The sequence below is a fragment of the Sycon ciliatum genome, chromosome 4, assembly GCF_964019385.1.
Source record: "Sycon ciliatum chromosome 4, ocSycCili1.1, whole genome shotgun sequence".
NCBI classification, from domain to species: domain Eukaryota; kingdom Metazoa; phylum Porifera; class Calcarea; order Leucosolenida; family Sycettidae; genus Sycon; species Sycon ciliatum.
Window position 1 is genome coordinate 14444374 of NC_088646.1, and position 72089 is coordinate 14516462.

The following is a 72089-nucleotide window of genomic DNA, read 5'->3' on the forward strand; positions in this document are numbered from 1 at the left end:
ATTCACGGGTAAAAAGCCCCAAACTTCTAGATAGGTTCTTTTTCAGCTTTCAGCAGCCCTGGGTGAGTTCTTTAGAGAAATGTGGCTCTTTTTCATGGTGCTATTTTCTATGTCCAGCTACACAACGAGATGAGGATGGTCAATGTCATTTTCTGAGCTGCGAACGGGCAGAAAGGTGAGAAAATGTCGGATTTTGACCATTTGTGCTGGCCTTTCAATTTCAACGTACCTCTCTATAACATGACCCAGCTGTAATGTCAGCGGTCGCAGTGGTTTGATTTTTGGTTTGCTTTTAGGGCGCTGCCACCCGCATTCATTGACCCAGAAAATTTGGCACTGCTGTGAATAGTTTAGTCGCAAAGTGAAGATTCACGGGTAAAAAGCCCCAAACTTCTAGATAGGTTCTTTTTCAGCTTTCAGCTGCCCTGGGCGAGTTCTTTAGAGAAATGTGGCTCTTTTTCATGGTTCTATTTTCTATGTCCAGCTACACAACGAGATGAGGATGGTCATTGTCATTTTCTGAGCTTCGAACGGGCAGAAAGGTGAGAAAATGTCGGATTTTGACCATTTGTGCTGACCTTTCAATTTCAACGTACCTCTCTATAACATGACCCAGCTGTAATTTCAGTGGTCGCATTGGTTTGATTTTTGGTTTGCTTGTAGGGCGCTGGCACCCGCATTCAGTGACCCAGAAAATTTGGCACTGCTGTGAATAGTTTAGTCGCAAAGTGAAGATTCACGGGTAAAAAGCCCCAAACTTCTAGATAGGTTCTTTTTCAGCTTTCAGCAGCCCTGGGTGAGTTCTTTAGAGAAATGTGGCTCTTTTTCATGGTTCTATTTTCTATGTCCAGCTACACAACGAGGTGAGGATGGTCATTGTCATTTTCTGAGCTTCGAACGGGCAGAAAGGTGAGAAAATGTCGGATTTTGACCATTTGTGCTGACCTTTCAATTTCAACGTACCTCTCTATAACATGACCCAGCTGTAATTTCAGTGGTCGCATTGGTTTCATTTTTGGTTTGCTTGTAGGGCGCTGGCACCCGCATTCAGTGACCCAGAAAATTTGGCACTGCTGTGAATAGTTTAGTCGCAAAGTGAAGATTCACGGGTAAAAAGCCCCAAACTTCTAGATAGATTCTTTTTCAGCTTTCAGCAGCCCTGGGTGAGTTCTTTAGAGAAATGTGGCTCTTTTTCATGGTGCTATTTTCTATGTCCAGCTACACAACGAGATGAGGATGGTCATTATCATTTTCTGAGCTGCGAACGGGCAGAAAGGTGAGAAAATGTCGGATTTTGACCATTTGTGCTGACCTTTCAATTTCAACGTACCTCTCTATAACATGACCCAGCTGTAATGTCAGCGGTCGCATTGGTTTCATTTTTGGTTTGCTTGTAGGGCGCTGGCGCCCACAATCAGTGACCCTAAAAATTTGGCACTGCTGTGAATAGTTTAGTCGCAAAGTGAAGATTCACGGGTAAAAAGCCCCAAACTTCTAGATAGGTTCTTTTTCAGCTTTCAGCAGCCCTGGGCGAGTTGTTTAGAGAAATGTGGGTCTTTTTCTTGGTGCTCTTGTCTATGTCCAGCTACACAACGAGATGAGGATGGTCATTGTCATTTTCTGAGCTGCGAACGGGCAGAAAGGTGAGAAAATGTCGGATTTTGACCATTTGTGCTGACCTTTCAAATTCAACATACCTCTCTATAACATGACCCAGCTGTAATTTCAGTGGTCGCATTTGTTTCATTTTTGGTATGCATGTAGGGCGCTGGCACCCGCATTCAGTGACCCAGAAAATTTGGCACTGCTGTGAATAGTTTAGTCGCAAAGTGAAGATTCACGGGTAAAAAGCCCCAAACTTCTAGATAGGTTCTTTTTCAGCTTTCAGCAGCCCTGGGTGAGTTCTTTAGAGAAATGTGGCTCTTTTTCATGGTGCTATTTTCTATGTCCAGCTACACAACGAGATGAGGATGGTCAATGTCATTTTCTGAGCTGCGAACGGGCAGAAAGGTGAGAAAATGTCGGATTTTTACCATTTGTGCTGACCTTTCAATTTCAACGTACCTCTCTATAACATGACCCAGCTGTCATGTCAGCGGTCGCAGTGGTTTGATTTTTGGTTTGCTTTTAGGGCGCTGGCACCCGCATTCAGTGACCCAGAAAATTGTGCACTGCTGTGAATAGTTTAGTCGCAAAGCGAAGATTCACGGGTAAAAAGCCCCAAACTTCTAGATAGGTTCTTTTTCAGCTTTCAGCTGCCCCGGGCGAGTTCTTTAGAGAAATGTGGCTCTTTTTCATGGTTCTATTTTCTATGTCCAGCTACACAACGAGATGAGGATGGCCATTGTCCTTTTCTGAGCTTCGAACGGGCAGAAAGGTGAGAAAATGTCGGATTTTGACCATTTGTGCTGACCTTTCAATTTCAACGTACCTCTCTATAACATGACCCAGCTGTAATTTCAGTGGTCGCATTGGTTTGATTTTTGTTTTGCTTGTAGAGCGCTGGCACCCGCATTCAGTGACCCAGAAAATTTGGCACTGCTGTGAATAGTTTAGTCGCAAAGTGAAGATTCACGGGTAAAAAGCCCCAAACTTCTAGATAGATTCTTTTTCAGCTTTCAGCAGCCCTGGGTGAGTTCTTTAGAGAAATGGTGCTCTTTTTCATGGTGCTATTTTCTATGTCCAGCTACAGAACGAGATGAGGATGGTCATTATCATTTTCTGAGCTGCGAACGGGCAGAAAGGTGAGAAAATGTCGGATTTTGACCATTTGTGCTGACCTTTCAACGTACCTCTCTATAACATGACCCAGCTGTAATGTCAGCGGTCGCATTGGTTTCATTTTTGGTTTGCTTGTAGGGCGCTGGCGCCCACAATCAGTGACCCTAACAATTTGGCACTGCTGTGAATAGTTTAGTCGCAAAGTGAAGATTCACGGGTAAAAAGCCCCAAACTTCTAGATAGGTTCTTTCTCAGCTTTCAGCAGCCCTGGGCGAGTTCTTTAGAGAAATGTGGGTCTTTTTCTTGGTGCTCTTGTCTATGTCCAGCTACACAACGATATGAGGATGGTCATTGTCCTTTTCTGAGCTGCGAACGGGCAGAAAGGTGAGAAAATGTCGGATTTTGACCATTTGTGCTGACCTTTCAATTTCAACGTACCTCTCTATAACATGACCCAGCTGTAATGTCAGCGGTCACATTGGTTTCATTTTTGGTTTGCTTGTAGGGCGCTGGCACCCACAATCAGTGACCCTAACAATATGGCACTGCTGTGAAAATTTTATTCGCAAAGTGAAGATTCACGGGTAAAAAGCCCCAAACTTCTAGATAGGTTCTTTTTCAGCTTTCAGCAGCCCTGGGCGAGTTCTTTAGAGAAATGTTAGTGTTTTTCATGGTGCTCTTGTCTATGTCCAGCTAACCAACGAGATGAGGATGGTCATTGTCATTTTCTAAGCTGCAAACGGGCAGAAAGGTGAGAAAATGTCGGATTTTGACCATTTGTGCTGACCTTTCAATTTCAACGTACCTCTCTATAACATGACCCAGCTGTAATGTCAGCGGTCGCATTGGTTGCATTTTTGGTTTGCTTGTAGGGCGCTGGCACCCACAATCAGTGACCCTAAAAATTTGGCACTGCTGTGAATAGTTTAGTCGCAAAGTGAAGATTCACGGGTAAAAAGCCCCAAACTTCTAGATAGGTTCTTTTTCAGCTTTCAGCAGCCCTGGGTGAGTTCTTTAGAGAAATGTGGCTCTTTTTCATGGTGCTATTTTCTATGTCCAGCTACACAACGAGATGAGGATGGTCATTGTCATTTTCTTTTTCAGCTTTCAGCAGCCCTGGGCGAGTTCTTTAGAGAAATGTTAGTGTTTTTCATGGTGCTCTTGTCTATGTCCAGCAACACAACGAGATGAGGGTGGTCATTGTCATTTTCTGAGCGGCGAACGGGCAGAAAGGAGAGAAAATGTCGGATTTTGACCATTTGTGCTGACCTTTCAATTTCAACGTACCTCTCTATAACATGACCCAGCTGTAATTACAGTGGTCGCATTGGTTTGATTTTTGGTTTGCTTGTAGGGCGCTGGCACCCGCATTCAGTGACCCAGAAAATTTGGCACGGCTGTGAATAGTTTAGTCGCAAAGTGAAGATTCACGGGTAAAAAGCCCCAAACTTCTAGATAGGTTCTTTTTCAGCTTTCAGCAGCCCTGGGTGAGTTCTTTAGAGAAATGTGGCTCTTTTTCATGTTGCTATTTTCTATGTCCAGCTACACAACGAGATGAGGATGGTCAATGTCATTTTCTGAGCTGCGAACGGGCAGAAAGGTGAGAAAATGTTCGATTTTGACCATTTGTGCTGACCTTTCAATTTCAACGTACCTCTCTATAACATGACCCAGCTGTAATTTCAGTGGTCGCATTTGTTTCATTTTTGGTTTGCTTGTAGGGCGCTGGCACCCGCATTTAGTGACCCAGAAAATTTGGCACTGCTGTGAATAGTTTAGTCGCAAAGTGAAGATTCACGGGTAAAAAGCCCCAAACTTCTAGATAGGTTCTTTTTCAGCTTTCAGCAGCCCTGGGCGAGTTCTTTAGAGAAATGTGAGTCTTTTTCATGGTGCTCTTGTCTATGTCCAGCTAACCAACGAGATGAGGATGGTCATTGTCATTTTCTAAGCTGCGAACGGGCAGAAAGGTGAGAAAATGTCGGATTTTGACCATTTGTGCTGACCTTTCAATTTCAATGTACCTCTCTATAACATGACCCAGCTGTAATTTCAGTGGTCGCATTGGTTTGATTTTTGGTTTGCTTGTAGGGCGCTGGCACCCGCATTCAGTGACCCAGAAAATTTGGCACTGCTGTAAATAGTTTAGTCGCAAAGTGAAGATTCACGGGTAAAAAGCCCCAAACTTCTAGATAGGTTCTTTTTCAGCTTTCAGCAGCCCTGGGTGAGTTCTTTAGAGAAATGTGGCTCTTTTTCATGGTGCTATTTTCTATGTCCAGCTACACAACGAGATGAGGATGGTCATTGTCATTTTATGAGCTGCGAACGGGCAGAAAGGTGAGAAAATGTCGGATTTTGACAATTTGTGCTGACCTTTCAATTTCAATGTACCTCTCTATAACATGACCCAGCTGTAATTTCAGTGGTCGCATTGGTTTGATTTTTGGTTTGCATGTAGGGCGCTGGCACCCGCATTCAGTGACCCAGAAAATTTGGCACTGCTGTGAATAGTTTAGTCGCAAAGTGAAGATTCACGGGTAGAAAGCCCCAAACTTCTAGATAGGTTCTTTTTCAGCTTTCAGCAGCCCTGGGTGAGTTCTTTAGAGAAATTTGGCTCTTTTTCATGGTGCTATTTTCTATGTCCAGCTACACCACGAGATGAGGATGGTCAATGTCATTTTCTGAGCTGCGAACGGGCAGAAAGGTGAGAAAATGTCGGATTTTGACCATTTGTGCTGACCTTTCAATTTCAACGTACCTCTCTATAACATGACCATGCTGTAATTTCAGTGGTCGCATTGGTTTCATTTTTGGTTTGCTTGTAGGGCGCTGGCACTCGCATTCAGTGACCCAGAAAATTTGGCACTGCTGTGAATAGTTTAGTGGCAAAGTGAAGATTCACGGGTAAAAAGCCCCAAACTTCTAGATAGGTTCTCTTTCAGCTTTCAGCAGCCCTGGGTGAGTTCTTTAGAGAAATGTGGCTCTTTTTTATGGTGCTATTTTCTATGTCCAGCTACACAACGAGATGAGGATGGTCATTGTCCTTTTCTGAGCTGCGAACGGGCAGAAACGAGAGAAAATGTCGGATTTTGACCATTTGTGCTGACCTTTCAATTTCAACGTACCTCTCTATAACATGACCCAGCTGTAATTTCAGTGGTCGCATTGGTTTCATTTTTGGTTTGCTTGTAGGGCGCTGGCACCCGCATTCAGTGACCCAGAAAATTTGGCACTGCTGTGAATAGTTTAGTCGCAAAGTGAAGATTCACGGGTAAAAAGCCCCAAACTTCTAGATAGGTTCTTTTTCAGCTTTCAGCAGCCCTGGGTGAGTTCTTTAGAGAAATGTGGCTCTTTTTCATGGTGCTATTTTCTATGTCCAGCTACACAACGAGATGAGGATGGTCAATGTCATTTTCTGAGCTGCGAACGGGCAGAAAGGTGAGAAAATGTCGGATTTTGACCATTTGTGCTGGCCTTTCAATTTCAACGTACCTCTCTATAACATGACCCAGCTGTAATGTCAGCGGTCGCAGTGGTTTGATTTTTGGTTTGCTTTTAGGGCGCTGCCACCCGCATTCATTGACTCAGAAAATTTGGCACTGCTGTGAATAGTTTAGTCGCAAAGCGAAGATTCACGGGTAAAAAGCCCCAAACTTCTAGATAGGTTTTTTTTCAGCTTTCAGCTGCCCTGGGCGAGTTCTTTAGAGAAATGTGGCTCTTTTTCATGGTTCTATTTTCTATGTCCAGCTACACAACGAGATGAGGATGGTCATTGTCATTTTCTGAGCTGCGAACGGGCAGAAAGGTGAGAAAATGTCGGATTTTGACCATTTGTGCTGACCTTTCAATTTCAACGTACCTCTCTATAACATGACCCAGCTGTAATGTCAGCGGTCCCATTGGTTTCATTTTTGGTTTGCTTGTAGGGCGCTGGCGCCCACAATCAGTGACCCTAAAAATTTGGCACTGCTGTGAATAGTTTAGTCGCAAAGTGAAGATTCACGGGTAAAAAGCCCCAAACTTCTAGATAGGTTCTTTTTCAGCTTTCAGCAGCCCTGGGCGAGTTCTTTAGAGAAATGTGGGTCTTTTTCTTGGTGCTCTTGTCTATGTCCAGCTACACAACGAGATGAGGATGGTCATTGTCATTTTCTGAGCTGCGAACGGGCAGAAAGGTGAGAAAATGTCGGATTTTGACCATTTGTGCTGACCTTTCAATTTCAACGTACCTCTCTATAACATGACCCAGCTGTAATTTCAGTGGTCGCATTTGTTTCATTTTTGGTATGCATGTAGGGCGCTGCCACCCGCATTCAGTGACCCAGAAAATTGTGCACTGCTGTGAATAGTTTAGTCGCAAAGTGAAGATTCACGGGTAAAAAGCCCCAAACTTCTAGATAGGTTCTTTTTCAGCTTTCAGCAGCCCTGGGTGAGTTCTTTAGAGAAATGTGGCTCTTTTTCATGTTGCTCTTGTCTATGTCCAGCTACACAATGAGATGAGGATGGTCATTGTCATTTTGTGAGCTGCGAACGGGCAGAAAGGTGAGAAAATGTCGGATTTTGACCATTTGTGCTGACCTTTCAATTTCAACGTACCTCTCTATAACATGACCCAGCTGTAATGTCAGCGGTCACATTGGTTTCATTTTTGGTTTGCTTGTAGGGCGCTGGCACCCACAATCAGTGACTCTAAAAATTTGGCACTGCTGTGAATAGTTTAGTCGCAAAGTGAAGATTCACGGGTAAAAAGCCCCAAACTTCAAGATAGGTTCTTTTTCAGCTTTCAGCAGCCCTGGGCGAGTTCTTTAGAGAAATGTGGGTCTTTTTCTTGGTGCTCTTGTCTATGTCCAGCTACACAACGAGATGAGGATGGTCATTGTCATTTTCTGAGCTGCGAACGGGCAGAAAGGTGAGAAAATGTCGGATTTTGACCATTTGTGCTGACCTTTCAATTTCAACGTACCTCTCTATAACATGACCGAGCTGTAATTTCAGTAGTCGCATTGGTTTCATTTTTGGTTCGCTTGTAGGGCGCTGGCACCCGCATTCAGTGAACAAGAAAATTTGGCACTGCTGTGAATAGTTTAGTCGCAAAGTGAAGATTCACGGGTAAAAAGCCCCAAACTTCTAGATAGGTTCTTTTTCAGCTTACAGCAGCCCTGGGCGAGTTCTTTAGAGAAATGTTAGTCTTTTTCATGGTGCTCTTGTCTATGTCCAGCTAACCAACGAGATGAGGATGGTCATTGTCATTTTCTAAGCTGCGAACGGGCAGAAAGGTGAGAAAATGTCGGATTTTGACCATTTGTGCTGACCTTTCAATTTCAACGTACCTCTCTATAACATGACCCAGCTGTAATTTCAGTAGTCGCATTGGTTTCATTTTTGGTTCGCTTGTAGGGCGCTGGCACCCGCATTCAGTGAACCAGAAAATTTGGCACTGCTGTGAATAGTTTAGTCGCAAAGCGAAGATTCACGGGTAAAAAGCCCCAAACTTCTAGATAGGTTCTTTTTCAGCTTTCAGCTGCCCTGGGCGAGTTCTTTAGAGAAATGTGGCTCTTTTTCATGGTTCTATTTTCTATGTCCAGCTACACAACGAGATGAGGATGGTCATTGTCATTTTCTGAGCTTCGAACGGGCAGAAAGGTGAGAAAATGTCGGATTTTGACCATTTGTGCTGACCTTTCAATTTCAACGTACGTCTCTATAACATGACCCAGCTGTAATTTCAGTGGTCGCATTGGTTTGATTTTTGGTTTGCTTGTAGGGCGCTGGCACCCGCATTCAGTGACCCAGAAAATTTGGCACTGCTGTGAATAGTTTAGTCGCAAAGTGAAGATTCACGGGTAAAAAGCCCCAAACTTCTAGATAGATTCTTTTTCAGCTTTCAGCAGCCCTGGGTGAGTTCTTTAGAGAAATGTGGCTCTTTTTCATGGTGCTATTTTCTATGTCCAGCTACACAACGAGATGAGGATGGTCATTATCATTTTCTGAGCTGCGAACGGGCAGAAAGGTGAGAAAATGTCGGATTTTGACCATTTGTGCTGACCTTTCAATTTCAACGTACCTCTCTATAACATGACCCAGCTGTAATGTCAGCGGTCCCATTGGTTTCATTTTTGGTTTGCTTGTAGGGCGCTGGCGCCCACAATCAGTGACCCTAAAAATTTGGCACTGCTGTGAATAGTTTAGTCGCAAAGCGAAGATTCACGGGTAAAAAGCCCCAAACTTCTAGATAGGTTCTTTTTCAGCTTTCAGCAGCCCTGGGCGAGTTCTTTAGAGAAATGTGGGTCTTTTTCTTGGTGCTCTTGTCTATGTCCAGCTACACAACGAGATGAGGATGGTCATTGTCATTTTCTGAGCTGCGAACGGGCAGAAAGGTGAGAAAATGTCGGATTTTGACCATTTGTGCTGACCTTTCAATTTCAACGTACCTCTCTATAACATGACCCAGCTGTAATTTCAGTGGTCGCATTTGTTTTATTTTTGGTATGCATGTAGGGCGCTGCCACCCGCATTCAGTGACCCAGAAAATTGTGCACTGCTGTGAATAGTTTAGTCGCAAAGTGAAGATTCACGGGTAAAAAGCCCCAAACTTCTAGATAGGTTCTTTTTCAGCTTTCAGCAGCCCTGGGTGAGTTCTTTAGAGAAATGTGGCTCTTTTTCATGTTGCTCTTGTCTATGTCCAGCTACACAATGAGATGAGGATGGTCATTGTCATTTTGTGAACTGCGAACGGGCAGAAAGGTGAGAAAATGTCGGATTTTGACCATTTGTGCTGACCTTTCAATTTCAACGTACCTCTTTATAACATGACCCAGCTGTAATGTCAGCGGTCACATTGGTTTCATTTTTGGTTTGCTTGTAGGGCGCTGGCACCCACAATCAGTGACCCTAAAAATTTGGCACTGCTGTGAATAGTTTAGTCGCAAAGTGAAGATTCACGGGTAAAAAGCCCCAAACTTCAAGATAGGTTCTTTTTCAGCTTTCAGCAGCCCTGGGCGAGTTCTTTAGAGAAATGTGGGTCTTTTTCTTGGTGCTCTTGTCTATGTCCAGCTACACAACGAGATGAGGATGGTCATTGTCATTTTCTGAGCTGCGAACGGGCAGAAAGGTGAGAAAATGTCGGATTTTGACCATTTGTGCTGACCTTTCAATTTCAACGTACCTCTCTATAACATGACCCAGCTGTAATTTCAGTAGTCGCATTGGTTTCATTTTTGGTTCGCTTGTAGGGCGCTGGCACCCGCATTCAGTTAACCAGAAAATTTGGCACTGCTGTGAATAGTTTAGTCGCAAAGTGAAGATTCACGGGTAAAAAGCCCCAAACTTCTAGATAGGTTCTTTTTCAGCTTACAGCAGCCCTGGGCGAGTTCTTTAGAGAAATGTTAGTGTTTTTCATGGTGCTCTTGTCTATATCCAGCTAACCAACGAGATGAGGATGGTCATTGTCATTTTCTAAGCTGCAAACGGGCAGAAAGTTGAGAAAATGTCGGATTTTGACCATTTGTGCTGACCTTTCAATTTCAACGTACCTCTCTATAACATGACCCAGCTGTAATTTTAGTGGTCGCATAAGTTTGATTTTTGGTTTGCTTGTAGGGCGCTGGCACCCACAATCAGTGATCCTAAAAATTTGGCACTGCTGTGAATAGTTTAGTCGAAAAGTGAAGATTCATGGGTAAAAAGCCCCAAACTTCTAGATAGGTTCTTTTTCAGCTTTCAGCAGCCCTGGGCGAGTTCTTTAAAAAAAATGTGGGTCTTTTTCATGGTGCTCTTGTCTATGTCCAGCAACACAACGAGATGAGGATGGTCATTGTCATTTTCTGAGCTGCGAACGGGCAGAAAGGTGAGAAAATGTCGGATTTTGACCATTTGGGCTGACCTTTCAATTTCAACGTACCTCTCTATAACATGACCCAGCTGTAATTTCAGTGGTCGCACTGGTTTCATTTTTGGTTCGCTTGTAGGGCGCTGGCACCCGCATTCAGTGACCCAGAGAATTTGGCACTGCTGTGAATAGTTTAGTCGCAAAGTGAAGATTCACGGGTAAAAAGCCCCAAACTTCTAGATAGGTTCTTTTTCAGCTTTCAGCAGCCTTGGGCGAGTTCTTTAGAGAAATGTTAGTGTTTTTCATGGTGCTCTTGTCTATGTCCAGCTAACCAACGAGATGAGGATGGTCATTGTCATTTTCTAAGCTGCAAACGGGCAGAAAGGTGAGAAAATGTCGGATTTTGACCATTTGTGCTGGCCTTTCAATTTCAACGTACCTCTCTATAACATGACCCAGCTGTAACAACAGTCGTCGCATTGGTTGCATTTTTGGTTTGCTTGTAGGGCGCTGGCACCCACAATCAGTGACCCTAAAAATTTGGCACTGCTGTGAATAGTTTAGTCGCAAAGTGAAGATTCACGGGTAAAAAGCCCCAAACTTCGAGATAGGTTCTTTTTCAGCTTTCAGCAGCCCTGGGCGAGTTCTTTAGAGAAATGTGGGTCTTTTTCTTGGTGCTCTTGTCTATGTACAGCTACACAACGAGTTGAGGATGGTCATTGTCATTTTCTGAGCTGCGAACAGGTAGAAAGGTGAGAAAATGTCGGATTTTGACCATTTGTGCTGACCTTTCAATTTCAACGTACCTCTCTATAACATAACCCAGCTGTAATTTCAGTGGTCGCATTGGTTTCATTTTTGGTTAACTTGTAGGGCGCTGGCACCCGCATTCAGTGACCCAGAACATTTGGCAATGCTGTGAATAGTTTAGTCGCAAAGTGAAGATTCACGGGTAAAAAGCCCCAAACTTCTAGATAGGTTCTTTTTCAGCTTTCAGCAGCCCTGGGTGAGTTCTTTGGAGAAATGTGGCTCTTTTTCATGGTGCTCTTGTCTATGTCCAGCTACACAACGAGATGAGGATGGTCATTGTCATTTACTTAGCTGCGAACGGGCAGAAAGGTGAGAAAATGTCGGACCTTTCAATTTCAACGTACCTCTCTATAACATGACCCAGCTGTAATTTCAGTGATCGCATTGGTTTGATTTTTGGTTTGCTTGTAGGGCGCTGGCACCCGCATTCAGTGAACCAGAAAATTTGGCAGTGCTGTGAATAGTTTAGTCGCAAAGTGAAGATTCACGGGTAAAAAGCCCCAAACTTCTAGATAGGTTCTTTTTCAGCTTTCAGCAGCCCGGGGCGAGTTCTTTAGAGAAATGTGGCTCTTTTTCATGGTGCTATTTTCTATGTCCAGCTACACAACAGGATGAGGATGGTCATTATCATTTTCTGAGCCGACATTTTCTCACCTTCATGCCTGTTCGAAGCTCAGAAATTGACAAAGACAATCCTCATCTTGTTGTGTAGCTGGACATAGACAAGGGCACAAAGAAGAACAGTCACATTTCTCTAAAGAACTCGCCCAGGGCTGCTGAAAGCTGAATAATAACCTATCTCAAAGTTTGGGGCTTTTTACCCGTGAATCTTAACTTTGCGACTAAACTATTCACAGCAGTGCCAAATTTCATGGGTCACTGAATGTGGATGCCAGCGCCCTACAAGCAAACCAAAAATCATATCAATGCGACCTCAAAGGTGAGCACAAATGGTCCAAATCCGACATTTTCTCACCTTTATGCCCGTTCGCAGCTCACAAAATGAAAATGACCATCCTCATCTGGTTGTGTAGCTGGACATAGACAAGGGCACCAAGAAAAACAGTCACGTATCTCTAAAGAACTCGCCCAGGGCTGCTGAAATCTGAATAATAACCTATCTCCAAGTTTAGGGCTTGGTACCCGTGAATCTTCACTTTGCGACTTAACTATTCACAGCAGTGCCAAAATGTCTGGGTCACTGAATGTGGGTGCCAGCGCGCTACAAGCAAACCAAAAATCAAACCAATGCGACCACTGACATTACAGCTGGCTCATGTATAGAGAGGTACGTCGAAATTGGAAGGTGAGCACAAATGGTCAAAATCCGACATTTTCTCACCTTTATGCCCGTTCGCAGCTCAGAAAATGACAATGACCATCCTCATCTGGTTGTGTAGCTGGACATAGACAAGGGCACCAAGAAAAACAGTCACGTATCTCTAAAGAACTCGCCCAGGGCTGCTGAAAGCTGAATAATAACCTATCTCCAAGTTTAGGGCTTGGTCCCCGTGAATCTTCACTTTGCGACTTAACCCTTTGTGTACGGACTGTACAACTTTCGATCCCCTGGGATCGAAACTTTTCAAGTTTTCAATCGATCATATCTCAGTCATTTCTGGGTTATTTCCAAAACCTAAATTATGTAGGTCGAAGAGAAAACCCCCAGCTGTTCATTGAAACGATCGCAGAAACACTTCTATGTGCGGTTCCAGAGTTACGAAGTTCGAAAGTCAAATCGCGGCAATTGTCGCTCAGTAGCCGCGTGCGCAGATTTGAATGAGGGATTTCCCCATCTTTCTCGGCATCCAGTGACGTAGAAACACATTCAAAATGGCAAACGGACTCGTGGCAGATTGTGAAATCTTTTGGAAGTAAAAATCAGTTGTTACAAGCAAGGAGAGCGAAATGGCTGATACAAGACGACTTCTGTTGGAATATTGGCGTTGCAACTAAGACGCTGGGTTGTAGCGCTGGAGTTTTGACCTTCGTGGTGGCAAGTGTGGGCTCAATGTGTTCCTCCTGCGACGAGCTTTCCAGGAAGCTCAAGATTGAAAAAATCGTCAAAAGGAGACCAAAGTTATGACCCGGAGAAATATGGAATTTGAGGCGAGTCGAGATCAAATTCAGTCTGCGTACATTTTTCAGTACATAAAGGGTTAACTATTCACAGCAGTGCCAACATTTCTGGGTCACTGAATGTGGGTGCCAGCGCCCTACAAGCAAACCAAAAATCAAACCAATGTGAGCACTGACATTACAGCTGGCTCATGTTATAGAGAGGTACGTTGAAATTGGAAGGTGAGCACAAATGGTCAAAATCCGACATTTTCTCACCTTTATGCCCGTTCGCAGCTCAGAAAATGACAATGACCATCCTCATCTGGTTGTGTAGCTGGACATAGACAAGGGCACCAAGAAAAACAGTCACATGAGCCCCAGCCAGCAGAAACCTGAACATGTGTAATTTTTTCAAAAATTATTTTTTTCCCTCGAAATTGTTTCTACACTATTAATCATTCAAGTTATCAAGTTTGGTGACAATCTGATAAACGAAAGCATGGAAAACAGAGTTTGAAGTCACACAGGTCAAGATTCAGTACAGTTTGCGCAGCATCCATGCCTAGTGACTCCATGCAAGTTGATCCTACAGTTTCTGATTGTGATGTGGAACAGGTACATGTAAGTAAATAGAATGCAAGTCAGGCTTGCCCTCTTGGTGCTGCAGGCATGAGTAGTTCAGAAGTGTGACGATATTCCGTATACATCACTACCTTCCTTACAACACCAGAGTGCAAAACGATGATTGGTGGCTGGCCTTCCAAATTGTGTTCAGGGACCTCTGTGCTGGCAGTTTGAGCGTTGTCTGAAAGCTTGCCATACTGATAGATGTACTAACCAATACCACTGACATCCACTCCCTTGCACACTTTCACTCAGACCATGATTTCAGCATAATTGTATTTCAATGATATGAGCGAATACTCGCGTTTTGTAGCACGTGAAGATGTTGCCCCAAAGCGTTCAGCTGGTTTGAGTTTTTAGGGATCCCCTTTCTCAGCACAGGCAGCAGCCAGCTTGGCATCGTCTGGCAAGGTAGAGTACTGATAATACTACGCTTGCAGTCTCTGTTTTGTACCGTGAGAATCCCTCCATCAGCGTCTGCAACATCATTGTTGTCGATGTAGAAATACGGATCGCTCAGCGGGTCGGCATTCAGCTTCTCCTTGCAGTCGCTATTACTCCAGCACTGACTATCGTCGCTGTAATGTTCTGGGACATTATTATTATTACAGTACTGGTCAAACCAAAGCACTAACAAAGACCAAACTAAAGACCAAGAACCAGGAACATAAAGCACAGAGAAAGGGAACAAAACAGATACACATATAAATATCGTACAAGATACTATAATAGTACAATACTATAATATAGTATTAACCAGGAGGCCTGCAACATCACATTCCTCCTTTTCTCGAAAGTCTACAACTACAGTCCATAGAAATACTGACCATAGCAAACTTCAACGTAGCATTTCAACAAACTAAATAAACCAAAATAGGCTGTCCAAAACGCGACGAATAACCAAAAGCGTTCTATCAATCCATGTCATAAAATATGTAAATATACAGTATAATGCAAGCTCATACATTGTTAGCCGAACGACCAGTCAAACACAACTGTCACACAGCCTAGTCAATGCAGAACAGAACAAGGGCCGGACAGGTTACTTAGCATTTCACGCTTAACCTGTCTGACCTGCGGGGCTCCGCACGATGCTGGGGTGCCTCTTGCACTTCGGGGCTAGGTTCAGCTGGATGCTGCTGCCGGAATGGTTTGGTGAACTGTACGTTCCTCCGCACAAGCTTCCCATCCGGTGCCTGAACCACTACTTGGTCCCCATTCCGACTAACCACCACATGAGGTTGGTGATGGAATGGTGTGTCGACCTTCGACCGTGTCTCCGAACGCTTTAGCAGTACTGAGTCACCTATCTGCGTTGACTGGCTTGTGGCATGGTTGGCGTCATCTGCAGAGTCACGCATACTCTGCTTACGCTCGCTGTCACGATCTCTGACGGCCTCGTTTGTCGCTGGTTCACCGAGGGCTGGTAACTTGCAGTGCACTTTGCGCCCAAACAATAACTCAGCTGGAGCAACTCCGGTGGTGCTATGTGGCGTTGAGCGGTATGCCATCAAGAATCGTTGAACCTCCCGCTTCCACGTCTTTCCTTCCGCATATGCAGCACGGATCACTTTCATCAGGGATCGATTTTGTCGCTCAACTTCACCGTTAGCTCTCGGCCACAGTGGTGTAGTACGAAGCTGTTGAACACCACACTCATGTAGAAACTTCGCAAACCCTTCCGAGTTGAAAGGTGGGCCATTATCCGTACGCAAACTCGTCGGGATACCGTGTCGGCTGAACTGGGCTTCAATCATCGGAATCACAGCTTCAGCTGATGTTGACTTGACCACATCTACTTCGAAATATCGACTGTAGTAATCCACGAGCACCACAATGTGCTCGCCAGACGGTAGTGGACCCAGCAAGTCAACAGCCAAATGCTGCCATGGCGCATCTGGAAGAGGAGTGGACTTGACTGGCGGTGCATTGGCTGGCGCTGCAACCACTTGGCAGGCATGACACGACTTGCAGAGCTTCTCGGCCTCGCTATCCATGCCTGGCCACCAAACCTTGGACCGTAGACGCTCTTTCGTCTTCACGATGCCCTGGTGGCCCTCATGTGCCAACTGCACGGTCTGGTGTCGCAACTCTGTAGGGATAACAATGCGTTGACCTCTGAGCACCACCTTGCCAACAACAGTCAATTCTCCTCAGACCTGACGGTATGCTGCTGGCAGACCATCCCAAGATCCGTCATGAAGGCACTTGCGAACAGCAGATAGCTCTTCATCTTCAGCTGAGCTACGTTCAATCGTTCTGATACCGATAGCGATGGGTGCTGCTGTCTGAGTGATAAGTCTAACCGACTCTTCATCACTGCTGATTCCTGGATCCGCCGCTGCAACGGGCAGGCGAGATAAAGCGTCAGCGATGTTCGTCTTTCCAGGAATGTGCTTGACTCGATAGCTGTACGGCTGTAGGCGCAGGACCCATCTCTCGATCCTGGCACTGGGCTTGGATCTTGCCGAATAAATCACTTCCAGCGGCTTGTGGTCGGTGCAGAGTGTAAACTCCCTGCCTAGCAGATAGGTGTGAAATCGTTCACACGCCCAGACAATACCAAGAGCCTCTCGCTCGGTCTGCGAGTACCTCCGCTCTACCGCTGACAGTGATCTGCTCGCATACGCAACTGGCCGCCAAACACCATCCTGCTTCTGGACAAGCACAGCTCCGAGCCCAACTGGACTGGCATCTGTCACTAACTCGATCGGCGCTTCAGCATCATAGTATGCCAGTGTTGAGCTGGACACCAGTAGTCGCTTCAGGTGGTCGAACGCTTGCTGTTGCTCTGTAGTCCACTTGAACTGAGCTCCCTTGACCGTGAGGCGACGCAGTGGCTCAGCAACTGTAGCAAAATCAGGGATGAATTTTGCACTGAAACCGGCTGTACCGAGGAAGCTTCTTACTTCCGACGCATTGCTCGGCCTGGATGCTTCTGCCAAGGATCGTATCCTTTCCGGAGTTGGCTGTATGCCCTTGTCAGATATCTGCAAGCCGAAGAACTCAATGGAGCTCTTAGCGAACTCACACTTTGCTGGGTTGACTGTGAGGTTGACCTGCTGCAAGCGATTCATCAATGCATGAACCCTCACATCATGCTGGTTCAGTGAGTCCGCATGTAGCAAGATATCATCAGCTCCGTTTCTGCAACCGGCCAAATCCTTGATCACATCGCTGATGATCTTCTGGTACAGCTCTGGTGCTGAACTTATACCAAATGGCAGTCGACGAAACCGGTACAACTTCCCATTTGCAGCAAAAGTTGTCAGGTAGCGGGACTCTTCTTCCAACTCTACTTGGTGAAATCCCCACTTCAGGTCAATCTTCGAAAACACCGTGCTGCCATTGACTTCATGCAGCAACTCCTCTGTTGTTGGCATCGGATGTCGTTCTCGGACGATGGCTTCATTGACCCGGCGTAAATCCACGCACAAACGGATGTCGCCATGCTTCTTTGGTGCTATCACAATTGGGCTTACCCACGGCGTCGGGCCCACAGCTTCTTCAATAATTCCTGATTGCTGTAACTCCTGAAGTTTTTCATCCACCTTGGTTTCATACGCATATGGTATCCTACGCTGGCGTTGGGCCACAGGTGGAACTTCAGAGTCTACATGAAGACGTGCTTGGTAGCCAATTAACTTGCCCACACCACTGAACACACCAGGATACTCATTCTTGATTTCATCGTTGATACTGGGGCTAGCTGTGGCGCTGCCAACTTGATTCACGTCAGGTAGCACCAAGGCCTTCAACTTGAGTGCAGTACTACGTCCCAGCAAGAACTCTCCATCTCCTCTGACGACGATCACTTCGTCCTCAGTGCGCTCTGAGCCGCATTGGAAAATTGCAGTAAACTTGCCGACGACATTCAGCTGGTGTGCTCCATACGCGAAAAGCTTCCTGGTGCACTTCGTCAAAGTGACACCGAGGCCTTGCAATTGCAGCTGGCCCAAAGTCGATTCTCCCAACAAGTTGCATGATGCTCCAGAATCGACTAGCACTCGCGTCGACACACCATTGAGGCTGACATCGATAGAGGCCTGTGTCAAATTACTTCCTCGCACTCCAAACACAAAATCGTCTACATCTTGAATTTGATTTGCCGAGTGATTTTCTTTTCTGTACAAACTTGCCTTTCCCGACGACTTGGGAGCGTGACGCGTGTTGCCTGTACGCTGTTTGTCACCTCCGTTGCATTTGGATGCGAAGTGACCGTTTATGCCACACTTTCTACACCTTTGGCCACGTGCAGGACAGTTCCGGTCGCGGGCGAAGTGGCCAACTTTTCCGCAGTTGTGACACTCTTGCTGGGGTACGCCGTGCACAGCATTCACACTTCCTGGTGCAGCTTCACCCGTACCGTACGAACTGGACCCATGCCCATCATGGCTTGCACTGTGACTTGCACTTGTCGATGTTGACATATCACGTGCGTGCTGCTCCGTTGTTTCATACTCGCGACCTTTTTTCAAGGCCACCGCCAAAGTGAGGTCGTCGACTTCTAACAATTTCTTTCTCAGGCGATTGTCCGATATCCCTATGAGCAGTTGGTCGCATACATGATCCTCCATGTCGGTGCCATAGTCACAGTATTTGCCTTGCCCAAGCAAACGGGTCGAAAACTGAGATACTGTTTCACCAGTCCGTTGTGACATCTGACGAAGCTTATAACGTTCGAACCTCTTGTTGGCCACGAACTCGAAAGCCTTGTCCAAAGCACTCACAGCTCGCTCGAATAAATTGTCGGTATCCTCATCTTCTGTTAGCGTTTCGAATTTCTCCTGTACTGGCATACCAGCCAAGTACAGCAACAGACTCCTCTGCCTCTTCGCGGATGTTATGTTCTGCCCATCCACATAGTACTGGAATGATCTCTTCCACCTGCGCCATCTTGCAGAAACTTCATGGGCAGGACCCTCGAGATCGAACGGCTCCAAAGCCGGGCCTACGCCTGTGAGCGCCATTGTCACTGAGGCCTACTCAGGTCATCTATATGACTATAACTATTAAATCTAGTTCATCTTCGTCGCCAATGTAATGTTCTGGGACATTATTATTATTACAGTACTGGTCAAACCAAAGCACTAACAAAGACCAAACTAAAGACCAAGAACCAGGAACATAAAGCACAGAGAAAGGGAACAAAACAGATACACATATAAATATCGTACAAGATACTATAATAGTACAATACTATAATATAGTATTAACCAGGAGGCCTGCAACATCACAGTCGCCACCAGTATCCAGTGTCGATTTTATGAGGGCTCTTCGTTGCTATGCATATTAGACTCGCCACTGCTGGACAAACTCAGCGAGATCGCCACCAAAGAAATAATTCCGATCGCGAACTAACTTTCAGCGCCGCTTCGTACAGGGAGTCTCACGCTGACAACTCTGGACCTAAGTCTTTGTCGCGACACCTGTCGCCATCGCTGTGTCTAAACTCAACCTCGGTGTGACGAGCTCTCACCTAGCGCTAAAATCAATTGACCGGAGACATTTGAAGACACTTGAAACTCCTTTGACAACAAAGACGCCCACTCGATCGAAAAAGAATCTTCAAAAGCCAGCTCACGGCGCGTCCCAAACTTTGACGTCACATTTTGATGATTGATATCAAGTACACAAGTGCTGGTTTTCGCTGGCCGGGGCTCACATATCTCTAAAGAACTCGCCCAGGGCTGCTGAAAGCTGAATAATGACCTATCTCCAAATTTAGGGCTTGGTACCCGTGAATCTTCACTTTGCGATTCAACTATTCACAGCAGTGCCAAAATTTCTGGGTCACTGAATGTGGGTGTCAGCGCCCTACAAGCAAACCAAAAATCAAACCAATGCGACCACTGACATTACAGCTAGATCATGGTATAGAGAGGTACGTTGAAATTGGAAGGTGAGACCAACTGGTCAAAATCCGACATTTTCTCACCTTTATGCCTGTTCGAAGCTCAGAAATTGACAAAGACAATCCTCATCTTGTTGTGTAGCTGGACATAGACAAGGGCACCAAGAAAAACAGTCACATTTCTCTAAAGAACTCGCCCAGGGCTGCTGAAAGCTGAATAATAACCTATCTCAAAGTTTGGGGCTTTCTACCCGTGAATCTTCATTTTGCGACTAAACTATTCACAGCATTGCCAAATTTCATGGGTCACTGAATGTGGATGCCAGCACCCTACAAGCAAACCAAAAATCATATCAATGCTACCACTAACATTACAGCTGGCTCACAAAATGAAAATAACCATCCTCATCTCGTTGTGTAGCTGGACATAGACAAGGGCACCAAGAAAAACAGTCACGTATCTCTAAAGAACTCACCCAGACTGCTGAAAGCTGAATGATAACCTATCTCCAAGTTTAGGGCTTGGTACCCGTGAATCTTCACTTTGCGACTTAACTATTCACAGCAGTGCCAAAATTTCTGGGTCACTGAATGTGGGTGCCAGCGCCCTACAAGCAAACCAAAAATCAAACCAATGCGACCACTGACATTACAGCTGGCTCATGATAGAGAGGTAAGTTGAAATTGGAAGGTGAGCACAAATGGTCAAAATCCGACATTTTCTCACCTTTATGGCCGTTCGCAGCTCAGAAAATGACAATGACCATCCTCATCTGGTTGTGTAGCTGGACATAGACAAGGGCACCAAGAAGAACAGTCACGTATCTCTAAAGAACTCGCCCAGGGCTGCTGAAAGCTGAATAATAACCTATCTCCAAGTTTAGGGCTTGGTACCCGTGAATCTTCACTTTGCGACTTAACTATTCACAGCAGTGCCAACATTTCTGGGTCACTGAATGAGGGTGCCAACGCCCTACAAGCAAACCAAAAATCAAACCAATGCGACCACTGACATTACAGCTGGCTCATGTTATAAAGAGGTACGTTGAAATTGGAAGGTGAGCGCAAATTGTCAAAATCCGACATTTTCTCACCTTTATGCTTGTTCGCAGCTCAGAAATTGACAAAGACAATCCTCATCTCGTTCTGTAGTTAGACATAGACAAGGGCACCAAGAAAAACAGTCACATATCTCTAAAGAACTCGCCCAGGGCTGCTTAAAGCTGAATAATAACCTATCTCCAAGTTTAGTGCTTAGTACCCGTGGATATTCACTTTGCGACTAAACTATTCACAGCAGTGCCAAAATTTCTGGGTCACTGAATGTGGGTGCCAGCGCTCTACAAGCAAACCAAAAATCAAACCAATGCGACCACTGACATTACAGCTGACTCATGTTATAGAGACGTACGTTGAAATTGGAAATCGAGACCAACTGGTCAAAATCCGACATTTTCTCACCTTTATGCCTGTTCGAAGCTCAGAAATTGACAAAGTCAATCCTCATCTTGTTGTGTAGCTGGACATAGACAAGGGGACCAAGAAAAACAGTCACATTTCTCTAAAGAATTCGCCCAGGGCTGCTGAAAGCTGAATAATAACCTTTCTCAAAGTTCGGGGCTTTTTACCCGTGAATCTTCACTTTGCGACTAAACTATTCACAGGAGTGCCAAATTTTATGGGTCACTGAATGTGGGTGCCAGCGCCCTGCAAGCAAACCAAAAATCATATCAATGCGACCACTAACATTACAGCTGGCTCATGTTATAGAGAGGTACGTTGAAATTGGAAGGTGAGCACAAATGGTTAAAATCCGACATTTTCTCATCTTTCTGCCCGTTCGCAGCTCACAAAATGAAAATGACCATCCTCATCTCGTTGTATAGATGGACATAGACAAGGGCACCAAGAAAAACAGTCACGTATCTCTAAAGAACTCGCCCAGGGCTGCTGAAAGCTGAATTCTAACCAATCTCCAAGTTTAGGGCTTGGTACCCGTGAATCTTCACTTTGCGACTAAATTATTCACAGCAGTGCCAAAATTTCTGAGTCACTGAATGTGGGTGCCAGCGCCCTACAAGCAAGCCAAAAATCAAACCAATGTGACCACTGACATTACAGCTGGCTCATGTTATAGAGAGGTACGTTGAAATTGGAAGGTGAGCACAAATGGTCAAAATCCGACATTTTCTCACCTTTATGCTTGTTCGCAGCTCAGAAATTGACAAAGACAATCCTCATCTCGTTGTGTAGCTGGACATAGGCAAGAGCACCAAGAAAAACAGTCACATTTCTCTAAAGAAGTCGCCCAGGGCTGCTGAAAGCTGAATAATGACCTCTCTCCAAGTTTAGGGCTTGGTACCCGTGAATCTTCACTTTGCGACTAAACTATTCACAGCAGTGCCAAATTTTCTGGGTCACTGAATGTGGGTGCCAGCGCCCTACAAGCAAACCAAAAATCAAACCAATGCGACCACTGACATTACAGCTGGCTCATGTTATAGAGAGGTACGTTCAACGTCAGGGGAAATAGCACGTCATAGTACATTTGAGATCAGCGGGAAGAAGATGACGACGTCCACTAATTTAGTATCTGTGCACACGAATCTGCTGTGTGTGTGACTCTGTGTGTCAGCTATGATATCATCTTCTGTGGTTCCATGCCTAGCATGTACGTCTGAACCATCCTGCAAAGTTTGAATGACGTAGGTTGAGCGATCGCTCCGCGAAACATACTTTTTGAAATTCGCTTCATAGTATATCTTCCACCATTGAAATTTCGAATTTCTTCAAACAAAGTGCTGAGAGGGGTGGCTTGCAACCTCGATATGGCTTGTTCCAGGCATGCTTTGGAGCCATCTTCTGTTGAAGTAGTGGCGGGGATCTGCCCTGCAACTGCTACAACAAAAAATGATTCGATCTGAGAAAGGGTGAGGCCGCGAATCTCGGTTGAATATTGAGTATTTCAAGCCTTTTCACGACGAAGATGGAGTTCTTTTTGGAGATGGACGTCGCGGCAAAGGACATGGTGTCCGACTTCTGGCGTCTGGTGAAGCCAGGTATCATTTGTCCAGTCAGGTCGGCAGCCTAACCGTCGGTAAGCTTGTGTTTGGATCCCGTTCTGCTCGATGTGGTAGATCACAAACAATTTGATATCGCACAAATTGATCATCGTGCGTACGGTATTTTTTATTCAGAAAACCCCAAAGTGTCTCTGTGTGGCCGTCCTATGCCACGAGAAAATCCAATCAGGCTCCTATGTCCTCTGCCTTCATGATTGAATGTCCACTTCGTTTGAACAACGAACACAACAATCGAGGACGGCTTTGCAATGAAAAAGACAGCTGAAAAATACAGCTATACTGGAGCTGAAAAAAAGAAGAAAAAAACGTGCTCAGGATGAGACTCGAGTGCACGCATACTCTCCGAGCAGGTGAAACGCAAATTTTTGTGAAAAATGCGTGTCACCGACCGACCAGTAATTCCGCCTGACGAATTGGAAGGTGAGCACAGATGGTCAAAATCCGACATTTTCTCACCTTTCTGCCCGTTTGCAGCTCTGAAATAGACAATGACAATCCTCAGCTCGTTGTGTAGCTGGACATAGACAAGGGCACCCAGAAAAAGACCCACATTTCTCTAAAGAACTCGCCCAGGCCTGCTGACAGATGAATAATAACCTATCTCAAAGTTTGGGGCTTTTTACCCGTGAATCTTCACTTTGCGACTAAACTATTCACTGCAGTGCCAAAACTTTCTGGGTCACTGAATGTGGGTGCCAGCGCCCTACAAGCAAACCAAAAATCAAACCAATGCGACCACTGACATTACAGCTGGCTCATGTTATAGAGAGGTACGTTGAAATTCAAAGTTGAGACCAAATGGTCAAAATCCGACATTTTCTCACCTTTCTGCCCGTTCGCAGCTCAGAAAATGACAATAACCATCCTCATCTGGTTGTGTAGCTGGACACAGACAAGGGCACCAAGAAAAACAGTCGCATAACTCTAAAGAACTCGCCCAATGCTGCTGAAAGCTGAATAATAACCTATCTCCAAGTTTAGGGCTTGGTAACCGTGAATCTTCACTTTGCGATTAAACTACTCACAGCAGTGCCAACATTTCTGGGTCACTGAATGTGGGCGCCAGCGCCCTACAAGCAAACCAAAAATCAAACCAATGCGACTACTGACATTACAGCTGGCTCATGTTATAGAGAGGTACGTTGAAATTTGAAGGTCAAAATCCGACATTTTCCCACCTTTATGCCTGTTCGCAGCTCAGAAATTGACAAAGACAATCCTCATTTCGTTGTGTAGCTGGACATAGACAAGGGCACCAAGAAAAACAGTCACATTTCTCTAAAGAACTCGCCCAGGGCTGCTGAAAGCTGAATAATAATCTATCTCAAAGTTTGGGGCTTTTTACCCGTGAATCTTCACTTTGCGATTAAACTATTCACAGTAGTGCCAAAATTTCGGGATCACTGAATTTGGGTGCCAGCGCCCTACAAGCAAACCAAAAATCAAACCAATGCGACCACTGACATTACAGCTGGCTCATGTTATAGAGAGGTACATTGAAATTGGAAGGGTAGCACAAATGGTCAAAATCCGACATTTTCTCACCTCACTGCCCGTTCGCAGCTCAGAAAATGACAATGACCATCCTCATATGGTTGTGTAGCTGGACATAGACAAGGGCACCAGATAAAACAGTCACATATCTCTAAAGAACTCGCCCAGGGCTGCTGAAAGCTGAATAATAACCTATCTCCAAGTTTAAGGCTTGGTACTCATGAATCTTCACTTTGTGATTAAACTATTCACAGCAGTGCCAATATTTCTGGGTCACTGAATGTGGGTGTCAGCACCCTACAAGCGAACCAAAAATCAAACCAATGCGACCACTGAAATTACAGCTGGCTCATGTTATAGAGAGGTACGTTGAAATTCAAAGTTGAGACCAAATGGTCAAAATCCGACATTTTCTCACCTTTCTGCTCGTTCGCAGCTAAGAAAATGACAATACCCATTTTCATCTGGTTGTGTAGCTGGACATAGACAAGGGCCCCAAGAAAAACAGTCGCATATCTCTAAAGAACTTGCCCAGGGCTGGTGAAAGCTGAATATTAACCTATCTCCAAGTTTAGGTGTTGGTAACCGTGAATCTTCACTTTGCGATTAAACTACTGACAGCAGTGCCAACATTTCTGGGTCACTGAATGTGGGTGCCAGCACCCTACTAGCAAACCAAAAATCAAACCAATGCGACCACTGACATTACAGCTGGCTCATGTTATAGATAGGTACGTTGAAATTCAAAGTCGAGAACAACTGGTCAAAATCCGACATTTTCTCACCTTTCTGCCCGTTCGCAGCTCAGAAAATTACAATAACCATCCTCATCTGGTTGTGTAGCTGGACATAGACAAGGACACCAAGAAAAACAGTTGCATATCTCTAAAGAACTCGCCCAGGGCTGCTATAAGCTGAATAATAACCTATCTCCAAGTTTAGGGTTTGGTACCCGTGGATCTTCACTTTGCGATTAAACTACTCACAGCAGTGCCAACATTTCTGGGTCACTGAATGTGGGTGCCAGCGCCCGACAAGCAAACCAAAAATCAAACCAATGCGACCACTGATATTACAGCTGGCTCATGTTATAGAGAGGTACGTTGAAATTCAAAGGTGAGCACAAAATAATGGTCAAAATCAGACATTTTCTCACCTTTCTGCCCGTTCGCAGCTCAGAAAATGACAATGACCATCCTCATCTCGTTGTGTAGCTGGACATAGACAAGGGCACCAAGAAAAACAGTCGCATATCTCTAAAGAACTCGCCCAGGGCTGCTGAAAGCTGAATAATACCCTATCTCCAAGTTTAGGGCTTGCTACCCGTGAATCTTCACTTTCCGGTTAAACTATTCACAGCAGTGCCAAAATTTCTGGGTCACTGAATGTGGGTGCCAGCGCCCTACAAGCAAACCAAAAATCGAAGCAATGCGACTACTGACATTACAGCTGGCTCATGTTATAGAAAGGTACGTTGAAATTAGAAGGTGAGACCAACTGGTCAAAATCCGACATTTTCTCACCTTTATGCCTGTTCGCAGCTCAAAAATTGACAAAGACAATCTTCATCTCGTTGTGTAGCTGGACATAGACAAGGGCACCAAGAAAAACAGTCACATTTCTCTAAAGAACTCGCCCAGGGCTGCTGAAAGCTGAATAATAACCTATCTCAAAGTTTGGGGCTTTTTACCCGTGAATCTTCACTTTGCGATTAAACTATTCACAGCAGTGCCAAAATTTCTGGATCAATTAATGTGGGTGCCAGCGCCCTACAAGCAAACAAAAAATCAAACCAATGCGACCACTGACATTACAGCTGGCTCATGTTATAGAGAGGTACATTGAAATTGGAAGGCGTGCACAAATGGTCCGAATCCGACATTTTCTCACCTTACTGCCCGTTCGCAGCTCAGAAAATGACAATGACCATCCTCATATGGTTGTGTAGCTGGACATAGACAAAGGCATCAGGAAAAACAGTCACATATCTCTAAAGAACTCGCCCAGGGCTGCTGAAAGCTGAATAATAACCTATCTCCAAGTTTAGGGCTTGGTACCCGTGAATCTTCCCTTTGTGATTATACTATTCACAGCAGTGCAAACATTTCTGGGTCACTGAATGTGGGTGTCAGCACCCTACAAACAAACCAAAAATCAAACCAATGCGACCACTGACATTACAGCTGGCTCATGTTATAGAGAGGTACGTTGAAATTGGAAGGTGAGACCAACTGGTCAAAATTCGACATTTTCTCACCTTTCTGCCCGTTCGCAGCTCACAAAATGAAAATGACCATCCTCATCTCGTTGCGTAGCTGGACTTAAACAAGGGCACTAAGAAAAACAGTCACATATCTAAAAAACTCGCCCAGGGCTGCTGAAAGCCGAATAATAACCTATCTCCAAGTTTAGGGGTTGGTAACCGTGAATCTTCACTTTGCGACTAAACTATTCACAGCAGTGCCAAAATTTCTGGGTCACTGAATGTGGGTGCCAGCGCCCTACAAGCAAACCAAAAATCAAACCAATGCGACCACTGACATTACAGCTGGCTCGTGTTATAGAGAGGTACATTGAAATTGGAAGGTGAGCACAAATGGTCAAAATTCGACATTTTCTCACCTTTCTGCCCGTTCGCAGCTCAGAAATTGACAATGACCATCCTCAGCTCGTTGTGTAGCTCGACATAGACAAGGGCATTAAGAAAAAGAGCCACATTTCTCTAAAGAACTCGCCCAGGGCTGCTGATAGATGAATAATAACCTATCTCAAAGTGTGGGGCTTTTTACCCGTGAATCTTGACTTTGCGACTAAACTATTCACAGCAGTGCCAAATTTTATGGGTCACTGAATGTGGGTGCCAGCGCCCTACAAGCAAACCAAAAATCAAACCAATGTGACCACTGACATTACAGCTAGCTCATGTTATAGAGAGGTACGTTGAAATTCAAAGGTGAGCACAAATGGTCAAAATCCGACATTGTTTCACCTTTCTGCACGTTCGCAGGTCAGAAATTGACAAAGACAATCCTCAATTCGTTGTGTAGCTGGACATAGACAAGTGCACCCACAAAAAGACCCACATTTCTCTAAAGAACTCGCCCAGGGCTGCTGAAAGCTGAATGATAACCTATCTCCAAGCCTAGGGCTTGGTACCTGTGAATCTTCACTTTGCGACTAAACTACTCACAGCAGTGCCAAACTTTCTGGGTCACTGAATGTGGGTGCAAGCGCCCTACAAGCACACCAAAAATCAAACCAATGTGACCACTGACATTACAGCTGGCTCATGTTATAGAGAGGTACGTTGAAATTGGAAGGTGAGCACAAATGGTCAAAATCCGACATTTTCTCACCTTTCTGCCCATTCTCAGCTCAGAAAATGAAACTGACCATCCTCATCTCGTTGTGTAGCTGAACATACACAAGGGCACCAAGGAGAAGAGCCACGTATCTCTAAAGAACTCGGCCAGGGCTGCTGAAAGCCGAATAATAACCTATCTCCAAGTTTAGGGGTTGGTAACCGTGAATCTTCACTTTGCGACTAAACTATTCACAGCAGTGCCAAAATTTCTGGGTCACTGAATGTGGCTGCCAGCGCCCTACAAGCAAACCAAAAATCAAACCAATGCGACCACTGACATTACAGCTGGCTCGTGTTATAGAGAGGTACATTGAAATTGGAAGGTGAGCACAAATGGTCAAAATTCGACATTTTCTCACCTTTCTGCCCGTTCGCAGCTCAGAAATTGACAATGACAATCCTCAGCTCGTTGTGTAGCTGGACATAGACAAGGGCACCAAGAAAAAGAGCCACATTTCTCTAAAGAACTCGCCCAGGGCTGCTGATAGATGAATAATAACCTATCTCAAAGTGTGGGGCTTTTTACCCGTGAATCTTGACTTTGCGACTAAACTATTCACAGCAGTGCCAAATTTTATGGGTCACTGAATGTGTGGGTGCCAGCGCCCTACAAGCAAACCAAAAATCAAACCAATGTGACCACTGACATTGCAGCTAGCTCATGTTATAGAGAGGTACGTTGAAATTCAAAGGTGAGCACAAATGGTCAAAATCCGACATTGTTTCACCTTTCTGCACGTTCGCAGGTCAGAAATTGACAAAGACAATCCTCATTTCGTTGTGTAGCTGGCCATAGACAAGTGCACCCACAAAAAGACCCACATTTCTCTAAAGAACTCGCCCAGGGCTGCTGAAAGCTGAATGATAACCTATCTCCAAGTCTAGGGCTTGGTACCTGTGAATCTTCACTTTGCGACTAAACTACTCACAGCAGTGCCAAACTTTCTGGGTCACTGAATGTGGGTGCAAGCGCCCTACAAGCAAACCAAAAATCAAACCAATGTGACCACTGACATTACAGCTGGCTCATGTTATAGAGAGGCGCGTTGAAAATGGAAGGTGAGACCAACTGGTCAAAATCCGACATTTACTCACCTTTATGCCCGCTCGCAGCTCAGAAAATGACAAAGACAATCCTCATCTCGTTGTGTAGCTGGACACAGACAAGGGCACCAAGAAAAACAGTCACATTTCTCTAACGAATTCGCCCAGGGCTGCTTAAAGCTGAATAATAACCTATCTCAAAGTTTGGGGCGTTTAACCCGTGAATCTTCACTTTGCGACTAAACTATTCACAGCAGTGCCAAATTTTCTGGGTCACTGAATGTGGGTGCCAGCGCCCTATAAGCAAACCAAAAATCAAACCAATGCGACCACTGACATTACAGCTGGCTCATGTTATAGAGACGTACGTTGAAATTCAAAGGTGAGCACAAATGGTCAAAATCCGACATTTTCTCACCTTTCTGCCCGTTCGCAGCTCACAAAATGAAAATGACCATCCTCATCTGATTGTGTAGCTGGACAAAGACAAGGGCACCAAGAAAAACAGTCACATATGAGCCCGGATCAGCGAAAACCATCACTTGTGTTTGATATCAAGTTGATCAAAAAGTGACGTTGAAGTCGAGCGAAAGAAAAGTCGCGGACCTAAAACAACTACCCATCACCTTTCTGTCTTTCTTGTCACTAGTCTTTCTTTCCGCCTGACAAGCCCGTGTTTGTTTGTTTGTCAGTGACTAGCTAGCTAGGCAAGCCCCAGGCAAGTGAGGAGACTTGGCTGGCGAATAGGTACGATCGCAAGGCGCGAACATCGCACGCGCATCGATCGTCGTTGACGTCAATCACGACACGACATTTTTTGGTGATGACTGGGATGGCAATTGCTCATCAAGCTTGGCTTGGACGAGATATTATCTCCAAAGAACTCGCCCAGGGCTGCTGAAAGCTGAATAAAAACCTATCTCCAAGTTTAGGGTTTGGTACCCGTGAATCTTCACTTTGCGACTAAACTATTCACAGCAGTGCCAAAATTTCTGGGTCATTGAATGTGGGTGCCAGCGCCCTACAAGCAAACCAAAAATCAAACCAATGCGACCACTAACATTACAGGTGGGTCATGTTATAGAGAAGTACGTTGAAATTCAAAGTTGAGCACAAATGGTCAAAATCGGACATTTTCAAACCTTTATGCCCGTTCTCAGCTCAGAAAAAGACAACGACCATCCTCATCTTGTTGTGAAGCTGGACATACACATGGGCACCAAGAAAAAGAGCCACGTATCTCTAAAGAACTCGCACAGGGCTGCTGAAAGCTGAATAATAACCTATCTCCAAGTTTAGTGCTTAGTACCCGTGGATATTCACTTTGCGACTAAACTATTCACAGCAGTGCCAAAATTTCTGGGTCACTGAATGTGGGTGCCAGCGCCCTACAAGCAAACAAAAAATCAAACCAATGCGACCACTGACATTACAGCTGGCTCATGTTATAGAGACGTACGTTGAAATTCAAAGGTGAGCACAAATGGTCAAAATCCGACATTTTCTCACCTTTATGCCTGTTCGCAGCTCAGAAATTGACAAAGACAATCCTTATCTCGTTGTGTAGCTGGACATAGACAAGGGCTCCAAGGAAAACAGTCACATTTCTCTAAAGAACTCGCCCAGGGCTGCTGAAAGCTGAATAATAACCTATCTCAAAGTTTGGGGCTTTTTACACGTGAATCTTCACTTTGCGACTAACCAATTCTGAACAGCAGTGCCAAAATTTCTGGCTCACTGAATGTGGGTGCCAGCGCCCTACAAGCAAACCAAAAATCAAACCAATGCGACCACTGAAATTACAGCTGGCTCATGTTATAGAGAAGAACGTTGAAATTGGAAGGTGAGACCACCTTGTCAAAATCCGACATTTACTCACCTTTATGCCCGTTCGCAGCTCAGAAATTGACAAAGACAATCCTCATCTCGTTGTGTAGCTGGACATAGACAAGGGCACCGAGAAAAACAGTCACATTTCTCTAAAAAACTCGCCCAGGGCTGCTTAAAGCTGAATAATAACCTATCTCAAAGTTTGGCGCTTTTTACCCGTGAATCTTCACTTTGCGACTAAATTATTCTGAACAGCAGTGTCAAATTTTATGGGTCATTGAATGTGGGTGCCAGCGCCCTACTAGCAAACCAAAAATCAAACCAATGCGACCACTGACATTACAGTTGGCATGTTATAGAGAGGTACGATGAAATTCAAAGGTGAGCACAAATGGTCAAAATCCGACATTTTCTCAACTTTCTGCCCGTTCGCAACTCACAAAATGAAAATGACCATCCTCATCTGGTTGTGTGGCTGGACATAGACAAGGGCACCAAGAAAAACAGTCACATATCTCTAAAGAACTCGACCAGGGCTGCTGAAAGCTGAATAATAACCTATCTCCAAGTTTAGGGTTTGGTACCCGTGAATCTTCACTTTGCGACTAAATTATTCACAGCAGTGCCAAAATTTCTGGGTCACTAAATGTGGGTGCCAGCGCCCTACAAGCAAACCAAAAATCAAACCAATGCGACCACTGACATTACAGCTGGCTCATGTTATAGAGAGGTACGTTGAAATTGGAAGGTGAGACCAACTGGTCAAAATCCGACATTTTCTCACCTTTCTGCCCGTTCGTAGCTCAGAAATTGACAAAGAAAATCCTCATCTCGTTGTGTAGCTGGACATAGACAAGGGCACCAAGAAAAACAGTTACGTATCTCTAAAGAACTCGCCCAGGGCTGCTGAAAGCTGAATAATGACCTATCTCAAAGTTCGGGGCTTTTTACCCGTGAATCTTCACTTTGCGACTAAACTATCCACAGCAGTGCCAAATTTTATCGGTCACTGAATGTGGGTGCCAGCGTCCTACAAGCAAACCAAAAATCAAACCAACGCGACCGCTGACATTACAGCTGGCTCATGTTATAGAGACGTACGTTGAAATTCAAAGGTGAGCACAAATGGTCAAAATCCGACATTTTCTCACCTTTCTGCCCGTTCGCAGCTCACAAAATGAAAATGACCATCCTCATCTCGTTGTGTAGCTGGACATAGACAAGGGCACCAAGAAAAAGACCCACATTTCTCTAAAGAACTCGCCCAGGACTGCTGAAAGCTGAATAAAAACCTACCTCAAAGTTTGGGGCTTTTTACCCGTGAATCTTCACTTTGCGCCTAAACTATTCACAGCAGTGCCAAATTTTATATGTCACTGAATGTGGGTGCCAGCGCACTACTCACAAACCAAAAATCAAACCAATACGACTACTGACATTACAGCTGGCTCATGTTATAGAGAGGTACGTTGAAATTGGAAAGTGAGCACAAATGGTCAAAATCTGACATTTTCTCACCTTTCTGCCCGTTCGCAGCTCAGAAATTGACAAAGACAATCCTCATCTCGTTGTGTAGCTGTACATAGACAAGGGCACCAAGAAAAAGAGCCACATTTCTCTAAAGAACTCACCCAGGGCTGCTGAAAGCTGAATAATAACCTATCTCCAAGGTTAGGGCTTGGTACCCGTTAATCTTCACTTTGCGACTAAACTATTCACAGCAGTGCCAAACTTTCTGGCTCCCTGAATGTGGGTGTAAGCGCCCTGCAAGCAAACCAAAAATCAAACCAATGCGACCACTGACATTACAGCTGGCTCATGTTATAGAGAGGTACGTTGAAATGGGAAGGTGAGACCAACTGGTCAAAATCCGACATTTTCTCACCTTTCTGCCTGTTCGCAGCTCATAACTTGACAAAGACAATCCTCAACTCGTTGTGTAGCTGGACATAGACAAGGGCACCCACAAAAAGGCCCACCTTTCTCTAAAGAACTCGCCCAGGGCTGCAGAAAGCTGAATAATAATCTATCTCAAAGTTTGGGGCTTTTTACCCGTGAATCTTCACTTTGCGACTAAACTATTCACAGCATGGCCAAATTTTAAGGGTCACTGAATGTGGGTTCCAGCGCCCTACTAGCAAACCAAAAATCAAACCAATGCGACCACTGACATTACAGCTGGCTCATGTTATAGAGAGGTACGTTGAAAGTAAAAGGTGAGCACAAATGGTCAAAATCCGACATTTTCTCACCTTTCTGCCCGTTCGCAACTCACAAAATGAAAATGACCATCCTTATCTGGTTGTGTAGCTGGACATAGACAAGGGCACCAAGAAAAACAGTCACATTTCTCTAAAGAACTCGCCCAGGGCTGCTGAAAGCTGAAAAATAATCTATCTCCAAGTTTAGGGCTTGGTACCCGTTAATCTTCACTTTGCGACTAAACTATTCACAGCAGTGCCAAAATTTCTGTGTCACTGAATGTGGCTGCCAGCGCTCTACAAGCAAACCAAAAATCAAACCAATGCAGACACTGACATTACAGCTGGCTCATGTTATAGAGAAGTACGTTGAAATTGGAAGGTGAGACCAACTGGTCAAAATCCGACATTTTCTCACCTTTCTGCCTGTTCGCAGCTCAGAACTTGACAAAGACAATCCTCATCTCGTTGCGTAGCTGGACATAGACAAGGGCACCCAGAAAAAGACCCACATTTCTCTAGAGAACTCGCCCAGGGCTGCTGAAAGCTGAATAATAATCTATCTCAAAGTTTGGGGCATTTTACCCGTGAATCTTTACTTTGCGACTAAACTATTCACAGCAGTGCCAAATTTTATGGGTCAATGGATGTGGGTGCCAGCGCCCTACAAGCAAACAAAAAATCAAACCAATGCGACCACTGACATTACAGCTGGCTCATGTTAAAGAGAGGTACGTTGAAATTCAGCCCTCACCATCGTCTACACGGATTTCAAAAGCGTCGACCTCCATTTTGAAAACATGGTGGCTGGCCGCGCTACCCGTAGGCGCACGTGCCCCCCACGTGTCTTAGCGCGAGCTTCGAGCTAAAGTAGTAAAGATCATATCGCCCACTCATTTCCCTGTGTTTCCCCATTTCTTCGAACTCGCTCAGCTTTTGCTTCGCTTGTGCTTCAGCTCCATGCTGTAGTCTGAGTTTAGTTCTTTTGTCTTCTTCCAGCAGAATACTGCAAACTCTACAGCGCGTCGAGCTTCTCCTAGAAGAGTTTTTTTTGCGTCGAGATAGAGTGTCGATCGTTTCAGTCCTATCTTGCCGTCGTCTCATGAGCGCCCGAAAGCAACAGTATCTATTTTCTTGGCGTTCCATTTTCTGGCGAACTCATTCACCTACTACTTCTTCCTCTATGAAAGCTTCAGGTGCCTGAGTTCTCCCACTAGCGACAATCATGCCTTGGAAAGGAACAGGATATTCCTAAGGTACACTGTATGTACAGCCAGTGCAGTTATGTCAGTGTACTGCACTGCAAAAAGCTACAGCATGCACTGCGCGTAGTTGTTGTTTGTTTTGTCGAGAAAGAATCTCTTTCGCACTCGCGCGGGCCGCGAGGGCGCAGCACGGAAAGGGGTCTATTGAATTCATTTCTTGGTCGATTTTGACAACCAATACGTCGTTGTTTTTCTTTTTTCACTGGCTATCCTTTCTCCGCTTCCGAATTGCGATGCCGTCCACCTGGAAAGCCTTGAAGTGAAATGAGTGGAGGTCGATTTTGGAGGTAATTTTCGGCCAAACGGCAATCAAATCGAAAAATTCGAAGCGGACGATCTGTTGGTATCTATCGAAAGAAGACGTTGGTCCATAAAAAATCTTTGGAAACTACACCGTATGAACCAAGGAATTACGGTAAGTTTGAGAATTTTGGTGCATTAGCTGTACGCTGATTGGTCGATTAGCGCGACCGTTGACAAACGGGCCAGTGACGCTTTGTACAGCGTTGGTGAGGGCTGAAATTGGAAGGTGAGACCAACTGGTCAAAATCCGACATTTTCTCACCTTTATGCCTGTTCGCAGCTCAGAAATTGACAAAGACAATCCGCATCTGGTTGTGTAGCTGGACATAGACAAGGTCACCTACAAAAAGACCCTTCTTTCTCTAAAGAACTCGCCCAGGGCTGCTGAAAGCTGAATAATAACCTATCTCCAAGTTTAGGGCTTGGTACCCGTGAATCTTAACTTTGCGACTAAAGTATTCACAGCAGTGCCAAATTTTATGGGTCACTGAATGTGGGTGCCAGCGCCCTACAAGCAAACCAAAAATCAAACCAATGCGACCACTGACATTACAGCTGTCTCATGTTATAGAGAGGTACGTTGAAATTGGAAGGTGAGACCAACTGGTCAAAATCCGACATTTTCTCACCTTTCTGCCCGTTCGTAGCTCAGAAATTGACAAAGACAATCCTCATCTCGTTGTGTAGCTGGACATAGACAAGGGCACCAAGAAAAACAGTCACATTTCTCTAAAGAACTCGCCCAGGGCTGCTGAAAGCTGAATAATAACCTATCTCAAAGTTTGGGGCTTTTTACCTGTGAATCTTCACTTTGCGACAAAACTATTCACAGCAGTGCCAAATTTTCTGGGTCATTGATGGTGAGTGCCAGCACCCTACAAGCAAACCAAAAATCAAACCAATACGACCACTGACATTACAGCTGGCTCATGTTATAGAGACGTACGTTGAAATTCAAAGGTGAGCACAAATGGTCCAAATCCGACATATTCTCACCTTTCTGCCCGTTCGCAGCTCACAAAATGAAAATGACTATCCTCATCTGGTTGTGTAGCTGGACATAGACAAGGGCACCAAGAAAAACAGTCACGTATCTCTGAGGAACTCGCCCGGGGCTGCTGAATGTTGAATAATAACCTATCTCCAAGTTTAGGGCTTGGTGCCGGGGAATCTTCACTTTGCGACTAAACTATTCACAGCAGTGCCAAACTTTCTGGGTCACTGAATGTGGGTGCCAGCGCCCTACAAGCAAACCAAAAATCAAACCAGTGCGACCACTGGCATCACAGCTGGCACATGTTATAGAGAAGTACGTTGAAATTCAGGGCTCACAGTAGGCATGCAGGATCGACAAAAGCGTCGTGCGAGGGCGGGTTTGGTGCACGTGAGTCGCGTGACCCCGGGAGAGTACCGATCGTGTACATCCCACGCATCCAAAACAGAACAGAAAAGAGAAAGAACCAGAGTTGTACTTGTAGCCTGTTCTCGTAGTTTTAGAGCCGATGTTCGCGATATTTTGGAGGAGAAGGCGAAGCGCAACCTGTGCTAGTCCCAGTAAAAACAACATGCCATGTTCGACCAAAAGCTGATCCTACAATGAGCGATCGTGATGATTCCACAGGTAAGAAGACAAACAAACGAGTCAGAGCTCGCCAGGCAGGTAACGCCGAGAACATGATGATACCACACGGAGCTGGTGATCGAATGGAGGTAAACGGGACCAGCAAATCCACCAGGCGTATGTCGAGGGCCACTGAAGACCAGGTTTCCCAGGGTGCCAGTTCCTCCATGATGGCGAAATGCGCTGCCACAAGAACTCCAGCGAGAATGAAAGCACAGCAACCAACGCCGCGGGCGAACTGAGGAGAGAACACTGAACAATCTGTGCACAATGATTTTCTCTTCGACGGCACGCGTTGCCGTTCTGCTGCATGCATGCGTTTTTCTTGTTGTTTGATCTTCACACATTTTCGCGCAAGCGGTTGCGCGCCGCTGGGACTCGGGGTTACTAAAATCAGTACAGAGCATCTCCCCCTTGGTCGATTTGGACAATCTATGGCTCAAAATTTTCAGGAGACCCTGGCAAAGAAATTTACCGAGACGTTTTTGGATACTCCTTTCGAATGCTGTACTATATCTCACGAAGTTTACGCATATGCTCTGGCATACCCGTGTGAGTAATGAAAATTTGTTTCGGTAAATCTTTTGGAACACCTGTCATCTGTGCCTGGGCCAAGTCCCAGCTTCGTAGAACCTGGCTGAAGTGCTGCTAACTCCTTCAAACACCCCCTACTTCGAGCAAAAATCCGACAAAATGCTGACTGCTGATTGGCCAAGCTGGCATTTTGGAGCACGTGCACCGCCCCCATCTAATCGACGCTTTTCTACGCAACTGTGAGCCCTGAAATTGGAAGGTGAGACCAACTGGTCAAAATCCGACAATTTCTCACCTTTCTGCCTGTTCGCAGATCAGAACTTGACAAAGACAATCCTCATCTCGTTGTGTAGCTGGACATAGACAAGGGCACCCAGAAAAAAGACCCATATTTCTCTAAAGAACTCGCCCAGGGCTGCTGAAAGCTGAATAATAATCTACCTCAAAGTTTGGGGCTTTTTACCCCGGAATCTTTACTTTGCGACTAAACTATTCACAGCAGTGCCAAATTTTATGGGTCACTGAATGTGGGTTCCAGCGCCCTACAAGCAAACCAAAAATCAAACCAATGAACTTACAGCTGGCTCATGTTATAGAGAGGCACGTTGAAATTCAAAGGTGAGCACAAATGGTCAAAATCCGACATTTTCTCACATTTCTGCCCGTTCGCAACTCACAAAATGAAAATGACCATCCTCATCTGGTTGTGTAGCTGGACATAAACAACGGCACCAAGAAGAACAGTCACATTTCTCTAAAGAACTCGCCCAGGGCTGCTGAAAGCTGAATAATAACCTATCTCCAAGTTTAGGGTTTGGTACCCGTGAATCTTCACTTTGTGACTAAATTATTCACAGCAGTGCCAAAATTTCTGGGTCACTGAATGTTGGTGCCAGCGCCCGACAAGCAAACTAAAAACCAAACCAATGCGACCACTGACATTACAGCTGGCTCATGTTATAGAGAGGTGCGTTGAAATTGGAAGGTGAGCACAAATGGTCAAAATCCGAAATTTTCTCACCTTTATGCCTGTTCGCAGCTCAGAAATTGACAAAGACAATCCTTATCTCGTTGTGTAGCTGGACGTAGACAAGGGCACCAAGAAAACAGTCACACTTCTCTAAAGAACTCGCCCAGGGCTGCTGAAAGCTGAATATTAACCTATCTCAAAGTTTGGGGCTTTTTACCCGTGAATCTTCACTTTGCGACTAACCAATTCACAGCAGTGCCAAAATTTCTAGGTCACTGAATGTGGGTGCCAGCGCCCTACAAGCAAACCAAAATTCAAACCAATGCGACCACTGACATTACAGCTGGCCCATGTTATAGAGAGGTACGTTGAAATTGGAAGGTGAAACCCAAATGGTCAAAATCCGACATTTTCTCACCTTTCTGCCCGTTCGTAGCTCAAAAATTGACAAAGACAATCCTCATCTCGTTGTGTAGCTGGACATAGACAAGGGCACCAAGAAAAACAGTCACATTTCTCTAAAGAACTCGCCCAGGGCTACTGAAAGCTGAATAATAACCTATCTCAAAGTTTTGGGCTTTTTACCCGTGAATCTTCACTTTGCGACTAAACTATTCACAGAAATGAAAAATTTATGGGTCACTGAATGTGGGTGCCAGCGCCCTACAAGCAAACCAAAAATCAAACCAATGCGACCACTGACATTACAGCTGGCTCATGTTATAGAGAGGTACGTTGAAATTGGAAGGTGAAACCCAAATGGTCAAAATCCGACATTTTCTCACATTTCTGCCCGTTCGCAGCTCACAAAATGAAACTGACCATCCTCATCTGGTTGTGTAGCTGGACATAGACAGGGGCACCAAGAAAAACAGTCACGTATCTCTAAAGAACTCGCCCAGGGCTGCTGAATGCTGAATAATAACCTATCTCCAAGTTCAGGGCTTGGTACAGGTGAATCTTCACTTTGCGACTAAACTATTTACAGCAGTGTCAAATTTTATTGGTCATTGAATGTTGGTGCCAGCGCCCTACAAGCAAACCAAAAATCAAACCAATGCGACCACTGACCTTACAGCTGGTTCATGTTATAGAGAGGTACGTTGAAATTCAAAGGTGAGCACAAATGGTCAAAATCCAACATTTTCTCACATTTCTGCCCGTTCGCAGCTCAGAAAATTAAAATGACCATCCTCATCTGGTTGTGTAGCTGGACATAGACAAGGGCACCAGGAAAAACAGTCACGTATCTCTAAAGAACTCCGCCCAGGGCTGCTGAATGCAGAATACCGTATTATCTCTAATATAAGCACGGTCCATTATTTTTTCAATGTACCTCCGCCCCGTGCTATTAATGGAGACGTTCCTTTATTGGAGACTGTTCCATTATTATTTCAACCTTATTTCAGAGGCATGTTGCCAAGCCAAATTCATGTCAGACACACACATTTCAGGTTTTTTCGCCGGTACAGATAATGAAATTACACAGTGTGCTTATAATGGAGACTGAGCACTTTATTTTTTGAATGCCTCCCCAAGGTGTTCTATTATTGAAGATGTGCTATTATTGGAGACTATGCTTATATTAGAGATAATACGGTAATAACCTACCTCCAAGTTTAGGGCTTGGTACCCGTGAATCTTCACTTTGCGACTAAACTATTCACAGCAGTGCCAAAATTTCTGGGTCACTGAATGTGGGTGCCAGCGCCCTACAAGCAAACCAAAAATCAAACCGATGCGACCACTGACATTAAAGCTGGCTCATGTTACAGAGAGGTACGTTGAAATTGGAAGGTGAGCACAAATGGTCAAAATCCGACATTTTCTCACCTTTCTGCTATTTCGCAGCTCAGAAATTGACAATGACAATCCTCATCTCGTTGTGTAGCTGGATTAAACTATTCAGTGGTGCCAAATTTTCTGGGTCACTGAATGCGGGTGCCAGCGCCCTACAAGCAAACCAAAAATCAAACCAATGCGACCACTGAAATTACAGCTGGCTACTCTTATAGAGAGGTACGTTGAAATTAGAAGGTGAGAACAAATGGTCCAAATCCGACATTTTCTCACCTTTATGCCTGTTCGCAGCTCAGAAATTGACAAAGACAATCCTCATCTCGTTGTGTAGCTGGACATAGACAAGGGCACCAAGAAAAACAGTCACATATCTCTAAAGAACTCGCCCAGGCCTGCTGAAAGCTGAATAATAACCTATCTCCAAGTTTAGGGCTTGGTAACCGTGAATCTTCACTTTGCGACTAAACTATTCACAGCAGTGCCAAAATTTCTGGATCACTGAATGTGGGTGCCAACGCCCTACAAGCAAACCGAAAATCAAACCAATGCGACCACTGACATTGCAGCTGGCTCATGTTATAGAGAGGTACGTTGAAATTGGAAGGTGAGCACAAATGGTCAAAATTCGACATTTTCTCACCTTTCTGCCCGTTCGCAGGTCAGAAATTGGCAAAGACAATCCTAATCTCGTTGTGTAGCTGGACATATACAAGGGCACCAAGAAAAAGAGCCACATTTCTCTAAAGAACTCACCCGGCTGCTGATAGATGAATAATAACCTATCTCAAAGTTTGGGGCTTTTTACCCGTGAATCTTCACTTTGCGACTAAACTATTCACAGCAGTGCCAAATTTTCTGGGTCACTGAATGTGGGTGCCAGCGCCCTACATGCAAACCAGAAATCAAACCAATGCGACCACTGACATTACAGCTGGCTCATGTTATAGAGAGGTACGTTGAAATTGGAAGGTGAGCACAAATGGTCAAAATCCGACATTTTCCCACGTTTATGCCTGTTCGCAGCTCAGAAATTGACAAAGACAATCCTCATCTCGTTGTGTAGCTGGACATATACAAGGGCACCAAGAAAAACAATCACATATCTCTAAAGAACTCGCCCAGGCCTGCTGAAAGCTGAATAATAACCTATCTCAAAATTTGGGGCTTTTTACAAGTGTATCTTCCCTTTGCGACTAAACTATTCACAGCAGTGCCAAATTTTCTGGGTCACTGAATGTGGGTGCCAGCGCCCTACACGCAAACCAAAAATCAAACCAATGCGACCACTGAAATTACAGCTGGGTCATGTTATAGAGAGGTACGTTGAAATTGAAAGGTGAGCACAAATGGTCAAAATCCGACATTTTCTCACTTTTATGCCTGTTCACAGCTCACAAAATGAAAATGACCATCCTCATTTGGTTGTGTAGCTGGACATAGACAAGGGCACCAAGGAAAACAGTCACATGTCTCTAAAGAACTCGCCCAGGGCTGCTGAATGCTGAATAATAACCTATCTACAAGTTTAGGGCTTGGTACCCGTCAATCTTCACGTTACGACTAAACTATTCACAGCAGTGCCAAAATTTCTGGGTTACTGAATGTGGGTGCCAGCGCCCTACAAGCAAACCAAAAAACAAACCAATGCGACCACTGACATAACAGCTGGCTCATGTTATAGAGAGGTATGTTGAAATTGGAAGGTGAGCACAAATGGTCACATTTTCTCACCTTTCTGCTCGTTCGCAGCTCAGAAATTGACAAAGACGATCCTCATCTCGTTGTGTAGCTGGACATATACAAGGGCACCAAGAAAAAGAGCCACATTTCTCTAAAGAACTCACCCGGCTGCTGATAGATGAATAATAACCTATCTCAAAGTTTGGGGCTTTTACCCGTAAATCTTCACTTTACGACTAAACTATTCACAGCAGTGCCAAATTTTCTGGGTCACTGAATGTGGGTGCCAGCGCCCTACATGCAAACCAGAAATCAAACCAATGCGACCACTGACATTACAGCTGGCTCATGTTATAGAGAGGTACGTTGAAATTGGAAGGTGAGCACAAATGGTCAAAATCCGACATTTTCTCACCTTTATGCCTGTTCGCAGCTCAGAAATTGACAAAGACAATCCTCATCTCGTTGTGTAGCTGGACATAAAACAAGGGCACCAAGAAAAACAATCACATATCTCTAAAGAACTCGCCCAGGCCTGCTTAAAGCTGAATAATAACCTATCTCCAAGTTTAGGGCTTGGTACCCGTGAATCTTCACTTTGCGACTAAACTATTCAGAGCAGTGCCAAATATTCTGGGTCACTGAATGCGGGTGCCAGCGCCCTACAAGCAAACCAAAAATCAAACCAATGCGACCACTGAAATTACAGCTGGGTCATGGTATGAAGAGGTAGGTTGAAATTGGAAAGTGAGACCAACTGGTCAAAATCCGACATTTTCTCACCTTTATGCCTGTTCGACGCTCAGAAATTGACAAAGACAATCCTCATCTCGTTGTGTAGCTGGACATAGACAAGGGCACCCAGAAAAAGACCCACATTTCTCTAAACAACTCGCCCAGGGCTGCTGAAAGCTGAATAATAACCTATCTCAAAGTTTAGGGCTTGGTACCCGTGAATCTTCACTTTGCGATTAAACTATTCAGTGGTGCCAAATTTTCTGGGTCACTGAATGCGGGTGCCAGCGCCCTACAAGCAAACCAAAAATCAAACCAATGCGACCACTGAAATTACAGCTGGCTACTCTTATAGAGAGGTACGTTGAAATTCAAAGATGAGCACAAATGGTCAAAATCCGACATTTTCTCACCTTTGACAATGAAACTGACCATCCTCATCTCGTTGTGTAGCTGGACATAGAAAATTGCACCATGAAAAAGAGCCACATTTCTCTAAAGAACTCACCCAGGGCTGCTGAAAGCTGAAAAAGAACCTATCTAGAAGTTTGGGGCTTTTTACCCGTGAATCTTCACTTTGCGACTAAACTGTTCACAGCAGTGCCAAATTTTCTGGGTCACTGAATTTGGGTGCCAGCGCCCTACTTGGTCCGGCTCATCGCAATTGTCGCTTATCTATCGCCACTAAGAACAGGAGTTTTGTTGGCGCTCTGTGAAATTTTCAATAGGCATAGTTAGGAAGCATGATACATGAAACTCTCCGCCACAAGAAGAAACATTCAGCCGTGGAATCAGGTGAAGCGAGTCATAGAAGGAAAGCAAGGTAAGCAAAATACACGAAATAAATCAGCGAAGGAGCGTGTTCTTGCACTCACACTCTTACAGGCCCAGAGTTCATTCAACTCTCCATCACTCGAGCTGCCGCCTTTATATGAGCTGACATTAAATTGGTGGTGTCTAGCTGCTGGCGTAGACTGGTAGAGTATCTCGTTCTTTGTCAGCCTGTCGTACGGCAGCTATGGGAAAGGAACAGTTGTGTCTGTCATTTCGGTGCTTGAAGGAACCGTGGGCAGTGTGACCTGTGTGTCACCACAGTGTGTTTCAACAGAGCCTTCGAAATGAGGCATACAGGCCTCTCCAGACAGCTGTCATACGCTCCGCTGGATACGCTGACCACAAGACTCTTGTAATGCTGCTGCCAGGTCCACGAAGGAACAACAACTAAAACGTCCCTGCCATGCACGCATCGCATCGAAAACACCTTTCTTCTTCAGCATTACGCTCATACTAGCTCATACTACTCTGCCATGCACGCCTGCCTGTCACGCTCTCCAGGATGTTTCCGGTCTGTGGGTCGCTGCGCTTGGCTTTTGGCAACACAGACAGTGAATGGCCAGATTTCCACTTCCCAAAAAGTCGAACACATCGCAATTCAAAGCGCTAGTCACGATCATTCTTTGGTGCTTCACCTAATCTTGCCATCACAACCTCGCAAGCAAAAGTAAATAATTAGTTAGATATCGTGATTGAACTGGGTTTTACGTGTCAAAAAGTGCGTGGGAGATAAGCGACAATTGCGATGAGCCGGACCAAGTACAAGCAATCCAAAAATCAAACCAATGCGACCACTGACATTACAGCTGGGTCATGTAATAGAGAGGTACGTTGAAATTCAAAGATGAGCACAAATGGTCAAAATCCGACATTTTCTCACCTTTATGCCCGTTCGCAGCTCACAAAATGAAAATGACCATCCTCATCTCGTTTTGTAGCTGGACATAGACAAGGGCACCAAGAAAAACAGTCACATATCTCTAAAGAACTCGCCCAGGGCTGTTGGAAGCTGAATAATAACCTATCTCCAAGTTTAGGGCTTGGTACCCGTGAATCTTCACTTTGCGACTAAACTATTCACAGCAGTGCGAAATTTTCTGGGTCACTGAATGTGGGTGCCAGCGCCCTACAAACAAACCAAAAATCAAATCAACTATCAGGTCTATAATCTATTTATCGTATACCAGGTATACTCCACGCAAGGTTTCTCTTCATATGCGACATATCCTTTTAATTTTAGTATAATATAACCTATACCACATTGTACGGCATTGCAGGATCTAGGTCATTGTTTACACTAGGTTCAGCATCGGTAGCACAATGGCTGGGTTGCTGGGAAGAGTGCCTGACATTCACATGGTCGTGGGTTGAATCCCCTCTTGTGTACATCTGCTTTGTTGAAAATTTTCTTTTTCTAAGTTGGAGAGACAATGTATGTGTCCAAGAGGTTCTAAGCAGTCAACTATTAACAGTCTAGTATAACTGCGTATTTGACTAAGCAGTCCAATATGCCATATACCGGTATTTGACTAAGCAGTCCAATATGCCATATACCGGTATTTGACTAAGCAGTCCAATATGCCATATACCGGTATTTGACTAAGCAGTCCAATATGCCATATACCGGTATTTGACTAAGCAGTCCAATATGCCATATACCGGTATTTGACTAAGCAGTCCAATATGCCATATACCGGTATTTGACTAAGCAGTCCAATATGCCATATACCGGTATTTGACTAAGCAGTCCAATATGCCATATACCGGTATTTGACTAAGCAGTCCAATATGCCATATACCGGTATTTGACTAAGCAGTCCAATATGCCATATACCGGTATTTGACTAAGCAGTCCAATATGCCATATACCGGTATTTGACTAAGCAGTCCAATATGCCATATACCGGTATTTGACTAAGCAGTCCAATATGCCATATACCGGTATTTGACTAAGCAGTCCAATACGCGATATACCGGTATTTGACCGCTTAGGTATCAGGGAAATCAGTGGGGTCAAATCCTAAGAAGGCGATAATGATTCCTATGTATATACAATGTGTAATAGAATTATTGATATTAGCGGCATGCCCAGTGCTGCTGTACTTGCACGGCTATTCTTCCACCTCCCATTTCTCCCAAGTCCGAGTCGATAAGGAGCAGACGGGAAATATCTCTCTCACCTTGAACGGTTGTGGCAGTGTAACGTAGAAATCATTGGCAGCTGCTGCATTCCCTTCGTAGCTAAGCTATTTACGGACCATGTGCGCCGCTTGCTACAAACTGCCACAAACTATCCTGCTCTGACACTATCGTTCTAATCCCATAGAAGTTAAACTTAGAGTCAGAGGCAAATAGTAAGATTATGCAAATATTCTAACTTGCGCTACGGGGACAACACGTGTTGTGTAGATACACAGGATGATCTAGTCTGGTTGGAGATAGGACACAACGACAATTATAGTGATTGCAGGCATCGCCTCTACTCCTTCCTCAACAGTCAGTCTGTGAGAGATTTCTGCATCTACAGAAATACGGACGATCTGCATAATTATCCTGACTGTACGGTAGACTGTGTAGTGTAGGCTAGCTAGCTGTGCAACGCGGGAATACCATCATCATGATCATGCATGATGCAGCTGCACGGGAAGGTTTTGCGCGCCAGTGTGTTTCCTTGCTGCCAGTGCCACTGACTCTGTACTGTGAATGCTGCGAGGTCAGTGCGCGTGGCCAGATCATGTAGATGTGGATCTTCTCCAGGCATTGGTAGTTCTACTCGCAGCGATCTACAATACAATGTAGTGTAGATCACAGCCTCTTTTACGGGCAAAATAAACAAAATGAATATTTTTTCCCAAGTGTTCCAAAAACTTCAACTCAAAGTTCTAGAAAGAAAAAAAGAAGGAAAAAACACGCAAAAAAAACAGCATAATAATGTATATACCTACTTAGCTAAGTAGGTTACTTGCTGCTGTTTACCTAATTAGGTAAACAGCAGCAAGTAACAACTTCAAGTCAATATTCCAGTCACTGTTACCGTTGGTGCACGCTAAGCCGGTACCCGGGCCTCTACCACTGCCAGAGCAGCAGAGGTATCACCCACAGCCAAGGCAGACTGACTAGAGAGCCTTCTGCACCCTCGGAGGCACATGATGCAGGACCGCAAGAGGGAAAAAGCGATCCTGCACCTGATGCAAGCCATCACATGCGAGTACTGCTCCCCTCTTTCCGCCGCCAACAGAGAGGCCACTCGTTTGTAGAGGGCCGTTGCTGCCCATGGCATCCGGTAGACAACTGAGTTCTGCAAAGACCGGAAGTGAGTTTGGCCACCATATAGATCTACCACTGACAGGTAACAAGTCATGTACGTCCATTTTACCATGACATTGTTTTACTATCGGTGATCTCCTGCACGGTTCCGCAGTGCAGTGATCGCCGTGGCCAGTGGCAATGGTAATGGTGACCTGGTGACTGGGTCTGGGGTCTGACCTGCAGTGAAGCACTGAAGCAGTGAAGGAAAGACCAACGAGCGCAGCTAGCTATGCATGAGTCCAGTACAGTGTCAGTACATTGAGGGGGGGGGGGGTTACAGCGTGCAGCTAGCTGCTGGTCCAGTAACACCTGAGATAGCATAGCCCAGGCTACGTGTGTGCCTAGCGAAAGCATGCGGAATGCCATGTAGCGATTGTAGGCTTGTAGCACTCTGTGCATGTGGTGATACGACCCAACAGGTGCACAGATGCCCCCCCCCCCCCAAGCAAACACCCTTCCTCCACTTGGCACTTCCAGTGCAGTGTGAGTCATTAATTTGTATAGTCTTCACAACCTACCAAGTCACATGCACATGCATGTGTGGATGGATGCACGCACACACCCAAGAATGTGCACACACATACACACATACACACCATTGGACCATTTGACGCCCATCGCCGGAGGCGATGATAGCGATGCTACAGCAGAAGCCAGAGCAGCTTGTGCTGGGATTGCACCATTCAACAGCTTGCAGGGCTGCACACACATACACACACGCACACACACACACACACACACACACACACACACACACACACACACACACACACACACACAGAAAAGCCCAGGATAAGAAAGGTGAATCCACTCTAACACACAGGTAATCAGTGAACTATGTGGATGAGTTTACTCCTATGGCTCCTCTCGTCAAAGCCATGCAGCAAAAGCGGAGCTCAGGACTTAGCATCCAGCATCAATATGAGGATGCAAACAATAATGATAATACGAATGAACAGTGTACGGAAGTCCAAGCAAATGCCAAATGTGAGTGTGTGAGATATTAAGACTTAGTTAGATTAATGTAGTACTGAATTTCTCTCCAAACTGGCAGCATGCTGAATACCTCATCTAATATCGACCTACATGTATTTAATTAAGGGAATGAAAAGGAGAAGGTGAAAAAAATAGCACGGATATGATACATGTACAGTACAGATCGGCTATAGCGTTGGTGTTTGATTTTCGTGAAAATATCACTATAGGCGATATATTACTATAGGCGATATGCATACTTAGGTATGCCTGACAAATGCGTGTATGGTGTCATTCGTATCAGTGCAGCGTGCAGAAGCGTGCTGTGCATGTGACTGTGCAATGCGCGCAGTGCAGAGCTACTTCCTGCGGAAAGAAAAACTTCGTGACTTTTTGACATAAGTGTTCAAGGAGTTGCTGTGCTCAACAAATAATTATGTGTTCCTTTGGAAGAGAATCACTTAATTCAACACATTCAATCCCACTAATTGATCCTGTAGATATTGTTGATATTATCAAGAATATCTACAGGATCAATTAGTGGGAGTAGAATCTCAGTTTGGGTCGCCATCGCTCGACTCATCGCCGCTGAAATCGTTTCAAGTGGCAGGTCGATCGACGCGTGATGTCGTATGTCACGGAGAAGCTTCCCCGCGTCCCTGATCGTCTTCGCTGTTACCTGAATGCCTTCTCCAACATCTCGGCGTCGACCACGGTAGGGCTTCAGCGCTGGTACTCATTACTGCCACCGATCTCGCTCGAGGATGCCCCGGAAGAACAACAAGCACAGCCAACGCCAACCATTTCGCATTTCCTCCGAGGGATATCATAGTCGTACCAGCGCTTCCTGGCTGCCGCGATCAGATCTCGCCATGTATAATTTTTTTATGATCATCACTATAGCCGATGAAAAATATATGCAATAAGATCATTTTGACAAAGAAATCGTATCATTATAGCCGATATATTACTATAGCCGATTATTACTATAGCCGATCCGATATGTATATTAAGGGGTGGTTTACGAAAATGAATTTGAGAATACGATCACTATAAGAGGTATATTACTATAGCCGACAACCCTATAGCCGATCCGCACTGTACTCAGTCGGGACAAACTGTGTTCTCATAAATAGCCAGGCTTGAATCTAAGAATGATGGATATTTTAATTGTTATCAAGACAGAAAATAGTGAACGATTGTGTTACTCCCTGCATGGGACAAACACGTTCATTTTTCTTAACACTGTGCTGGATATCAAGAGTAGAATTGAAGATAACTCGCATGCAATATCAAGTCAAGTTCCAATTGCATTGCATCAATACTGACATACTATATTCTCAGTTCCTGACCAGCATGTGCGGATACCACACACTGAGATCATTCACCATGATATGGGATTGTGTTGTATACAATACTATACACACATCCATGACATCACTATCACTTCCCGGGATATCTTGTGATGTCACGGAGAGTGGCAAGGTCATGACTACTAGCAGTACATGTATATCATTTGCATATCTTCATATATCTTCTCACTTGAGTGTAATGGTATGCAGCTCAGAAACAGACAATGACCCGCCTCATCTCGTTGTATAGCTGGACATAGGCAAGCGCACCAGGAAAAAGAGCCGCATTTCTCTAAAGCACTCGCCCAGGGCTGCTGAAAGCTGAAAAACATGAATCTTCACTTTGCGACTAAACTATTCACAGCAGTGCCAAATTTTCTAGGTCACTGAATGTGAGTGCCAGCGCCCTACAAGCAAACCAAAAATCAAATCAATACGACCACTGACATTACAGCTGGGTCATGTTATAGAGAGGTACGTTGAAATTGAAATTGAAAGGTAAGCACAAATGGTCAAAATCTGACACTTTCTCACCTTTCTGCCGGGTCGCAGCTCAGAAACTGACAAGGACTATCCTCACCCCGTTGTATAGCTGGAGATAGACAAGTGCACAAAGAAAAAGAGCCACATTTCTCTAAAGAACTCGCCCAGGGCTGCTGAAAGCGGAAAATTAACCTGAATGTGGGTGATGGCGCCCTACAAGCAAACCAAAAATCAAATCAATGCGATGGGGAAAAAAATTACAGCTGGGTCATGTTATAGAGAGCTACATACTACATTGAAAGTGACACGTGGGCACAAATGGTCAAAAAGTGACAATTTCTCACCTTTCTGCCCGTTCGAAACTCAAGAACTGACCATCACCACCCTGATCTTGTCGTATAGCTGGACATAGGGAAGTGCACCAAGAAAAAATACTACATTTCAATAAACAACTCGGCCAGGGCTGCTGAATGTTGAAAATAACCTATGTCCCAGTTTTGGGCCTTTTTGCCAGTGATTCTTCACTTTGCGACTAAACTATTCACAGCAGTGCCACATTTTCGGCGTCACTGAATGCGGGTGCCAGCGGCCCACCAGCAAACCAAAAATCAAATCAATGCGACCACTCATATTACAGCTGGGTCATGTTATAGAGAGGTACGTTGAAAGTGACACGTGGGCGCAAATGGTCAAAAAGCGACAATTTCTCACCTTTCTGCCCGTTCGAAGCTCAAGAACTGACCATCGCCACCCTGATCTTGTTGTATAGCTGGACATAGGGAAGTGCACCAAGAAAAAATTCCACATTTCAATAAAAAAAACTCGCTCAGGGCTGCTGAATGCTGAAAATATACTATTTCAAAGTTATGGGCCCTTTAGCCCGTGATTCTTCATTTTGTGACGTAACTATTCACAGCAGTGCCAAATTTCCGACGTCACTGAATGCGGGTGCCAGCGGCCTATTAGCAAACCAAAAATCAAATCGATGCGATCACTCACATCACAGCTGGGTCGTGTTATACAGAGGTACGTTGGAAGTGACACGTGGGCACGATTTAAAACAACGATCACAGGTAGCGCAGTGCTGGTTGCACCACGGATGACTGGTGATTGGTATGCGCTGGGGTGTGGGCGGTGATGCCGTGGCGGTTGTCGTGCACTTGTGCACAGCAAGTCCACCGGCACTTCGGAACCACCGAAGGCAGGCATGGCATTGACGTGCGTTCGGCTGTTCCGCTACAGGCAGCTGGCGATCAGCAGAACATTTGTGTCGTTCACACACACACACACACACACACACACACACACACACACACGTGCATAGACACTGCCGGAGCAGAATCTACCAGAGACGTGTCAACTGCCGGAGCAGGATCTTGGCAGAGCCAAAAGAGTCTGAGACTTGCCAACTGCCGGAGCAGGATCAGACAAGAATGATCCACACACAATACGGATAGAAATTTATAGCGACGCGAGCTCTAGCAAGTCACCATCTACAGCCAGCATAGCACTGGCCGGATTTTTTTGGCGACGACTGTAGCTTGACCATGATTTTTATTCAGTGTTCCGTCGCATTTCATATATTGCTAAACTATCTGGTTTCTGTGTGTGAGCCGACAATAGGCGGTTGTGCGATGACAGTCTGGTTCTTTTCATTACCTTCGTAATCTGTGTCACGCTCACTTGGTTGCGGTTTCATTCATGTCTGTCATGCTAGTGTTAGTAGCCGCTGAACTAGTATCGTACGCTGCACATATCTAGAGTGCAAGAGTTCATAGTGCGTACGGGATCTTTCCATGCCTGCTGCTTTGGCTTCCTTTGTTTCGCTGCTTTTCAGGATATGTTCTGTGCATAAATTACCTGGTTTTAGTTGATAGTGCTTTAGTGTGTGTGTAAGGATTTGTAGAGAACAGGAGCTGTTGTTGTATCGTCTTGCAAGAACGTTGTAAGACAGATCAAGCCCCACAGTTTGTGTGATGATTCGAGTGTATGAGTACTCGAGTGCATGAATATACAGTCTTCGAAGGGTTCGTGTGCGTGTGAGTAGAAAATACGAACATATCTGGTCCTTCGAGCCGGATCGTGGCATGGAGTCGGATCCTGGTATGCGTAGGAGCAGCCGTTCCTCGATAGGTGTACCTCCTCAGCGATGGGGTTTCGAGACCGAAGCTGTCGAAGGTAATCGTGACCAGCAAGGAGCAGTACCGACGTCCGGCAATGGAAGTCGAGCTGTGAGTGCTCGATCGCGGACATCATCAGCCCAGCACAGTGGTAGCTCGCGACGAGCAGTGTTGGAAGCTGAGATTCGAGTCGCAAAGGCGCAGTTGGAACTGCGAGAATCTGAATTGGCAGCGGAAACTCTTGTAAGGACAAGTAGTGTTCGTTCGCCAGGCTCCGGGACAGGGAGGTCCCCGTCTCTCGGGATGCAACAACAAGTGTTTGCGGAGGCCGCAGAAGTGCTTGATGCAGGCGACGAGGCACCACAAGGAGAGCCACACGACAACTCTCAACCGGACGCAGTAGTCGTCGGACTGGTTGCAGGAGATGTCGGGGACGTAGCAGGACACGTCCAGGAGATAGAGTCGGACGCCGAAAGTCACCTCCGACGCGAGTTCCAGCTGAAGGAACTCAGGTACCAGCAGGAAATCGGCTACCTCGGCGAGCAGTTGAACGAGTGCCGAAAGGAGTCGAGAAGGGTGAAAGACCGTGCTCAATCGATCGTCCAGAAGCTGGAGGTCGCCGAAAGCAAGCTTAGGGTCGCACAGCGGGAGAATCGAGACCTGTTGCAAACCAGCTACGAAAAGGAGAAGGGCATGTACAGTGAGCTGGAGCAAGCGCGGCACGAACTCGCGGAGCTGGAGCAAGCGCGGCACGAACTCGCGGAGATGGAGCGGCGCGTGCAGCATGCACACAGCAAGGTATGTGACGAGTCCACAGCTGTAGTTGCATCACGTGTGAATTCTCCTCAATCCGTGAATAGTACAGACAGTCGTGATGGTGCCAAGTGTGTAACGCACGGGCTGTCTGCCTGTCAGATGAGTGGCAGTCACAGTCGAGTGGTCAGAGATGAGGCCAGCAGTCAAGTGCCCGTGCCAGCCAGCAGTGACTCTAGTAATGATTGTAGCAGTACAGCTGGCAATGCTGACTCAGACCAGTGTACTGGCCAGGGCACCATAGGCATCGCCAACATGGCACAGGAGTTTATGGGTGCTTTGACAGCAGCACTACGGAGTAGTGGCAACAACACCACCACCAGCCACAGTACTACTCCTGACTCTGACACTGGCCTACACCAGCTAGCATCCCGACACAGCTCCATCAACACCAAGCTGCCCACGTTCTCTGGGAGACCTGAGGAATGGCCAACGTTCATCAGCACATACAGGAGCAGCACCAAGCAGTGCGGATTCAGCAATGCCGAGAACGTTCAACGCCTGCAAGCGTGCCTGAAGGGCAAAGCACGGGATGCGGTACAGCTGATGCTCTCCGTGCCCGACAATGTGGAGCAGGCCGTGCAGACGCTCGAGCAACGGTTTGGCAGACCGGAGCTCGTCGTCACTGAGCTGATCGAGCAAGCCAAATCACTCAAACCCGTGAGGGCAGACGACCCCGACAGCTTGATCGGACTGGCAACGGCCATCAACAACATCGTGCTGACAATGAAGCTGCTCAACAGCCAGGGCCACCTGACCAACCCTGCATTGCACAACGAGTTGGTCACGAAGTTACCACCAGCTCAACGGATGCAATGGGGAGAGTATCTAAAGACGCAAGGGTTGACGACCGATCAGCTCGGACTCGACACGTTCTCGTCCTGGCTGGGAGAGCGAGCTGAGGCTGCAGCGCTGGTGGCGCCAGCCAAGAGCCTTGCACAACCAACGACAACGTACAAGCCTCGCGGGCAGACAGCACTGCACGCCGCCAGCTCATCTGCAAACGAGGCCAGGCGAGACAAACCAGTTCGGTCCTGCCGGAATTGCAACGGCAGCCACTGCATCACCTGGTGCCGAAGCTTCAAGGCACTGCCAGTGAAACAGCACCGGGAATTAGTATACGAATGGAAGCTATGCACCTGCTGCCTGAGGTCCGGGCACTGGAGGGCAGCGTGTCAGTCGGGAGGATGCGAACGTTGTCCAGCCAGGCACCACACTCTGCTCCACCAAGAGCGTACCCAGCGGACTAGTGGAGCACGAGGGGGCTCGACGACTGACGGAACGAGTGGAGCACGAGAGAGCTCGAACACTGACGGAACACAGCCCCAGGCAGCGACCAACCATCAAACCAGTGCATCGATGGGAGATCAGATTGCCTTCATGACTGTGCCAGTAGTGCTGGAGTATGAGGGTCGCCAACAGCGCGTCACCGCATTGCTGGACCCAGCCTCTACTACCAGCTTTCTGACGGATGACGCTGCGAGTAAGCTTGGCATAGTCGGCAAGCCCCAGTCGCTCCAGACAACTGTTCTGGGCGGTAAGACAGTGACAGGACAACACCAGTGTGTTGAGGTCACTATGAGAAGTGTGGATGGCAACTACAGTGCGGACCTCGAGGTGTGGACCCAGCCACAGATTACCACCCACACAGCACCGGTCAACTGGGACAAGATCAAATGCTGTTATGAGCACCTGAGAGATATTCCATTACCACCAACCAACACCCGCACTCCGGAGCTACTAGTAGGCCTGAATGTGCCGGGAGCACATACTACACTGGAAGAAGTCGTTGGCAATGATGGTGACCCAATCGCTCGTCGCCTACCATTGGGCTGGGTGTGCTTTGGACCAGTAGTGACGCCCTCACAGTGCTCGATGACCACAGCCGTCACGCCAGCAGATGACATGACACCACAGCAGCGATTGGACGCTATTGTGGAGAAGTTCTGGTTGTGGGACGATGTTGGGACTGTGACACAGTCTACCCTCACCCAGGCAGAAATCGAAGCCGACCGTCTGGTACGTGAGATGACTACTCACGATGGTACTCGGATCGTCACTGGCATCCCATGGACGAGTGACGGTGGTCGGCCGCAACTGACAAGCAACATCGCGACAGCCAAGAGCCGCTTATTCAACCTGGAGCGCTCGCTAGCTCGGCGCCCACCAGTATACGACCAGTACCGTCAGCTTGTAGCTCAACATCTAGAGAAGGGTTACATCACGAGGTGCGATGCCGACGTTCTCACCGAGCCAGACCAGTGGTTCTTGCCCCATTTTCCAATAGTGCGGCAGGACAAGGAGACAACGAAAGTGCATATGGTCTTTGACGCTGCAGCCACCCACGACGGCCAGTCACTGAATGACCATATGTATGCTGGGCCGAAACTACAGCAAGACCTGGTGGAGGTCCTGCTAGGATTCTGTCAGGAACCTGTTGCACTCGTCGGCGACATCGCTGAGATGTTCCTGCAAGTCGGCCTCAAACCCGCAGATAGGCGGTATGTGAGATTCTTGTGGCGAGAGTCCCCACAATCTACCATGGAAGCGTTTGAATTCAACCGATTGGTATTTGGCCTCAAGGCGTCGCCATATCTAGCCTGCCGTGCCGTCAAGGAGGTTGGAAGCAGATTTGGCTCTAACTACAGTGACATGGCTCGTAGTGCTATCGACCGGTCTCTGTACGTGGACGACCTGCTCAAGTCCTGTCCTACAACTGATAGCGCTATCACCACTCAGCGGGAAGTCCAGTCCCTCCTGCAACATGGTTCATTCCACCTGCGCCAATGGCGGAGCAACGACCGCCAAGTGCTGGAGGCTATACCCAAGGCTGACCGTGCTACAGATTCGCTACTGCATCTCAGTAGCAACGACAACCCGACCATCTCCAATCCAGTCAAGACACTCGGCGTAGCTTGGAATGCGAGAGATGATGTGTTCACCTTCGTTTACAAAGCAACATCACCGCAGCAACTCACGAAACGATCACTGTTGTCCAAGATGGCTACCATCTATGATCCACGAGGTCAGCTGTCACCCTTCACTATCCGTGCACGGCTGATGTTCCAAGAGCTATGTACGCAGCAGAAGGATTGGGACGCCGCACTGTCTGATGAACAGAGCTCTAAGTGGCAGCGGTGGTTTGCGGAATTACCATTGCTGGCAGAGATCAAGGCAGATCGATGTTTCAAGGATGCACATCGTCCTCCAGAGTCCGCGGCACTCTCAGTGCACGTCTTCACCGATGCGTCATCGCATGCAGTCGCTACAGCAGTATACGTGCGCTGCGAGTACCCTGATGGCTTCGTGAAAGTCACGCTCGCATTCGCCAAAGCCAAGACCGCGCCAATCAAGCCAACCACCATCCCGAAGCTCGAACTTCGTGGCGCAGCCCTGGGAGTACGTGCGAGTCAAGTCGTAGCTCGAGCGCTAGACATACCAGTAGAGAAGCATGTATACTGGACTGACTCAACCAACGTTCTATACTGGCTGCGCAGCAACGCCAAGAACTTCCGGAGCGACATTGCCACTCGTATTGTTGAGATCCAGAAGAGTACTACAGCCGATCAATGGCGCCATGTGCCAGGCAAAGTCAATCCAGCCGACCTCGGCACCCGTGGCGAGCGCGCAGCCGACTTCATACAGAACGATACCTGGTGGAGAGGACCCCAGTTTCTGCAGTCGGCACCGGCAGAATGGCCGAAAACCAACCTCACTGTGCCAGCTCAGCTCCCCGGACAACTGAAGAAGAAGCCAGCCATCACGTTCGCCGTCGAACATGAACAGATCAGGCTAAGCCCATCTACGTACTCGTCCTGGTCGCGGCTAGTACGCATCACGGCATGGTGCTTGCGATTCCTAGGCAACCTGAGAGCAAGGATCACGAGGGAGCGAGCGGTTCCCACCAGCGCGGTAGTGGTACCATTGCAACAGACTGACGGGACGTCTGCAAAGAGTGCAGCCAGCAACTCCACAGAACAACACGCTACGGAGGAGTTGTCGCCGCAAGAACTGCAGAATGCGGAACTACACTGGGTTAGAGCGGCTCAAGTCGACACCTATGGAGGCACAATCCAGCGAATTGCACTTGGAAAGACTCTGCCGGCATCCGACCCGCTACAACGGCTGAATCCGGTGTTGCTCACAATTGAAGGTGTTCCTATACTGACACTGAGTGGACGACTAAAGGAATCGGCACATCTCTGCCGTGGTCTACAGCAGCCCATGTTGCTGCCACCAAACTATCGGGTGACACAGCTGTTGATCATGCAAGAGGATCAACAATGCCACCATTCTGCAGGGTCCCAACACCTACTGGCGAATCTCAGGCAGAGGTTCTGGATCGTGAACGGCCTTGCAGCTGTAAAACGCGCACGCCGAAGCTGTGTGAGGTGCCAGCGGATGAATGCTAATCCAGCAGAACAGCTGATGGGACCTGTGCCCAGTGTACGAACAACTCAGTCGTTCAAACCCTTCAGCAATTGTGGAGTCGACTTCGCGGGCCCATTTCTCACGAAACAAGGCCGCAGTCGGGCACAGCAGAAACGCTATCTGTGCGTCTTCACTTGTGTGGAGACCCGGGCCTGTCACCTAGAGATGGCGACATCGTTGAACGCAGACAGCTTCTTGATGGCGTTCTCTAGATTCGTAAAGCGTCGGGGAAATCCATCCGTCATGATATCCGACAACGGCACCAATTTCGTTGCCGCTGAGAGAGAGCTTCGTGAAGCTGCCGAGCAGATTGATAGGCAGAAGGTAGAACGTCGGTCCGCCGATGATGGTATCAAATGGCGTTTCAATCCACCACGTTCTCCCCACTTTGGCGGTATCTTCGAAGCAGTAGTGAAAGCAGCAAAGCGTGCACTCACTCATGTGCTGGGCAAGGCCAGCTTGACTGATGAGGAGCTCGTCACTGCCTTCACCGAGGTTGAGAATATCCTGAATTCCCGTCCTCTCACACAGCTCAGCACTGACCCGCAGGATGCCGATGTGCTGACCCCGAATCATTTCCACGTTGGCCGCATAGTGCAACCACTTGATTTGGAGATGGAAGTGAATGCCTCTGACGGCGTCCACCCGCGGAAGCGTTGGCAAGTAGTACAGCAGCATGTGTGTCATGTATGGACCCGCTGGATGAAGGAACTGGTTCCGCTATTGAACCTCAGGAAGAAATGGAGAGCAGAGAGAAGAGAGCTGCAGAAAGGCGACTTGGTGCTGTGCCCAAGTCCGGATGTGACACGTGGCCAGTGGCCACTAGGCAGAGTCGTAGGAACCCATCCAGGAGCCGATGGTCATGTAAGGGTAGTGGACGTGAAGATCGCCGACAAGATCAAGCGCCGGAGTGTTCACCAGCTTGTTCCATTGTGTGCAGATAGTGGCTGAGGAATTCAGTGCCTTAGCCCACCGTAGTGACAGTAGCAGCATAGAATGGACCTGCATATTTCCTTTTAGTTCTTTGTCTTTTCATGTTCTATCGTTACTGTTTGGTATCACACTCAGTCTTATACCCTTCGTGTGAGAGGGGGATTATGTTCCGTCGCATTTCATATATTGCTAGATTATCTGGTTTCTGTGTGTGAGCCGACAATAGGCGGTTGTGCGATGACAGTCTGGTTCTTTTCATTACCTTCGTAATCTGTGTCACGCTCACTTGGTTGCGGTTTCATTCATGTCTGTCATGCTAGTGTTAGTAGCCGCTGAACTAGTATCGTACGCTGCACATATCTAGAGTGCAAGAGTTCATAGTGCGTACGGGATCTTTCCATGCCTGCTGCTTTGGCTTCCTTTGTTTCGCTGCTTTTCAGGATATGTTCTGTGCATAAATTAGCTGGTTTTAGTTGATAGTGCTTTAGTGTGCGTGTAAGGATTTGTAGAGAACAGGAGCTGTTGTTGTATCGTCTTGCAAGAACGTTGTAAGACAGATCAAGCCCCACAGTTTGTGTGATGATTCGAGTGTATGAGTACTCGAGTGCATGAATATACAGTCTTCGAAGGGTTCGTGTGCGTGTGAGTAGAAAATACGAACATTCAGTGATAAATTTCCAGCATTCATGTCCATGTAATTAGTTCTGCATTTGTACGGCTATTTTCAACCTTACCTTCCTCCCAAGTCCATGGCTGAATACGTCCGTGAGCGCGCTAGAAACATTATCCTCTTCCACAGATGTAGCATTTGAAGGTAGAAATAGCGAACTGCTGCATCCCTTCATAAGTACGCTACTTACGGACTATCCGCCACGCTTGCCAATAACCGGCCTGTTCTGACCACTATGTTCTAGTTACTTAGAGGCAAATAGTAAGATTGTGCAAATAAATTCTAGCTTGCTTCGCCGAGGAAACTCTTGCAGTGTAAATACTCAAGATGACATAGTCTGGTCGAAGGCAGGAGGCACAACGACAAGCCTCTACTCCCACCGCCATACTGTCACTGTACTGTAGTACTAGTCGTAGTAGTAGTAGATCTACTAGTCTGTGACAAGTGTGAGAGATTTTCTGCACCTGCACCGGTCACCCGGGCCATGGCTCAGTCACTGAGTCTGTGTAGAGTCCGTGGATCTAACTTACTTCTAAATCTAATTCTGACATGTCACATGACAATCGACATGGCAACAGCGAATCCTAGCGCGACTTGCCGTGCTTTGAATCAGCCACTGAAGACCTGTGAGCGCTTGCAGGTCTCCGATTTTCCAATCGGAGCACGCCCAGGCGTGCTCCGATTGAATCGGAGCACGCCTAGGCGTGAATGCATGTCAGAAATGGTATCAAAGCATTCGTACTCGGACTCAAGTGCTAGAATCGGAGCCCTCCGCGCTAGCGCGCGTCGGGCTCCGATTCCGCACTTTCGTCCTCGTACTCATGCTCGATTCCATACTTCTGACATGTCACATGACAATCGACATGGCAACAGCGAATCCTAGCGCGACTTGCCGTGCTTTGAATCAGCCACTGAAGACCTGTGAGCGCTTGCAGGTCTCCGATTTTCCAATCGGAGCACGCCCAGGCGTGCTCCGATTGAATCGGAGCACGCCTAGGCGTGCTCCGATTCAGCCATCAGAGGCCGCTTTTTTTTTTAGTCACTGCGAAGAAGAGAAGCTGAACTGACCTGGTTTTTAGCTGACTAGACCGCCCTTGTTTTATCTCTGTGTTGTGACTGTGTACATTAGTCATTATGTAACATGTCTGAAGTACTAAACTGGCGACTAGTTGTGTTCCTTGTCTGGTCTAGTGTGCGTGCCTTGAGTAGGTACTAGGTATGTGTGAAGTACTACATGTAGTAGTACTAGTAGTAGTACGAAGTAGTTCGTGCAATGCATGTCAGAAATGGTATCAAAGCATTCGTACTCGGACTCAAGTGCTAGAATCGGAGCCCTCCGCGCTAGCGCGCGTCGGGCTCCGATTCCGCACTTTCGTCCTCGTACTCATGCTCGATTCCATACGTCAGGCACGGACCTCAGCTCCGATACGTGCTCTCTAGACTTTACTCTTTAGTTTAGATTGTCACTTACTTCTTTGCTGCTAGCTCGGCGTAGCTAGCTGTGCTCGCTGTGCAGACCTGTGTCACAGTGTGTGTGACTGGCCGCAGAGCTAAAGCATTGTACTACTGCATGTAGCATACCGGTACGCGGTACCATGATTACAGACTGTCTCAGTGTCTGTCAGTGTGTGTCAGGCAGTGCGCAGATCTACGCTTCCGCATGTCCCGCTCAGCTAAGTGCAGCTAGCTGCGAGGTCACCAGGTCACCGGCGTGACCTGGTGCAGTGTTGGGCTTGGTTCATTCAGGCTTTACTTTAGAGTTTAGTCACACTGCACTGTACTAACTAACTCTTACTGTCTGCAACACGGTAGGATCTAGGACTTTGAGTTTAGACTTCCGCTCCTGGAAGCGAAGGCCAGATCCCAGGGCCAGAACCAGGCTAGCGATTCATGCCCCCACAAGGCCACATGTAGGCTTGCAGCTTACACTTACATGACAGTTTTTGCATACGTCGCGCACCCGTCTGTTCTAGACTGTCTGTAGTCTGTAGTGTAGTGTAGATCTACACTACAGTACAGACAGTCTGTACTACAGACTGTAGTGTGTAGATCTACTGACTCTGTCACCATGGTCACGGTCACTGTCTGTGTAGTGTAGATCTACTGACTGTGTAGTGATGGCTAGGTGTCACCATGGTCACACAGACTGTGCCCGCTAAGTGCACACGCTGTCTGTACTGTAGACTGTAGAGTGTAGTGTAGTCAGTGTAGAAGGATACCGGTAGATCTGGTAGATGACTGCACTACTACTAGTACTAGTAGTAGTACTACATTATATATGATATAGTACATGACCACGAGAGCATTTTGACATACATGTACACGTGTTGTGGGTTCATATTTCGATAATTAGAATGTCCGGGTAATTAGAAGTTTTTTTCCTAGCATTTTGAGGTTCGAATTATCAGGATTCCACCTACATGTACACGTAATAGTAGATCTAGTGCGCGTCTTCATCAACTGTTCAAACAAATTTTATAAAAAGATTAGTTGATGTATCCCCCTTAGTGGCCTTACTGCATTAGAACGATTTCTATCATTTTAGAGTTTTTCAGTGGAATAGTCATGGCGATGATGACGTCCGATCAGATCTACCATCTCCACGAACTACGTGACGTAGCTACCTATTCCAAACTCTTCGAAACTAATCCACCTCTCCCATCGGATGAGGTTGTGGAGTTTCGAGGAGTTTCGAGGAGCTTCGTTTTTCTGAAGAGGCCACCTCTTCAGACACCTCTTCAGAAAAACGAAACTCCTCGAACGCGCCCCTAATCGTAGTCGTAGTCAACTGCCAGTACTCAGTAGATTACTGCTGCCAGTGCTGGCAAAACAGAAAACTGCATGATTTAGGCCAGCGTAACCATGGTAACCATGCAAGCGGAGCGCGAAGAGAACTGAGTCCAGCACTCCAGGCCAGGTCAAGTAAGTAAGTTCCGGACCCAGAGTTACATCCAGTTCCAACCGGTTTCATCCAGTTCCAACCGGTTTCATCCAGTTCCAACCGCTGAAAAAATTAATGTTGTTTCATCAGGTTCTAACCAGTTCCATCCAGTTCCATAATTATTAGGTTTACATAATATGTACGTAACAATCATAGTAAGTATTACTATTAGTAAGTAGTATTAGTATTTAGTATTAGTAAGTATTACTATTAGTTAGTTCACCATGCAGCTACAACCGCTCCCTGCATGTGTTGCACTGGTTTCAACTGGTTTACGCGCGGCGGGGAAAATAATGGTACAACACCGACTCAGCACGCATGCGTCTCACAATCATGAGAACTGCATCTCCGGCGTCTGTCCTAGCGCCTGGGTTTGCTTCAAACAAACTGTCCTCTTTTTTTTGTGTCAAAGTGAGAGCCTGCTTCCATGCGACAGCTAGCTGCCGCTTGAATGGATCGTAGAATTTGATTAGTTCACCAATACCGACACTAGGACTGTCGAAAGAAATCCTTCACGGAAAACGGAACCCCATTAGCCCGTGAAAAAATTTGGAAGAGAAGGATGAAGTGAAGACATCAACCGATAACAAAATGTGGAGCGCAAAAAAAGGTAAGTCGCCCATATTGGAAATCATGGAAATATTTGTTCCCGTATTCTAAACGTTCTTGACCTAGTACCTTGTAAACGATGGAGCATGCCTAGTAACTACAAACCTGGTAATTCGGGGTGTTCGTTACTGCGAATTGAACGATAATTTAGTCTTGCATTGAACGAGTCGATCAGTCAGTCTTGCATTCAACCTCACTCCTTCAAGGGAAGTGTGGGAATTTGATATGTTTGATAATGTGGGGCAGCCAAATGATTCCACGCCCGTTTACTTGCGATGGGTGTTGCTTGGCAGTGAACGAGTTGATCAGTCAGTCTTGCATTCAACCTCACTCCTTCACGGGAGTCTGGTGCTCTGTTATGCTTGATAATACGGGGAAGCCTTGTAACTCCATACATGCTGATTCAGGACGTGTGTTGCTTGGCAGTGACCTATGAGTCACTCTTGCGTTCAACCTCACTCCTTCAAGGGAAGTGTGGGGATCTGATATGCTTGATAATGCGGGGCAGCCAAGTGACTCAATGCCCGGTGATTCTGGATGTGTGTTGCTTGGCAGTGAACGAGTCGATGAGTCAGTCTTGCATTCAACCTCACTCCTTCAAGGGAAGTGTGGGGCTCTGATATGCTTGATTATGTGGGGAAGTCTTGTAACTCCATACATGGTGATTCGGGATGTGTATTGCTTGGCAGTGAACGATGAGTCACTCTTGCGTTCAACCTCACTCCTTCAAGGGAAGTGTGGGGCTCTGATATGCTTGATAATGTGGGGCAGCCAAGTGACTCCATGCCCGGTGATTCGGGATGTGTGTTGCTTGGCAGTGAACGAGTCGATGAGTCAGTCTTGCATTCAACCTCACTTCTTCACGGAAAGTGTGGGGCTCTGATATGCTTGAAAATGTGGGGAAGTCTTGTAACTCCATACATAGTGATTCGGGATGTGTATTGCTTGGCAGTGAACGATGAGTCACTCTTGCATTCAACCTCACTCCTTCAAGGGAAGTGTGGGGCTCTGATATGCTTGATAATGTGGGGCAGCCAAGTGACTCCATGCCCGGTGCGTCAGGCGAAATAGCACGTCATCGTACATTTGAGATCAGCGGGAAGAAGATGACGACGTCCACTAATTTAGTATCTGTGCACACGAATCTGCTGTGTGTGTGACTCTGTGTGTCAGCTATGATATCATCTTCTGTGGTTCCATGCCTAGCATGTACGTCTGAACCATCCTGCAAAGTTTGAATGACGTAGGTTGAGCGATCGCTCCGCGAAATATACTTTTTGAAATTCTCTTCATAGTATATCTTCCACCATTGAAATTTCGAATTTCTTCAAAAAAAGTGCTGAGAGGGGTGGCTTGCAACCTCGATATGGCTTGTTCCAGGCATGCTTTGGAGCCATCTTCTGTTGAAGTAGTGGCAGGGATCTGCCCTGCAACTGCTACAACAAAAAATGATTCGATCTGAGAAAGGGTGAGACCGCGAATCTCGGTTGAATATTGAGTATTTCAAGCCTTTTCACGACGAAGATGGAGTTCTTTTTGGAGATGGACGTCGCGGCAAAGGACATGGTGTCCGACGTCTGGCGTCTGGTGAAGCCAGGGATCATTTGTCCAGTCAGGTCGGCAGCCTAACCGTCGGTAAGCTTGTGTTTGGATCCCGTTCTGCTCGATTTGGTAGATCACAAACAATTTGATATCGCACAAATTGATCTCAGCATCGTGCGTACGGTATTTTATATTCAGAAAATCCCAAAGTGTCTCTGTGTGGCCGTCCTATGCCACGAGAAACTCCAATCAGGCTCCTATGTCCTCTGCCTTCATGATTGAATGTCCACTTCGTTTGAACAACGAACACAACAATCGAGGACGGCTTTGCAATGAAAAATACAGCTATACTGGAGCTGAAAAGAAGAAGAAAAAAACGTGCTCAGGATGAGACTCGAGTACACGCATACTCTCCCAGCAGGTGAAACGCAAATTTTTGTGAAAAATGCGTGACGCCGACTGACCAGTAATTTCGCCTGACGGATTCGGGATGCGTGTTGCTTGGCAGTGAACGAGTCGATGAGTCAGTCTTGCATTCAACCTCACTTCTTCACGGAAAGTGTGGGGCTCTGATATGCTTGATAATGTGGGGAAGTCTTGTAACTCCATACATGGTGATTTGGGAAGTGTATTGCCTGGCAGTGAACGATGAGTCATTCTTGCGTTCAACCTCACTCCTTCAAGGCAAGTGTGGGGCTCTGACATGCTTGATAATGCAGGGCAGCCAAGTGACCCCATGCCCGGTGATTCGGGATGTGTGTTGCTTGGCAATGAACGAGTCGATGAGTCAGTCTTGCATTCAACCTCACTCCTTCACTGCAGTATGGTGCTCTGTAATGCTTGATAATGCGGGGCAGCCAAGTGACTCCATGCTCGGTGATTCGGGATGTGTGTTGCTTGGCAGTGAACGATGAGTCATCCTTGCATCCTTGCCCTAATATGCTTGATAGTGCGGCGCAGCCAAGTGACTCCATGCCCGGTGATTCGGGATGTGTGTTGCTTGGCATTGAACGAGTCAATGAGTCAGCCTTGCATTCAACCTCACTCCTTCAAGGGAAGTGTGGGGCTCTGTAATTCTTAATAATGCTAGGAAGTCTTGTAACTGTATACCCGGTGTTTCGGGATGTGTGTTGCTTGACAGTGAACGATGAGTCATTCTTTCGTGCAACCTCACTCCTTCAAGGGAAGTGTGGGGCTCTGATATGCTTGATAATGTGGGGCAGCCAAGTGACTCCATGCACGGTGATTCGGGATGTGTGTTGCTTGGCAGTGAACGAGTTGATGAGTCAGTCTTGTATTCAACCTCACTCCTTCAAGGGAAGTGTGGGGCTCTGATATGCTTGATAATGTGGGGAAGCCTTGTAACTCCATACCTGGTGATTCGGGATGTGTGTTGCTTGGCAGTGAACGATGAGTCATCCTTGCGTTCAACCTCACTCCTTCAAGGGAAGTGTGGGGCTCTGATATGCTTGATAATGTGGGGCAGCCAAGTGACTCCATGCCCGGTGAATCAAGATGTGTGTTGCTTGGCAATGAACGAGTTGATGAGTCAGTCTTGCATTCAACCTCACTCCTTCACGGCAGTGTGGTGCTCTGTAATGCTTGATAATGCGGGGCAGCCAAGTGACTCCATGCCCGGTGATTCGGGATGTGTGTTGCTTGGCAGTGAACGATGAGTCATCCTTGCGTTCAACCTCACTCCTTCAAGGGAAGTTTGGGGCTCTGATATGCTTGATAATGCGGGGCAGCCAAGTGACTCCATGAACGGTGGTTCGGGATATGTGTTGCTTGGCAGTGAACGATGAGTCATTCTTGCGTTCAACCCCACTCCTTCAAGGGAAGTGTGGGGATCTGATATGCTTGATAATGTGGGGCAGCCAAGTGACTCCATGCCCGGTGATTCGGGATGTGTATTGCTTGGCAGTGAACGAGTCGATGAGTCAGTCTTGTATTCAACCTCACTCCTTCAAGGGACGTGTGGGGCTCTGATATGCTTGATAATGTGGGGAAGCCTTGTAACTCCATACCTGGTGATTCGGGATGTGTGTTGCTTGGCAGTGAACGATGACTCATTCTTGCGTTCAACCTCACTCCTTCAAGGGAAGTGTGGGGCTCTGATATGCTTGATAATGCAGGGCAGCCAAGTGACTCCATGCCCGGTGATTCGGGATGTGTGTGTTGCTTGGCAATGAACGAGTTGATGAGTCAGTCTTGCATTCAACCTCACTCGTTCACGGCAGTGTGGTGCTCTGTTATGCTTGATAATGCGGGGCAGCAAAGCGACTCTGTGCTCGGTCATTCGGGATGTGTGTTGCTTGGCAGTGAACGATGAGTCAGTCTTGCGTTCAACCTCACTCCTTCAAGGGAAGTGTGGGGCTCTGATATGCTTCATAATGTGGGGCAGCCAAGTGACCCCATGCCCGGTGATTCGGGATATGTGTTGCTTGGCAGTGAACGAGTCGATGAGTCAGTCTTGTATTCAACCTCACTCCTTCAAGGGAAGTGTGGGAATCTGATATGCTTGATAATGTGGGAAAGCCTTGTAACTCCATACCTGGTGATTCGGGATTTGTGTTGCTTGGCAGTGAACGATGAGCCATTCTTGCGTTCAACCTCACTCCTTCAAGGGAAGTGTGGGGCTCTGATATGCTTGATAATGTGGGGCAGCCAAGTGACTCCATGCCCGGTGAATCAAGATGTGTGTTGCTTGGCAATGAACGAGTTGATGAGTCAGTCTTGCATTCAACCTCACTCCTTCACGGCAGTGTGGTGCTCTGTAATGCTTGATAATGCAGGGCAGCCAAGTGACTCCATGCCCGGTGATTCGGGATGTGTGTTGCTTGGCAGTGAACGATGAGTCATTCTTGCGTTCAACCCCACTCCTTCAAGGGAAGTGTGGGGATCTGATATGCTTGATAATGTGGGGCAGCCAAGTGACTCCATGCCCGGTGATTCGGGATGTGTATTGCTTGGCAGTGAACGAGTCGATGAGTCAGTCTTGTGTTCAACCTCACTCCTTCAAGGGACGTGTGGGGCTCTGATATGCTTGATAATGTGGGGAAGCCTTGTAACTCCATACCTGGTGATTCGGGATGTGTGTTGCTTGGCAGTGAACGATGACTCATTCTTGCGTTCAACCTCACTCCTTCAAGGGAAGTGTGGGGCTCTGATATGCTTGATAATGCAGGGCAGCCAAGTGACTCCATGCCCGGTGATTCGGGATGTGTGTGTTGCTTGGCAATGAACGAGTTAATGAGTCAGTCTTGCATTCAACCTCCCTCGTTCACGGCGGTGTGGTGCTCTGTAATGCTTGATAATGCGGGGCAGCCAAGTGACTCCATGCTCGGTCATTCGGGATGTGTGTTGCTTGGCAGTGAACGATGAGTCAGTCATGCGTTCAACCTCACTCCTTCAAGGGAAGTGTGGGGCTCTGATATGCTTCATAATGTAGGGCAGCCAAGTGACCCCATGCCCGGTGATTCGGGATATGTGTTGCTTGGCAGTGAACGAGTCGATGAGTCAGTCTTGTATTCAACCTCATTCCTTCAAGGAAAGTGTGGGGATCTGATATGCTTGATAATGTGGGGAAGCCTTGTAACTCCATACCTGGTGATTCGGGATTTGTGTTGCTTGGCAGTGAACGATGAGCCATTCTTGCGTTCAACCTCACTCCTTCAAGGGAAGTGTGGGGCTCTGATATGCTTGATAATGTGGGGCAGCCAAGTGACTCCATGCACGGTGATTCGGGATGTGTGTTGCTGGGCAGTGAACGAGTTGATGAGTCAGTCTTATATTCAACCTCACTCCTTCAAGGGAAGTGTGGGGCTCTAATATGCTTGATAATGTGGGGAAGCCTTGTAACTCCATACCTGGTGATTCGGGATGTGTGTTGCTTGGCAGTGAACGATGAATCATTCTTGCGTTCAACCTCACTCCTTCAAGGGAAGTGTGGGGCTCTGATATGCTTGATAATGTGGGGCAGCCAAGTGACTCCATGCACGGTGATTCGGGATTATTGTTGCTGGGCAGTGAACGAGTTGATGAGTCAGTCTTATATTCAACCTCACTCCTTCAAGGGAAGTGTGGGGCTCTGATATGCTTTATAATGTGGGGAAGCCTTGTAACTCCATACCTGGTGATTCGGGATGTGTGTTGCTTGTCAGTGAACGATGAGTCATTCTTGCGTTCAACCTCACTCCTTCAAGGGAAGTGTGGGGCTCTGATATGCTTGATAATGCAGGACAGCCAAGTGACTCCATGCCCGGTGAATCAAGATGTGTGTTGCTTGGCAATGAACGAGATGATGGGTCAGTCTTGCATTCAACCTCACTCCTTCACGGCAGTGTGGTGCTCTGTAATGCTTGATAATGCGGGGCAGCCAAGTGACTCCATGCCCGGTGATTCGGGATGTGTGTTGCTTGGCAGTGAACGATGAGTCATCCTTGCGTTCAACCTCACTCCGTCAACGGAAGTGTGGGGCTCTGATATGCTTGATAATGCGGGGCAGCCAAGTGACTCCATGCCCGGTGGTTCGGGATATGTGTTGCTTGGCAGTGAACGATGAGTCATTCTTGCGTTCAACCCCACTCCTTCAAGGGAAGTGTGGGGATCTGATATGCTTGATAATGTGGGGCAGCCAAGTGACTCCATGCCCGGTGATTCGGGATGTGTATTGCTTGGCAGTGAACGAGTCGATGAGTCAGTCTTGTATTCAACCTCACTCCTTCAAGGGACGTGTGGGGCTCTGATATGCTTGATAATGTGGGGAAGCCTTGTAACTCCATACCTGGTGATTCGGGATGTGTGTTGCTTGGTAGTGAACGATGACTCATTCTTGCGTTCAACCTCACTCCTTCAAGGGAAGTGTGGGGCTCTGATATGCTTGATAATGCAGGGCAGCCAAGTGACTCAATGCCCGGTGATTCGGGATGTGTGTGTTGCTTGGCAATGAACGAGTTGATGAGTCAGTCTTGCATTCAACCTCCCTCGTTCACGGCAGTGTGGTGCTCTGTAATGCTTGATAATGCGGGGCAGCCAAGTGACTCCATGCTCGGTGATTCGGGATGTGTGTTGCTTGGCAGTGAACGATGAGTCAGTCTTGCGTTCAACCTCACTCCTTCAAGGGAAGTGTGGGGCTCTGATATGCTTCATAATGAGGGGCAGCCAAGTGACCCCATGCCCGGTGATTCGGGATATGTGTTGCTTGGCAGTGAATGAGTCGATGAGTCAGTCTTGTATTCAACCTCATTCCTTCAAGGTAAGTGTGGGGATCTGATATGCTTGATAATGTGGGGAAGCCTTGTAACTCCATACCTGGTGATTCGGGATTTGTGTTGCTTGGCAGTGAACGATGAGCCATTCTTGCGTTCAACCTCACTCCTTCAAGGGAAGTGTGGGGCTCTGATATGCTTGATAATGTGGGGCAGCCAAGTGACTCCATGCCCGGTGAATCAAGATGTGTGTTGCGTGGCAATGGACGAGTTGATGAGTCAGTCTTGCATTCAACCTCACTCCTTCACGGCAGTGTGGTGCTCTGTAATGCTTCACAATGCGGGTCAGCCAAGTGACTCCATGCCCTGTGATTCGGGATGTGTGTTGCTTGGCAGTGAACGATGAGTCATTCTTGCGTTCGACCTCACTCCTTCAAGGGAAGTGTGGGGCTCTGATATGCTTGATAATGTGGGGCAGCCAAGTGACTCCATACCTGGTGATTGGGGATGTGTGTTTTTTGGCAGTGAACGATGAGTCATTCTTGTGTTCAACCTCACTCCTTCAAGGGAAGTGTGGGGATCTGATATGCTTGATAATGCGGGGCAGCCAAGTGACTCCATGCCCGGTGATTCTGGATGTGTGTTGCTTGGCAGTGAACGATGAGTCATTCTTGCGTTCAACCCCACTCCTTCAAGGGAAGTGTGGGGATCTGATATGCTCGATAATATGGGGCAGCCAAGTGACTCCATGCCCGGTGGTTCGGGATGTGTGTTGCTTGGCAGTGAACGAGTCGATGAGTCAGTCTTGTATTCAACCTCACTCCTTCAAGGGAAGTGTGGGGCTCTGATATGCTTGATAATGTGGGGAAGCCTTGTAACTCCATACCTGGTGATTCGGGATGTGTGTTACTTGGAAGTGAACGATGAGTCATTCTTGCTTTCAACCTCACTCTTTTAACGGAAGTGTGGGGCTCTGATATGCTTGATAATGTGGGGCAGTCAATTAACTCGATGCCCGGTGATTCGGGATGTGTGTTGTTTTGAACGAGTCGTTGAGTCAGTCTTGCATTCAACCTCACTCTTTCACGGGAAGTGTGGAGCTCTGATATGCTTGATAATGTGGGGATGTCTTGTAACTCCATACCTGGTGATTCGGGATGTGTGTTGCTTGGCAGTGAACGATGAGTCATTCTTGCGTTCAACCTCACTCCTTCAAGGGAAGTGTGGGGCTCTGATTTTGCTTGATAATGCGGGGCAGCCAAGTGACTCCATGCCCGGTGATTCGGGATGTGTGTTCCTTGGCAATGAACGAGTTGATGAGTCAGTCTTGCATTCAACCTCACTCCTTCAGGGCAGTGTGGTGCTCTGTAATGCTTGATAATGCGGGGCAGCCAAGTGACTCCATGCTCGGTGATTCGGGATGTGTGTTGCTTGGCAGTGAACGATGGGTCATCCTTGCGTTCAACCTCACTCCTTCAAGGGAAGTGTGGGGCTCCGATATGCTTTATAATGTGGGGCAGCCAAGTGACTCCATGCCCGGTGATTCGGGATGTGTGTTGCTTGGCAGTGAACGAGTCGATGAGTCAGTCTTGCATTCAACCTCACTCCTTCACGGCAGTGTGGTGCTCTGTAATGCTTGATAATGCGGGCCAGGCAAGTGACTCCATGCCCGGTGATTCGGGATGTGTGATGCTTGGCAGTGAACGATGAGTCATTCTTGCGTTCAAACCCACTCCTTGAAGGGAAGTGTGGGGATCTGATATGATTGATAACGTGGGGCAGCCAAGTGACTCCATGCCCGGTGATTCGGGATGGGTTAATGCTTGGCAGTGAAGGAGTCGATGAGTCAGTCTTGTATTCAACCTCACTCCTTCAAGGGAAGTGTGGGGCTCTGATATGCTTGATAATGTGGGGCAGCCAAGTGACTCCATGCCCGGTGAATCAAGATGTATGTTGCTTGGCAATGAACGAGTTGATGAGTCAGTCTTGCTTTCAACCTCACTCCTTGACGGCAGTGTGGTGCTCTGTAATGCTTGATAATGCGGGGCAGCCAAGTGACTCCATGCCCGGTGATTCGGGATGTGTGTTCTTTGGCAGTGAACGATGAGTCATCCTTGCGTTCAACCTCACTCCTTCAACGGAAGTGTGGGGCTCTGATATGCTTGATAATGCGGGGCAGCCAAGTGACTCCATGCCCGGTGGTTCGGGATGTGTGTTGCTTGGCAGTGAACGATGAGTCATTCTTGCGTTCAACCCCACTCCTTCAAGGGAAGTGTGGGGATCTGATATGCTTGATAATATGGGGCAGCCAAGTGACTCCATGCCCGGTGATTCGGGAGGTGTATTGCTTGGCAGTGAACGAGTCGATGAGTCAGTCTTGTATTCAACCTCACTCCTTGAAGGGAAGTGTGGGGCTCTGATATGCTTGATAATGTGGGGAAGCCTTGTAACTCCATACCTGGTGATTTGGGATGTGTGTTACTTGGAAGTGAACGATGAGTCATTCTTGTTTTCAACCTCACCTTTTAAACGGAAGTGTGGGGCTCTGATATGCTTGATAATGTGGGGCAGCCAATTAACTCGATGCCCTGTGATTCTAGATGTGTGTTGTTTGGAACGAGTCGTTGCGTCAGTCTTGCATTCAACCTCACTCTTTCACGGGAAGTGTGGAGCTCTGATATGCTTGATAATGTGGGGAAGTCTTGTAACTCCATACCTGGTGATTCGGGATGTGTGTTGCTTGGCAGTGAACGATGAGTCATTCTTGCGTTCAACCTAACTCCTTCAAGGGAAGTGTGGGGCTCTGATATGCTTGATAATGCGGGGCAGCCAAGTGACTCCATGCCCGTTGATTCGGGATGTGTCTTGCTTTGCAATGAACGAGTTGATGAGTCAGTCTTGCATTCAGCCTCACTCGTTCACGGCAGTGTGGTGCTCTGTAATGCTTGATAATGCGGGGCAGCCAAGTGACTCCATGCTCGGTGATTCGGGATGTGTATTGCTTGGCAGTGAACGATGAGTCATGCTTGCGTTCGACCTCACTCCTTCAAGAGAAGTGTGGGTCTCTGATATGCTTGATAATGCGGGGCAGCCAAGCGACTCCATGCCTTGTGATTCGGGATGTGTGTTGCTTGGCAGTGAACGATGAGTCATTCTTGCGTTCAACCACACTCGTTCAAGGGAAGTGTGGGGATCTGATATGCTTGATAATGTGGGGCAGCCAAGTGACTCCATGCCCGGTGATTCGGGATGTGTGTTACTTGGCAGTGAACGAGTCGATGAGTCAGTCTTGTATTCAACCTCACTCCTTCAAGGGAAGTGTGGAGCTCTGATATGCTTGATAATGTGGGGAAGCCTTGTAACTCCATACCTGGTGATTCGAGATGTGTGTTACTTGGCAGTGAACGATGAGTCATTCTTGCTTTCAACCCCACTCGTTCAAGGGAAGGGTGGGGATCTGATATGCTTGATAATGTGGGGCAACCAAGTGACTCCATGCCCGGTGATTCGGGATGTGTGTTGCTTGGCAGTGAACGAGTCGATGAGTCAGTCTTGTATTCAACCTCACTCCTTCAAGGGAAGTGTGGAGCTCTGATATGCTTGATAATGTGGGGAAGCCTTGTAACTCCATACCTGGTGATTCGAGATGTGTGTTATTTGGCAGTGAACGACGAGTCATTCTTGCTTTCAACCTCACTCCTTCAAGGGAAGTGTGGAGCTCTGATATGCTTGATAATGTGGGGAAGCCTTGTAACTCCATACCTGGTGGTTCGAGATGTGTGTTATTTGGCAGTGAACGATGAGTCATTCTTGCTTTCAACCTCACTCCTTCAAGGGAAGTGTGGAGATCTGATATGCTTGATACTGTGGGGAAGTCTTGTAACTCAAACCTGGTGATTCGGGATGTGTGTTGCTTGCCAGTAAACGATTACTCATTCTTGCGTTCAACCTCACTCCTTCAAGGGAAGTGTTGGGCTCTGATATGCTTGATAATGCAGGGCAGCCAAGTGACTCCATGCCCGGTGATTCGGGATGTGTGTTGCTTGGCAGT

General features: G+C 46.7%; 2 long non-coding RNA genes across 3 annotated transcripts; both read right to left on the reverse strand.

Moving 5' to 3' along the window:
- Positions 1–12329: 12329 nt before the first annotated feature.
- On the reverse strand, positions 12330–29355 carry LOC135813622 (uncharacterized). 2 transcript variants are annotated; one of them, XR_010553048.1, is made up of 9 exons: positions 29296–29355; positions 26727–26784; positions 26360–26417; positions 25626–25683; positions 23800–23857; positions 20620–20677; positions 13691–13748; positions 12696–12753; positions 12330–12387 (listed from the first exon to the last, which is right to left on the reverse strand). It is a non-coding gene; the product is annotated as an uncharacterized LOC135813622 (long non-coding RNA). The 2 variants fall into 2 exon arrangements; XR_010553049.1 differs by lacking the exons at positions 20620–20677; positions 23800–23857; positions 25626–25683; ... (1 more) ...; positions 26727–26784; positions 29296–29355 and adding an exon at positions 19977–20036.
- Positions 29356–46795: 17440 nt separating this feature from the next.
- On the reverse strand, positions 46796–58095 carry LOC135813625 (uncharacterized). Its single transcript, XR_010553052.1, has 5 exons — positions 57801–58095; positions 49481–49538; positions 49114–49171; positions 48821–48878; positions 46796–48536 (listed from the first exon to the last, which is right to left on the reverse strand). It is a non-coding gene; the product is annotated as an uncharacterized LOC135813625 (long non-coding RNA).
- Between the last annotated feature and the right edge of the window lie 13994 nt (positions 58096–72089).